This window comes from Lynx rufus, unplaced genomic scaffold (genome assembly GCF_022079265.1).
Source record: "Lynx rufus isolate CCGP_SWC_20201006 ecotype Redwood Valley unplaced genomic scaffold, mLynRuf1.p SCAF_20, whole genome shotgun sequence".
Classification (NCBI taxonomy): Eukaryota; Metazoa; Chordata; class Mammalia; order Carnivora; family Felidae; genus Lynx; species Lynx rufus.
The window spans coordinates 15,957,332-16,029,420 of NW_025814835.1; the positions used below are offsets into that span (position 1 = coordinate 15,957,332).

Below are 72,089 nucleotides of genomic sequence, written 5' to 3' on the forward strand. Positions count from 1 at the left end.
TTTTGGCGAACTAAAGAAATAAAGCTGTTATAAAGAGATATTTGCATGCGGGATTTATAAGAATATAAGTTTTTATGCCTGTGCGATAAATACCTAGGAGTGGAATTTGCTAGGTCTTACACGGTAAGTCCATGCTTCACTTTCTACAAAAATGCCAAAGTGTTTTCCAACATGCCTGCACTATTTTGCATTCCTAGAACAATGTCTACATTCTTCTCTTGCAAAAGTAGGATGGTGAATGCAGAGAGCAGAAAAATCCCAAACCGGTGTAGGGAAAGGCCAAAAAAAAAAAAAAAAACACACACAAAAGTTGTGGCATATCTTATTATGTTTCAATTCTCTTAGAGAGTCCAGCATCACTAACATGGTGTGGGGAAAGCCCCTGAAATTTCTGAAGTTCCAAGAGATGTGTGTAAGGGCTGAATGAATGCAAGAATACAGAATTATGGATTTACCAATAAATGAAGTCATGTCAAGGTGAGGGCATTAACCTTACCTCACTGACAATGCAAGACGGAGGAAGCCAGCTCGAATGAATGAGGGGAGCCTGGAGTCAACTATTCCCCCATAGCAGCCTATTATATATAATATTTCTTACGCCTAACTAAGACCACCCCAGAACAAATCAAAGCAGAAGGAAAACTTGCTCTAGCCTGAACCCTGTCTCACAATACTCAACCAGGAAGTCTCTATCTTTAATGGTCTTGGAGTTAGGAGGTGAAAGGTGAACACAAAATGAAAAGAAAAAGGATACAAAACTATTCCTCTCACATAAGAGAAAAACCAAACCACAGAAATGTTCTTCATTTTGGAAATCGAGGGAAAAAGTAGAGACCACATTTAACAAAGCTATAAAACAACTCTATATAGCATTTTCACAGTTTTGTCATCTTATTTCCTGGGGGCATTTACATTTTCAATACAGTCCTTGTAACAAAAATCCGGAACTGTTGAATTATCATAAGTCATCTGTTCCGAGGAAATTTTAATTTATCACGCAGTTACTGAATGCATTTGCTATAATTATACAAAAATCAATCTAGAGGATTTGAGAGGGGCTGAGTAATGTTGATTTTCAAAGTTACCCATAAATCACTGAAATAGAGTGCATATGCTAAAGTTAACTGTGTTGAATGAGGTTGTTGCACTTCTAATTATGCCAATTATTTCCTGAGATATGTGATCTGGGCAAAGGGAATTAACATAAACTATGAATTGTGTCATACCTCTAGCTCTTGACTAAGCCAAGGATAATTTGGAGATGACTTCACTTCTATTCCTATTTACCTTTAAATGGCTTGAGGAATGTCAATAAGGGAGCTGAGACTTAGAAATACTGTGTTTACTATCTGTGAAAGATTAACTCTGGCATGAAATACTCCCAAGGGACCGCGGTGGCAAAATGCTCTCAGACAGGACTACAGGGTGGCCAAGAGAAAATTTGAAATCACGGGTCAGTTCCAAGCACAAGCTCCAAATACATACGAAGTCTCTGTAGCTGAGATTATATAGCCTGCCTGGGAATAGAGGACCAACCTCAGCCAATGTAGCATTGATTGTTTTGATCCAAGTGTTGTGCCTACTGTCTCAAAAATCCCTGAATCTCTCATAAATATCTCATACATCTCTTTATATTGGTACACATCGGGAGTAGAATCCTCAAAACTAGCCTTTCTTCTTGTTATTATCTCAGACTGTTAGACACTAAGCTCATGATGCATGCTAATGGAAGAGACAGACAGGCAAACTGACCATGGATCAAGGATAGTTCAGGCTGAAATCCATGTAAAATTTCTTCCCCAGATAAGGATATAGGTCTTCCTTCTAGATTAATGTTACATTTTCTGATAAAGTCAGGTCGTTTTATCAGAAAGGTGGTGTTCTCTGCACCAGAGTACGATGAGAAGTGTTTCAATTTTAGGGGTGTTGTTGAATTATTTGAACTACCTTTCACTTAAGTAACAGATTTATAATCTTTACATCTTTCTTCTTTAGACTGTTCCAGGTCACACCTTTCCTGACATTGCCATCTGTCAAGTTTCCACTAGGCTTCCAAGCCCAACTATAGACTATTTGTTCCACATCATGCCTTTAACCCAAATCTTTGCACATGGAAAGGCAGAATGGCAAACTAGAAAGACTATGAGATTTGAAGGAAAATAGTGAGTGTGAAACCTACCTAAAAGAACAAACAAAAAAAAACCACCTGTAAAGCCTGTGTTTGTGGTATCAATAATATTAACATGTTTTGAGGGCTTATGACATTCCAGGAAGTATTTAAAGAATGCAACATATGCAAACTAATTAATTTAATTCTCATACAACCTGTGAGGAAGTACCGTTAATACTTAGTATAGAGATGGGGAAAGTGAACAGCAGGGAACTTGCCTGATTTGCCTTGCTCATAAAGGGCAGAGCTAGGATTTGGTCCCAGGAAATCTGGTGTCGGCATCCATGCTCTTAACCTCTTTAGAGTTTGTGACTTTAGAGTTGCCTTCTTTAGAAAACAGGATCAGCTACAATACAATAAATTATGCCAAGGTGATTTTAAACTGGAAAACAGCTATCAAAGATTAGGTGTTACTGTTAGCCCTTATCACATTTTCATCAAATGGTTACAAAGGATTTTTTTAAATTTGCATATAGTTGACACACAATGTTACATTAGTTCCTGGTGTAAAACTCAGTGATTCCGCAAGTTCACGTTATGCTCTGTTCTCCGCAAGTGTTGCTACCATCTGTCCCCATACATCATACATTGCTATTTCAATATCCTTGACTATATTCCTTTTGCTGTGCCTTTTATCCCCATGACTTATTCATTCCCTAACCGGAAGCCTGTATCTCTCACTCTCCTTCACCAATTTTGCCCAACCCTCAGCCTCCTTCTTTGCAGCAACTACCAGTTTGTTCTTTGTATTTATGGGTCTGATTCTGCTTTTTGTTTTATTCATTTGGTGTTCTGTTTTTATAGACTCCACATATTAGTGAAATCACATGGTATTTGACTTTCTCAGTCTGACTTACTTCACTTAGCATAATACCCTCCAGGTCAATCGATGCTGTTTCAAATGGCATGATCTCATCTTTGTTTTTTGTTTTTTCAAGTAGGCTTCAGGCCCACTTAAGATGGCTGTGAAGCCTGATGTGGGGCTTGAACTCACAACCCTGAGATCAAGACCCAAGTTGGGATCAAGAGTCAGACGCTTAACGAGCTGAGCCACCCAGGCGCCCCACAATCTCATCTTTGTTATGGCTACATAATATTCCACTGTGATTATACACACCACATCTTCCTTATCCATTCATCTATCGACAGACCCTTAGGTTGCTTCCATATCTTGGCTATTATCAATAATGCTACAGTAAATATAGGGGTGCATGTATCTTTTTGAATTAGTGTTTCCATTTTATTTAGGTAAATACCCAATAGTGGATTTACAGGATCATATGGTATTTCTATTTTTAATTTTTTTAAGTAACCTCCATACTGTTTTCAACAGTGGTTATACCAATTTACATTCCCACCAACAATGCACAAGGGTTCCTTTTTCTCCACATCCTTGCCAACACTTGTTGTTGCTTGTATTTTTTATTTTAGCTGTTCTTACAGGTGTAAGGTGATATTTCATTGTGGTTTTGATTTGCACTTCCCTGATCATGAGTGATGTTGAGCATCTTTTCATGTGTCTGCTGGCCATCTGTGTGTCTTCTTTGGAAAAATGTCTATCCAGGTCCTCTGCCTATTTTTTAATCAGATTGTTTAGGTTTTTTGGTGTTGAGTTGCACAAGTTCTTTATATGTTTTGAATAGTAACTTCTTATCAGATACATCATTTGCAGGTATCTTTTCCCATTCAGTAGGTTGCCTTTATATTTTGCTGTTTTCCTTTGCTATACAAAACCTTTTTATTTCGATGTAGTCTCATAGGATTTGCATAATATAATTTACCAGTGATTTAAACAGGCAGTTGTAGAACTCAATTAGATTAAAAAATAAAATAAAAGTAAAAATAGCAAAAATATACACAGCTTCTCAAGGAACTGTAGCCTACAGTTCTGTTATACTTTATTTACCAAAGCTAATTTCATTATTTTATAATTAAAAACATGGCAAGGTTTGCAGTTAGTTGTACCAAACTTAATTTTAAAGAAAATTAAAAGGTACTGTTAACAAGAAATTTTAGAATGCTGGGTGGAAGTCAAGAGATCATAAGACTGTGATACCCAATGAGGTGCAGAATTTAAGGCATATCTGTGTTCTTTAGAAATGGTTCACTGATTTGAGAATATATAGGTATGTCTTAATGGGATATCCATTATTCCTATTTGTAATTTAAACAACATTGGCATAGCTGCTATCATCACCATATCAAGGAAGCTTCTTGCAAAATTGTTTTCTAGGTGAGAAGACATCCCACATGGGAGTGAAGATCAAAAAGATTTAATGTCCATTAACTACTTTATTTGTGAAAGGAAAACTATAATGGGGAGCTAGAGATAAGACCTCTCACATGGGATTGGAGGAATAAGTTCCGATATTCTTGTAAAATATTTGTTGAGCTTGTAGTCACATTCCATACTGGGCTTTGGACTAGGGGACAGACTTAGGAGGAAGTACCTTGGGTTGAATCTTGCAGGATAGGTACACTTTTGGGGGAAAGTGTCAGGCACCATCCAAATGAAAGCGAACGATGAAGGCGACAGATGAGGCACAGATACTGGCTGGGGTTGGTCCTCCGCACTCCTCACTCCACATCATGGGCTGGGGGGTAAGGGTCTGACAACAGCCCGTGAGGAAAAGCAAGGGACTCGTTGATCAGAATGAACACTAAAAGCTGTGACCTAGATGGAGGACTAATGTCAAACTCAAACATTTGAGGGGGGGAGGGGGAAAAACACTCCAAAGCCTTGACCCTTCATCAAAGGTCATTAAAGGACCAACTGGGCTGAAACAAAGGGCGGACAGAAAGCGGAAGAAGGCAAGGGTATCGAGCAACCTGATTCAGCAACAGAGATTGTTCATACTTAACCTAGGGCTTCCGTGCTTTTTCCCTGTTCCAGGCCCACACCTGTGGGCCTTCCCTGGAAATAGGTAAGAGTTAACTAGACCAGAGTCTTCAAATATTCCTTCTCAGTTTCCTGGTCCAGATCATCACCGAAATAAATCAAGGGATCCGACTGTCAAATGAGACTCAAAGGAACCCGAGATCTTGTCCAGTGTGAAGCTGTGCTGAGAATCTTGAGGACGGAAGTAATTGTGAAGCACAAAGTAGGAAGAGGTATGGAATTGTCAGATGGTTCCCTAGATCCCTTCATGCTGGTTCAGGATGCTTTGTGACCTACACTAGCATACGAAGTCTCTAAGTAATGCATGCTTCTACATTAATTACACAGAAGGGAGTTTGTTCAGTCATGAACCATCTCCACTTTATACTCAGGTACACAGTTTATGTGGTATTTTCTAGAGAGCTAAGCTCTCTAAATCGGTAAGTTCTGGTTTGTTTACAGTATGCAAGATAAATAGACCACCGACATCACACTAATAAGGCTCTCCCTTCTGGATTTCTGTGCTACTAAGATCTAAGCTGTCTCTCAAGCTAGAAATTAAACTTTTGAACTTTGAGCTTTTCTTTGAACGTTTGAACCTTTCAGGCTCTTTGAACTTTTCTCTTCCCAACGCATTTTGGCCATTTTACTTCCTAAATAGCTCTTAATTCCCTATTGGTTGGCACTGATAGGCCCTTACCCTTCCTTAGATTATTGCAATAGTCTTTAGGGTTCTGAGCTCAAGGCTTGTGCCTCCTCTAACACATCCTTGGAACTGTCATCAGAATAAATGCCTATATGTTACGCACAATTCTGTAGCAGCACTTTGAATTGAAAATGCAATTGTAAGAAATGCATTAACTTCTTTTTTTGGTCTACCCCACTGTACCCTAAATTCTAGAGAAACAGTCTCTCTGGTAGGCATCTCTGTTGGTTAAATGAATGTCATTCATTGTGTTGAAAATATATTATGTTTGGCAAAAGTTCAAAAAATCAACTTGGTAATATTCCTTTAAGGATTTCATGTTAGGGTTTCCTGGGTGGCTCAGTCGGTTGGGTGTCAGACTTTGGCTCAGGTCACAATTTCATGGTCCCTGAGTTCAAGCCCTGTGTCCAGCTCTATGCTGACAGCTTAGAGCCTGGAGCCTGCTTTGGATTCTGTGTCTCCCTCTGTCTCTGTACCTCCCCTGCTCGCACTCTGTCTCTGTCTCTGCTTCTGTCTCTCTGTCTCTCTGTCTCTCTCTCTGTCAAAAATAAACCTTAAAAAAATAATAAATAAATAATAAATAAAAAAACAAATTTCATGTTAAACTAAATCTCTTAGCAGCAAGAAAGGGGCTCTTTCTATAAAATTTCTGTAAGTTATGGAAGGCAAAGTCACACATTATTTCATGTAATTCAAGGCTAATGCCAGATGCTTATTTGAGGGAACATAGCTGTGGGAAAAATGGTTAAGTGTTCTGTGACTAAAAGAATTTTGATAGGCCATAAAATAAAAAATAATCTGAGGTCAAGGAGGTTGGTTGTGACATAGGTTAATGAATGTCATCCTTTCTTTAATTTAAATGTCACAAGTTTTCAACACGGTGTAAAATAGATATCCAAATCGTCAAAAATGCTGCATACCTCAACATAATAGAACAATTCTTACTAGGTTAGTTGCTATTAACAGGGCACTACTGAATAAATCAGACTGTAGATTTCTAGAAACTCTACAAAAGATATTTGCTTAGTTCATAGAATTGATATTAGAAGAAAGCACTGTTCTAACTTTTCATATAACCCATACGATGTGCATATTATCTTGAAATAGTATTACGATTTACTATGTTCTTATTTTCAAGTGTTTATTAAGAAATAAAACCAGGGGCACCTGGGTGGCTTAGTCAGTTAAGCATCTGACTTCGGCTCAGGTCACGATCTCACAGTTTGTGAGTTCCAGCCCCACGTCAGGCTCTGTGCTGACAGCTCCTCAGCTTTCTCTCTCTCTCTCAAAAATAAATAATAAACATGTAAAAAAATTAAAAAGAAAACCAGTGTCTACAATCATGAATACAGGGACAAAGAAAGTTGAGGTACACTTTTGATCAGGAAAAGTTGAATCTCTCTTTGATAACCTTTATGTAATGGTAGGCAATCATGCATAATGCATAGGGAAGAAACAGATTTATGTTTCCAAGCCTGACAAACCAGATCACATTTGGAACAAACCCTCCTGTCTAGAGCAGTAATTCTTATCAAGGGATACATTGCACTTAGATAATTAAACTGCCATCCCCTATACGTCACAAAGACACAGCCTATCAAAGTCTGTAGCATAATCAATTTTATGTTTCCTCTGAGAAAAACTTTGGACTGAAATGTCTTACTTGTTTGGTAGAAAAACAATTGAAAAGAATATCTATCTCAATTCATGTGTTTTTATTTCTAAAATATAGAAGTTCTTACACATTTCACTTGCATGAACACTACACAGCTTGGAAACCAGAAGGGTACAATGTCCTCTGTAATAAAGAAACGTGACAGTATTTGATTGAAACCCTGAATGATTAATGAAGATACAAACAATGTTATGGAACTTTATTTTTACTTAGTATATATTTTTAAATCTCTGGTTCTATTTGACATAGTAAAAAATCAGATATGCCATGCAAACATTAATTATGCACCGAGGCTATACGCAACCCAGGCTATGGGTCTCTTACTGGGTCCAGCTTCTTCTTTGCCTATTGGAGGAAAGCAAACTGTCAACAGGCTATAAAGAAGGAGTTACATATATACAACATTAAGCTTTTTCCCTCTTTATATTTTTCTCCAGATTCAACCCTGTATTTCCCTCCACTTTTCCCAGTACGTGATATTAAGTTTTAAGTTTTCAGCTTCCTTTGAAGTTACAGAATCTTTTGATTTTTCTTTCTATATTGAGAAAATCTTTTTATTTTTTCAGCTTTATTGTGGTATGATTGACAAAATCATAAGATATTTAAAGTGTACATCACGGTGGTTTGATACATGTACACTTTGTAAAAGAAAAAATCTAACACGATTTTAAAAAATATTTAACATAACCATTTTATTCTGATGAAAACCTGTAGCACGGGCATCATTATTATTGCTTCAGAGAAGAGCAAAGAGAACTGCTTAAGTCAAGTGATTTGACAAAGCGTTCGACTGGTCGGTAGTGAATGTTAATTGCAGCAAGGCATTTGCCAGATTCTTCATCACGCACACTTGAGAAGAGACCTACTACCTAGCTTCAAATTTTGGTTTCATTACTTAGCAGCAGGATGATGTTAAACACATTATTTAAACTCTTTAAATCTCTGTCTTCTCATTTGTGAATTGGAGATAATAAATCACTTAAACCATAGCATTAATGGAGAACTAAATGAGACTGGGCAAGTTGAAATGCGTAGCATACCATCTGATATACAGTAAGTGCTCAATTAATGTTAGCTATTATTATCTCAAAAATGGAGCTGAAAAACGCTAATGATATCATCAATATGGAGCTGCCTGACTCCATTTTGTGAAATATGGCTGATACACTTTTGGAGAACTATAAAAGATGGAGCTGCAATTGATCTTTAAAGACATTAAAAATGGTGTTGCACTGGGGGGCCTGGGGGGCTCAGTTGGTTGAGCGGCCGACTTCAGCTCAGGTCACGATCTCGCGGTCCGTGAGTTCGAGCCCCGCATCGGGCTCTGTGCTGACAGCTCGGAGCCTGGAGCCTGTTTCGGATTCTGTGTCTCCCTCTCTCTGACCCTCCCCCATTCATGCTCTGTCTCTCTCTGTCTCAAAAATAAATAAACGTTAAAAAAAATTAAAAATAAATAAAAATAAAAAATAAAAAATAAAAATGGTGTTGCAGAGGGACACCCGGGTGGCTCAGTTGGTTGAGCGTCTGACTTCAGCTCAGGTCATGATCTCTCAGTTCGTGAGTTCAAGCCCCACATTAGCTTGCTGCTCTCAGCTTGTCAGCGCAGAGCCCTCTTCAGATCCTCTGCCCCCCTCTCTCTGCCCCTCCCCTGTTTGCGCTCTCTCAAAAATAAATATTTTTTTAAAATGGTGTTGCGTAGATGATTACAGCTTTGTAGTAGAGACTAAAGTCTGGGATTGCGATGCCACCTGCTTTGGTCTTCTTCTTCAAAATTACTTTGGCTGTTCGGGGCCTTTTGTGGTTCCATATGAATTTTAGGATTGCTTGTTCTAGTTTCGAGAAGAATGCTGGTGCAATTTTGATTGGGATTGCATTGAATGTGTAGATAGCTTTGGGTAGTATTGACATTTTGACAATATTTATTCTTCCAATCCATGAGCAGGGAATGTCTTTCCATTTCTTTATATCTTCTTCAACTACCTTCATAAGCTTTCTATAGTTTTCAGCATACAGATCTTTTACATCTTTGGTTAGATTTATTCCCAGGTATTTTATGCTTCTTGGTGCAATTGTGAATGGGATCAGTTTCTTTATTTGTCTTTCTGTTGCTTCATTGTTAGTGTACAAGAATGCAACTGATTTCTGTACATTGATTTTGTATCCTGCAACTTTGCTGAATTCATGTATCAGTTCTAGCAGACTTTTGGTGGAGTCTATTGGATTTTCCATGTATAATATCATGTCATCTGCAAAAAGCAAAAGCTTGACTTCATCTTTGCCAATTTTGATGCCTTTGATTTCCTTTTGTTGTCTGATTGCTGATGCTAGAACTTCCAGCACTATGTTATTGGCACAAAAACAGACACATAGACCAATGGAATAGAATAGAAACCCCAGAACTAGACCCACAAACGTATGGCCAACTAATCTTTGACAAAGCAGGAAAGAACATCCAATGGAAAAAAGACAGTCTCTTTAACAAATGGTGCTGGGAGAACTGGACAGCAACATGCAGAAGGTTGAAACTAGACCACTTTCTCACACCATTCACAAAAATTCAAAATGCATAAAGGACCTGAATGTGAGACAGGAAACCATCAAAACCCTAGAGGAGAAAGCAGAAAAAGACCTCCCTGACCTCAGCTGTAGCAATCTCTTACTCGACACATCCCCAAAGGCAAGGGAATTAAAAGCAAAAATGAAATACTGGGACCTTATGAAGATAAAAAGCTTCTGCACAGCAAAGGAAACAACCAACAAAACTAAAAGGCAACCAATGGAATGGGAAAAGATATTCGCAAATGACATATCAAAGGGCTAGTATCCAAAATCTATAAAGAGCTCACCAAACTCCACACCCGAAAAACAAATAACCCAGTGAAGAAATGGGCAGAAAACATGAATAGACACTTCTCTAAAGAAGACATCCGGATGGCCAACAGGCACATGAAAAGATGTTCAACGTCGCTCCTTATCAGGGAAATACAAATCAAAACCACACTCAGATATCACCTCATGCCAGTCAGAGTGGCCAAAATGAACAAATCAGGAGAGTATAGATGCTGGAGAGGATGTGGAGAAACGGGAACCCTCTTGCACTGTTGGTGGGAATGCAAATTGGTGCAGCCGCTCTGGAAAGCAGTGTGGAAGTTCCTCAGAAAATTAAAAATAGACCTACCCTATGACCCAGCAATAGCACTGCTAGGAACTTACCCAAGGGATACAGGAGTACTGATGCATAGGGGCACTTGTACCCCAATGTTCATAGCAGCACTCTCAACAATAGCCAAATTGTGGAAAGAGCCTAAATGTCCATCAACTGATGAATGGATAAAGAAATTGTGGTTTATATACACAATGGAATACTACGTGGCAATGAGAAAGAATGAAATATGGCCTTTTGTAGCAACGTGGATGGAACTGGAGAGTGTGATGCTAAGTGAAATAAGCCATCAGAGAAAGACAGATACCATATGGTTTCACTCTTATGTGGATCTTGAGAAACTTAACAGAAACCCATGGGGGAGGGGAAGGGAACAAAAAAAAAAAAGAGGTTAGAGTGGGAGAGAGCCAAAGCATAAGAGACTGTTAAAAACTGAGAACAAACTGAGGGTTGATGGGGGGTGGGAGGGAGGGGAGGGTGGGTGATGGGTATTGAGGAGGGCACCTTTTGGGATGAGCACTGGGTGTTGTATGGAAACCAATTTGACAATAAATTTCATATATTGAAAAATAAATAAATAAATAAATAAATAAAAACATTAAAAAAAATTTTTTTAAAGATAAAAAAAAATTTTTTTAAATGGTGTTGCATAAAAAAAATGAATTAAATTATTGCACAGAAACATGGTGGACCCACAGTCCCTTCTAAATAAAAAGGCAAGGATCAAAAGGGAGATATTCAGCCTCTGTCATTCCTGACTCTTGGCTCCAAAATAGAGACCATTTTATTCACCTGATTTGTCTGAAAAGGGGAAAGAAACATGGTATGTTTCATTTTATTTTTTACAGAGACAGAATACTACCACATGATATTGAAAATGACTTCCATTCAGGAAGCCTTTATCCAATTAATTCAAGCATGTAAATATATGCTAAGGTACAGAATGTCCACGATGGAATGTCTTTCTTTACAAGAGGAGGGATTTCTTTTGTCTTTCTTACTTGCTATTGTGCTGTAAACACCCCAAGAGAAGTAGCTGATATTTGACAGATTTTCAATAGTTTTGATTGAACTAATGAAAATAACAAATATATGAACAAACTTGAATCTATCAATCATCTGTGATCTTCAGTGAACCGGCTTCCCTTTCATCATCTTAGTAGCAAAGGATAAAAGAGAATCAAAAGTCCTAAAAGAGAGGATACATTTGTGGTATTCCTTTCTTTTTATCTTCAGCAAAAGATTTTTTTAAAGTTGCTATTCACACTTGTATTCAAGCTCACACTGAAGTCTCATAAATCCTTTCCAAGCCTTTCAATGGCATCAATAAGATAGTCAACATCTGCTCGTCTGGTGGCAGGGTTGGAAAAGACCATTCGAAAAAAATTTACTTTGTCTCCGCATGGCTGGTAGCTTATCATGGCTGTGCCTTCCTCTATCAACCGTCTTTGGAGCAATCTGTGTGTAAATGTAAATGTTATTAAAAGGTGGTTTTATAAGGATATGGATGGCTACATGACTATCATCAGTTCCAAGTAAACTGCAGGCAATTTAAACTATCAGGGATAATTTTTAAGAAGAGGCTTAGCACAGCAAAAAAAAAAAAACAAAACTCTAACATGTTCTATATTCATATTGTGGCTCTCATTACTCCGTGATTCACAATGACCAAACTCATAAAATGATGTGTGCTAGAATGCATTAAAAAAGGTGGTGTGACATTTTTGCTTACATTTATATGGCAATTCGAATAGAAGTACCTGAGAAAGAGGTGAGATGAAGTAGGAAACGGAAAAATAGTAGCATATTTTGGTATTATGACTTTCATCATTTGAAGGATTATACCACGTCTTGAGTTTTTCTGCAAGGTCACTGTTTTGCAGCAAAGCATAGTTTCTTTGTAAATTGCACAGAAACAAATTCTGTCAGTGTCATTGTCTTGTATGGCTCCTCAGACGACAGCATGCGTGTGGCGGTGGACCACATTAATACACTCTTACGTTGTTATTATAGGGCAAAGTAGCACTGACAGTCGGGAAAGTCAGAAGAGGGCATTCTCTAACTACTTAACCTGCCCCTCTGCTAGTAACTTCGGCTTCCGCACACAGTTTACTTTTGAAATGCTACAGATGCCATCCGTGACTTAACTACCCCATAAGTCTAATATACTGGCAGTGCAGAGGCAAACATATATATATAATCAGACAGTTCATGTAATGTCCTTCCCTATTTAATATTTTAATCAAGCAAGATGATCATAAAATAATAGATATTAGTGATTGCCTGCAATAATTTAAAGAATCGTCTCATGGTCTCCTCCTTGCCTTCCATCCAGGAACATGTACAGAGCCCTAGGAGGGTCAGCTGTCTGCTAAACGAGCTGTGTGTACCTCAGGAGCCCACTTGCAAGTCTGTGTAAATACGTGCCTCACTAGTTCTCGATCGGTAGTAATTGCCCGAGTGGAAGATCACACATATCTAGAAAAGAAAGAATGAAGAGCTTCACTTAATACCTGCCTCAAACTAAAATATTTAAATAAGGGGTATATGAGAAGCAAAAAACAAAACCAAAAAAATATTTAATTTCACTTAGGGCTTACAAGTCCTGTGAGTTCTCTTTTTAAATATTTAATTTTGAGAGATAGGGAGCAGGAGAGGGGCAGACAGAGAGGGAGACAGAGGATCTGAATAGGGTTCCCTGATGACAGCAGAGAGCCCGACGCAGGGTTCAAGCCCATGAACAGTGAGATCATGACCTTAACCAAAGTCAGATGCTTAATTGACAACCCACAAACCCAGGGGAATTTTGATGATATAAAAAGTTGAAGGTCTTGGGGTGCCTGGGTGGCTCAGTCTATTGAGCACCAGACTTGATTTCAGCTCAGGTCAGGATCTCGTGGTCATGGGATTGAGCCCCACGTTGGGCTCCAAGATGAGCACGGGGCCTGTGTAAGATTCTCCCTCTCTCTCTGCGTGCCTGGGGGGGGGCTCAGTCGGTTAAGTGTCCGACTTCAGCTCAGGTCACGATCCCGCGCTTCATGAGTTCGAGCCCTACGTCGGGCTCTGTGCTGACAGCTCAGAGCTGGAGCCTGCTTCAGATTCCGTGTCTCCCTCCCTCTCTGCCCCACTCCCACTCGTGCTCTGTCTCTTTCTCAAAAATAAATAAACATTAAAGAAAAATCTTTAGAAGATTATCTCTCTCCCTCTCTCTGCTCTTCCCCCACTTGCACATGCTTTCTCTCTGAACAGAAATAAGCATCTTTTTTTTAAAGTTGAAGCCCTTAAGCCCTGATATCAGATAGTGTTCAGTTTATCCTAGGGCACCTCACATTAACCCAAGAGAAGTGGTTGTGATGTTAGTATAACTCAAAATAAAACATGCTTACGTGATGTCTGCTTAAGATGGGTTGAAAACTTACAACAAATATATGTGGTAAGTTACATATAATGGTGATCTTCTTCATTTTAACATATATCATTAAAGTAAAGAACAAAAATCCCCCTTGTTATGATATTCGTTTGGATTTGTTTTTTCAGCTATTATCGTTCATCGTTCTCTACTAAAATCTTACATTCTTGCTCAGATGACCTTATGATAAGTATCTCAAATTTTGTAATACTTCTCCAACTACCTCTTCTGTTGCTGTTAGGAATTGTTATTATTTTTATTCTTGTCTTTTCTCCTACTAAGCTTTCTAGCCAATTTAGGACGGGGATTCTGTCCATTTCGTTTTATACCTCTAACTCCTATTAGAACACCTGACATACATTAACCGATGAATGGATTAAGCGAAGGGTAGGAAACTCAGCCTGTTGCATATTGAGAACTTAATTAATATTTTTCAATTATATAAATTATGACTGGATTAATTTGAAAAATGGCTGATATGTTGAGATTAAGCTCATCTCTATACAAGTATTAAATCAGTGGCTTGGGACCACATGACCACTTATACTAACCAATCAAACTAAGGATGCAGATACAGTATTTAAAAGGCATTATTAAAATTAAAAACAGCACACACACACGCGCGCGCATTTACCTTTTGGAGTTCTCGATCTCTTTCAAAACCTTCTGGGATGTGTTTAAGTCTTGGTGGGAAATACCAGAAGCAGACATTGGTGAACTCAGGCTAAACCAAACATAAAGATTGTATAAATATCCTTAAAATTCTACTTAATTCCTTAAGTATTTCAGGGGTATTTTAATGAATTTCATTGTTAATATATTTAAAAATAGTTTTTAAGGGCCCAGTAGACATCAGGCACTAGACAGAGACAACAGAAATTGTCACTGTCCTCACAGAGTGCCCAGTCTCTCTCAGATTCTTGCTCTCTTTCTCAAAAAGCCCTCATACCACAATTCTAGATGATTTTCCTATCTAGTTAGATCATTCTCACCTGGTCTATCAGTTCTCTCAGAGATCTTCAGTCATCTGTTCCGTGACCATTCCTCAGAAGATTTTAACTAAACAATGATAGTTCCAGTTTCATCTTTGAGAAAGATCCTTTGGGTTGCGATGTGGACAGTGGATTAGAGGAGAGAACAAGTGAAGAGAGAGGAATACTAGATATTAGAATCCTAAACTGTTATAGTAAGTCCGGAGAGAACGGAGAAGACTTCGCTAAAGCTGTGGCTGTGGGGACAGATAGGAGGCTTTTGGTTTCCAAAATCTTTAACAGATGTAATTAACCTCTGCTAGCCCTTCAAGATGAATTCAAGTTTTCCGGCTTCAATGTCTGGACGCCTTTCACATAGATTAAAAATATAAGAATACTTGACTTAAATTTAAGCCTATTTTGGAGAGGAAATAAACCATTAGAGGCTGTGTAGTATTAAAAACAAACAGACTTCTTTGCTTCCAATTTCCACTTAAGACTGCAAGAGACTCACAGAAATTAAGATCATAGTTTTGTCAGAGGGAGAGAATTTTGAAGACAGACCAAGCACGTTTGTTTCTAAACATTTGCTCTTACTCGCATGGCTTCAAGCCAATGGATGGTTGACCAGGACTTAGAGAGGAAAATGGCCATAATGCTGGCAAAAAATCCGTTTTTTCATTAACATCCCCTTAGTGTCTTGATAATGATCTACCAAAGATTATCATAATTTAAAGTCCACTTTCTCTCATATCATCTGTTGTCCAGAAACCCAACCGCATATTGTAACATACAAGAAAAAAGCTAGGAACAATTGCATTACTCTTATTCTGTCCCAGAGAAATCAGAAAAGCAATTATAACCAAATAGTTTTAATTGTCCTAAAAATGAAAATTTGAATATAATCACCAGATAAGTCTTTTGGACCCTTGGCTTGTAAGACATAGAACTTATATGAAAAAGGTTTTTTTTTTTTCAACGTTTATTTATTTATTTATTTTTTGGGGGACAGAGAGAGACAGAGCATGAACGGGGGAGGGGCATAGAGAGAGGGAGACACTGAATCGGAAACAGGCTCCAGGCTCCGAGCCATCAGCCCAGAGCCTGACGCGGGGCTCGAACTCACGGACCGCGAGATCGTGACCTGGCTGAAGTCGGACGCTTAACCGACTGCGCCACCCAGGCGCCCCTATGAAAAAGGTTTTAAAACCTAAATGATTTCCATTTAGATAAAACAACATACTTATGATAATTGCTAAGTATACTTTTAAAATGATCTCAGGTAAGATTCAGGTAAGAATACTCAGCAAGCAAAGTATAAATCCATTAAACTATCAACAACTTTAAAAAAGGCATCTTTACCTCTGCATCAAACACGAACTTAAAGTTATCTTTTTTCTTTAAAACCTTACAGAAGGGGGCACCTGGGTGGCGCAGTCGGTTAAGCGTCCGACTTCAGCCAGGTCACGATCTCGCGGTCCGTGAGTCCGAGCCCCGCGTCAGGTTCTGGGCTGATGGCTCAGAGCCTGGAGCCTGTTTCCGATTCTGTGTCTCCCTCTCTCTCTGCCCCTCCCCCGTTCATGCTCTGTCTCTCTCTGTCCCAAAGAAAATAAATAAATGTTGAAAAAAAAAATTTTAAACCTTACAGAAGTATTTTGCAAGTTCCGTGTGTCGGCTGATCTGTGCCTCAAAGCCACAGGTTCCCTGTAATTAAAAAAAAATCAAAATAAAGTTTCCATTCATGTAAATTCCTTTAAGTTACATTGAAATTGATTTACATTAATGAAATGTACTTATTTAAATAAATAATGATTATCATCTTACTACCAGTAGGTGTCCTCCATTACCACTTCCTTTTTATTTCCAGATCATCATCCCACTTTGATGCCCTACTGTCCATGAACTTAAGGCCAGTTACTTAGCTTTCTACACTTCAGTTGCCTAGATCTACAAGTGTTCTCTAAATATTTTGACATGTAATTTTCATCTGTCTACTATGTAGAGCAAATTTTTAAAAATTATATGTAATGTAATAAGGAATGGGAAAATACTACAAATAAAGCCCTTGGCATACTTACAGGCAGAATGTATTTAAAAATTAACAGGGGCTCCTGGGTGGCTCAGTCGGTTAAGCACCTGACTTCGGCTCAGGTCATGATCTCACGTTCGTGAGACAAAGCCCCTCATCTGGCTCTGTGCTGACACTGTGGAGCCTGCTTGGGATCCTCTCTCTCTCTCTGCCCCTCCCCTGCTCATTCTCTCTCTCTCTCTTTCTCTCTCTCTTTCTCTCTCTCAGAATAAACAAACTCAAAAAAAGTCAACGGCTGTTGAACTTCTGCTCTATCCCAGGCATGTAGTTTAGTGCTTTATACACTTGTTTTAACTTACTCTTAGAAGAACCCTATATAGTGAGCAATCGAGGCACAGAAACCTTGCTCAGTATGTGTCTCCATCCACCTGCTTGCCTGTGGTTACTTCCGCTTGTCTCGTGGCACTAAGCACTATACAGGGGGTGACTCTCCCACTTGTTTTCATCTGAGACCTTATCTCTGAAGCTCAGACATATATATTCAACTGCTTATTCAAATCTCCACTGAGATGACTAATGAACATCTGAAAATGACATGTCAACTCCTGATCTTTCTACGCAAATTTGTTTCTCCCAAAGTCTTCCCAGTCTCGATAATATGTCAATTTGATCTCCCAGTTACTAAGACCCAAAACATTAAAGCTCTCATATCTTTGATCATCCCCCTTTTCTCATACCCCACATCTAATGTTTTGGCAAATTTCATTATGTTTACCTTCAAAATGTAATTAGAATCTAATAAACCTTAACCTACCCACTGCGGCTCTGCCGGCCCGGTCATTCTCTCCCACATTATTCAAATTACTTCCTCACTCATCTCTTTGCTTTGGCCCTTACACCTACTGCCCAAGTTGAGTGTATGCATTCACAGTTATTCTAGCGGATTCTCAACACATAAGCCTTTGGAATCAGAGCTGGCTTCATGGGCCTACAACCTGTGCAGTCACCCAGGCCCTACACTCCAGAAGGGTTTGGTGCTTAATTTCATTCTCCGCTATTGCTGTCCTGAAATTCTTTAACATTTTACCTTGGACTTGTATTTGTAAGTAAAGTAAGTCAAGGGTCCCTAGGAGACAATGGGTCGTGCATGTGAGCTAAGGAGACACATGGAACTTCCGTGTCTGCCATCCCCTTCACACACAGCATTTGCAATGTTCCATGAGCACAGAACCCCACTGGTCCTATGGTATGTGGGAGCTCTGGGACTCTCGATGCAAACACAACTGAGTAAGAGGGGGTGCTAAGAGCCCCAAGAGGCCACACTTTATGTTGAAACCAAAACTTGCTTCCTGCAGAATTTGTTTCTTTCACTCCTTGTCCTTTTCGATGCCTTCAGTGCCTTTCTCTACAGGAAATATATATGTATATTGTGTGTAATATGTATATATGTATAATATGTATATTTATATATACACATATACGTACAAAATTTAATTATATGAATATGTAGTTAGAACCAACAACTCTCACAATTTTAAGCAAACATTCATTTGGAAAAGACATTGTTAGCATTTGAAACGTGTAAGAATAGGAATGATTAAGTATCATTGGGCTAATTTCTTGTGATAACCACTTCATCATCTGATATTATGCAAGAGATTTTTCGTTGAGAGCAGTTTGGTTCAGGGGGAAGCTATAAACAGTTCAAAAGGAAAGAAGAAAAGCTTGCAGAAAAGTTAATAGAAATTATTGATGAAGAATGTTCCTACTTTTCAAAAAAATTAAAAATTTTTTAATGTTTATTTATTTTTGAGAGAGATAGAGACAGAGCACAGGCAGAGGAGGGGCAGAGAGAGAGAGAGACAGAATCTGAAGCAGGCTCCAGGCTCTGAGCTGTCAGCACAGAGCCTGATGCGAGGCTGGAACTCACGAACCGTGAGATCATGACCTGAGCCGAAGTCGGACGCTTAACCCACTGAGCCACCCAGGTGCCCCTAAAATTGTTTTTTATGTTTGCTTATTATTTTGGAGAGAGAGAGAGAGAGCATGAGCAGGGGAGGGGCAGAGAGAGACACACACACAGAATCGGAAGCAGACTCCAGGCTCTGAGCCTGACGCAGGGCGCGAACCCATGAGCCATGAGATCATGACCCGAGCCGAAGTCAGATGCTCAACTGACTGAGTCACCCAGGTGCCCCTCCTACTTTTGATTCTGAAGAAATGGGCCCAGGATCACTGAAGTGGTTCCCATAGTGTTTACTAATCTCCAAGAATTTTCCATTTAGAACTTTTGGTGGCAATCAAAAATGGGCATTAAAAAATATGGTATGTGTCCATATTGCAAATGCATCTTTAAGTTCTGTAAAAAAAAATCTGCAAAGACTGAATATTAGAGACAATGGCAGGGGCGCCTGGGTGGCTCAGTTGGTTAAGTATCTGACCTCGGCTCAGGTCATGGTCTCACGGTTTGTGAGTTCAAGCCCCACGTTGGGCTCTCTGCTGTCAGCACAGAGCCTGGAGCCTGCTTGGGATTCTGTGTCTCCCTCTCTTTCTCTGCCCCTGCCCTGCTCACACTATGTCTCTGTCTCTCAAAAAGTGAATAAACATTAAAATCATCATCATCATCATCATCATCATAAAAGACAATGGCACTTCTAGTTTAAGTTTGATTGGATTCTGTTAGCCCATGTTCTCCAAAATGCAGACATCATGAAGAGATTAAAGGTGCCAGGATTTGACTAGTGAAAATACCTGTGTGGAAGACAGTAGGAAAATTCAGAAAGGCCACCGGGAGGCCTTGCACTAAGTCAGCTGTCGGAAGAGTCTTGTGCTTCTCAGGAATGGAATGAATGCCTTAGAATCCCTGACATGCTCAGTCACTGGCTGGGAGAAAACTTTGGAAAACAGCCCCAGGGCAGATGTAATTATGAATTTAAGAGAAGCAGATGGGGCTTTTGGACAATTAATCTCCCGATAGCATTCTCCTGGCCAAAACACATTGATTTTATGAATCCAAAACCAGTCCAAACCATGTAGAAAATCCATGTAAAAAGAAGCTTTCACATTATATTTGCTTTTGCACATATAGTCAATGTCTGTAGAATCTATTATATGATTTTCTTCTTACTTTTATAAATTATCACAGTTTTATGTAATTAATTTTACTTATACAAAATATGAATTTCATTAACTATGTTTCCTCTTTCTACCATCAATGAAGTATCCATTGTGTAATTAGAGCAAAGGAGGACAAAACAGAATTCTTCAGACTTGCAAGTCAACTCGTCCCTTTCAAACCTGCCATGGATATTTCCTGAACTTGATTTCCAGTGTGAGACATGTTTTCCTATTGGAAAAGCATTTCCATTCCAGTGTATACTGAGTTTTATGTAATCATCTGCTCCCATTGAAAGGGTAATAAAAGCTTTCTTATCTCTCCAGGAGTCAAATGCTTTCATTCTGGGGCTGAATGGCATAGACTCTTTCCAACACCGAAAGAAGATTCCATAACCATTCAGGAGTAGACATAAACTCTCTTTCCTTTCCTTTCTCTCTCTCCCTCCCTTTCTCTCTCTCAGAGTGGGTATGCCAGCTCACGTGTACGATTCCAGTTGCCTGATTGCAGGATCCCTCTCCTGGGAAATAAATCTCCTTTGCACATGTAGGGTGATGTGCCATGGCCTCACCATGTTGTCCTGAGGTGGAAACAGGGTGTGGGAACCTGACACTGAGATATTCTCTAAGTAAACAGTTGATCTTCCTCTGACCGGGAAACCTTGTGTTTACAGGAAGGATGAAGGAAATAAATACGAATACTAAAAATTCATTGGTCACGTCTATTTTATAGAGGGCCAAAGGAGATGGTTCAAGTACACAATTCTCCGATGGTCTGGCTCAATCCAGGCCAAACGAGCTTATCTGTGCCTTTTGAACTGCATGTCTTAGGCCATTTGTGGGTAATAGAACCAGTTAAGTGGGTCACACCAGCTTTGCTTTCAAGGAGATAGAGTGAAATAGAAAACATTAGAGGATTTCATATATGAGAAGGTGTTTTTCCGAAACTTGTTTTAATTATGTGTCTGTGAACGTGTTATTCGGCCACAACATAAAATGTATTTCTTAGCGTGGATTGTGTTAAAAAGTTTGAATGCCACTTCTTTACTTTATAAAGGAATAGATGAACTATATTATCCTTTGCATAATCCCTTAAATATATCATTTTTTTAAAGTTGTGATACATATTGAACATCTGTGAGTTCAAGAATAGACCTGATAGCAAATATCTACGTGTATATGCCCATTTAAGCTAAGCCACCATATATGCTGTGACTGACAGCTAAGCTATGGCAGAACTGGCAACCTCTTACAGAGTTCAGGAAGTTCGTGAAAATATTTATATAAATAAAATCTTTACCGAATCAGATTGAGGGATATTTGGATTATCGGTGCCTGGGAGATCGACACAAAATTTGGAGCTTTGTGTTTGTTAAAATTTGACCTTGGAGTATTTTTTAAAGCAAGTTTAACAAAATTTCCAAATTGGCTATTTAAAAATCTTCAGGAAAAGAACTTACAGAATGCATATCTTTGAATAATAAAAATTATCGGTGAAACTCCCAAGACGAACTAATGACTGTCCCCCCGAGTTACTGGTAATCTTGAGTCAGAGTGTTGACTAGATGTCAGGTCATTGCTGGGTGACTTATACAAAAAGTGGTGTCTCTGGTTTTGTGGTAGTATATTTCTGACCAAAAACCAAAACCAAAACCAAAACAAAACCTTCAAATTAAGTCGAAGGGGTTGGTAAGATATTATAGATGATGGTAGTTCACGTCAAAGCTTTCACCTACACAGAACCCAGTGTCCATCTTTCTGTGGGGCACTGGGACTGGAATGACAGAAATAGCTTCTAAAAGCATGCCAATTATTTAAATTAAAGCTTATAAACAAAGGGCAGGAGAAAGGCACAGAACACGTCCTGCTGTTGTTATCATCTTTGGAGAGACTATCTGCTGACCTTGACTATAAGGTAGATTGTACGTCTGTGTGATAAATAAGGGCTCACCTCTAAGAATCTATATTGACTTCAAGTTTACTTGACTATTAACACTTCCAATTAGTAGAGGAGGAAAAAAAAGTTTGTTTTTTTTTTAAAGTTGTGGACAAGTTTATATTCCTGATAGATTTTTATTCCCATGGTTTGGTAGAGTGTATAATAATGATGGAACATACCAAATTTTTTTCCACCCCCATTAGAATTTATACCTGAGAAGCCAAGCTTGTCATCTGCAGTTAGAAATATAGCGCTTTTCTTGAGAGATGTGTGGAAAAATATAAAACTTTGGAAAAGACACCCAAATAGAACTCTAAAAAAAAAAAGGAATAGTCTATACTCTTCATCCAAATGAACAAGACCTAATACAAGATATGACAAACTCCTACCTTTGCTTTCCACATCAACCATAGCTTAAAGACATCAACATGTCGGCCACACTGAATAGTTTTATCCCCAGTGTCAAAGTCAACATTGTAGAGTTTATCTGGCTGGAAAAGATAAGCAGCGTGCATCTCGTTGCATGCTTCCAGAAGACCCTAAAAAAGGAACAATATGTCTACATGTAGGTTATATACCTCTCAGTAAGAAACCACCATTATTTATTTCAATTACATGCACTCTGTGTTACCTTCGTTTTTTTAATTTTAATTTTTAAATTGTATAAAGTTTTTGTGTCTTGACTGTCTTAACATACAGTGTTCTATTGGCTTCAGGTGTAGAAGACAGTGACCCAACAATTCTATACATTACTCAGTGTGTGCACTTTTAAATAGGATTTTGTTTATTTTATATAAAAAAAAATATGTTACTGTTCTAGGATTTTGGTATATCCTGTTGTTCTTTGGGTTTATCTGGAACAACAAGTGGTATAATTGGATTAACACAAAATTTATCCATTTTTCTTGAACTTTTCTCAAAGGCCTCGATGTTTTGCTCTTTTGAGATTATTTCCTATTATTACGTCTTAATGAGAATTGAGGGCCTCGTTCACTTGAACGAAACTATCCCATGAATCAGCCGATAGGTGCCAGTCAGCACACTGCCCTGTTAGTCTCGGTAGGTAGAGAATAATCCACTCACTTAATTTTGTGCTTCTCACATAAAAGATGTTGAAAATGTTCCTCTTCAGTGTTGAAGGATGGAGAAACATTTGCTTCGGATGGTTAAAAAGTAATCACTAGAGCAAAGAAATGTTTCCCGTCACCCAGCAAAGAGAGGCTTTTCTCGAAGGGTATGTGTTGTAACAGCACAAGCGAGGCTAAATCTGTGTGCACTGACAGGGGACCGTTTAAAGGCACATCAAGCGTAACTTTTGTGCAAGAAGCAAATAACAATAGATTTATTATGTGTTTGTTACATACTGGGCACTTCACAAATATCACATCATTTGAGCCTCACAGAAAACTCATAGCATGGGACCTATTGTATCAATTTTATAGATCGAGGAAACTGATACTTCAACATATTAAGCAATTTTTAAGGTCATATATCCAAATAGTGATGAATCTGGGATCTGACAAAAGGGCAATTTCTCTGGAAGTTGGTGGAAACCCAACTTCAAAGGAGAAATCTCACACTTTTTTTGTTTTTTGGTTTTTTTTTTCCTTAGAATAGGCTTGTGGATCTAGGGAAAGGAGCACAATGTGATGGTAAAAATTGAAGTATTTGGGGGAAAAGGAATAGAAATGATACCTTAAAAAAGAGTACATTGTGTTTTTATATCTTAAGTGTCCTATTTACACATGTAAATATTTTCTCTCTAGTCTACTTCAAACTCCCCTTTCAATGTTATGTTTGGCAAGAGTTGGAAACTATTTAAAATACTTTATAGATTTAGGGGCGCCTGGGTGGCTCAGTCGGTTGAGCGTCCGACTTCAGCTCAGGTCATGATCTCGCGGTCCGTGAGTTCGAGCCCCGCGTCGGGCTCTGGGCTGATGGCTCAGAGCCTGGAGCCTGCTTCCGATTCTGTGTCTCCCTCTCTCTCTGCCCCTCCCCCATTCATGCTCTGTCTCTCTCTGTCTCAAAAAAAAAAAAAAAAGTTAAAAAAATACTTTATAGATTTATATGAACAATATGTGAAAAAATATTAAAAAAACTTTAAAACCGTATGATCAATATTTAAGTTTTATCTATTCTGATGTGACGATTAAGCTATAGTTAGTCATATTTACCTACAATCTGACACGCGCTGTCCGGTCAGTGGGTGTGAGGTAAGCAAAGGTGAAAATCCTCTACCCCGCTGACTTTACAATCTGGGTTGCAGGAGGTTGGGTGGGGTAAAGGCAGAGTTAGGGGCATTTGTGAATGGGGCACAATGGGGCATATGTGAATGTGAAGTTGTACCCAGGATAAATGCTATGGAGGAGTTTCAGGGTGTTATAAGAGAATATTCTAATATTCTAATATTCTAAGGATCAAGGATTTCACTTAGTCTGAAGGTCAAGGAAGTGAAGTCTTCTGGGTAAAAGTCATTTTTGAGTTCAGTAAGAGCTAAACAAGAAAGATGTTGGGGGAGGGTGTGGGAGACATAAGCCGAGCCAGACCCTGATAGACAGAAGGAAAAACTCATGCCAAGGTCATATGTGAGAAGCTGCATGGCTGCATGACTCCTTCTTGGGAGTAAGGGCAAGTCAAAGGATCTCAAGGGCAAAAAGCAGAAGAAAGCAGAAGGTGAATGGGAGAGCAGAGAAGGGTACGTACCACCCAGGCCTTGGGGATCATGTCAGGGATTTTAATCCCATCCAAAAAGCAATGAGAAGCCACTGAATGGGTTTCAATTTTGCACCGTGAAAATGTCCTTATGAATGAAAGAGACTGACATGATTAGCACTTCATTTCAAAACAAATGGCATTGCCTTCCCCTTCAACAATGAAGTAAAAGATATTGGAAATTAGTTTTAATTGTATTTCATGTACAATTACAGCAAAATATATATACTTATAGTGTCTGTAGGTGCCTTTTCAGCATCAGAAAATGTATTCATTAATATTGAATATACTTGGTTTACACTGCTCACTAAGGCATGAGTCAAAATGGCGTTATGTACAACCTGAGACACTCAAATGTTTAAAAGATAAAAGTCAAATGTCCCTCTTAATTTAAAGCTACACTAAAATAGGCTTATTTTCCAGCAATGACCTTAAAAACAGTAAAAGCTGAGTAGTTTGGGGGTTCTGCTCTACCTCTGGCGACCATCTATCTACCTTCAGGAAAGGACAAAAAAGTATAAAACAAGAAAACAACAACTTAACTTCTCTGAGGAACACACAACATGTAATAATAGAATAAAATGGATTATTTCAACATACTCACTATGGGTGGAGAAATCGGGGAAGACTGAAAAATATTGGTATTTGAGTCCTAAACATAAAGGTATCAGAAATCTGAACGTTGAAAACATACCTGTCAGCGGTAGGAAGGGGGAGCAAACTCAGACACGTCTTAAAGAAGACATATGCAAGGCAAACTAGAATTTCCGGGTACTGGACACTCAGGAGTGGACAGGAAGGAGTAGCTTGTTAATCTGCAGGCTTCAAACATGGGTGAGCTGCCATTTTATTGATGGGATATTGAAGGAATATTGCTGCCATGTGGCCAGCTGAACAGAATCTAAAGCAGAGCTAAAAGTTCCAGTCTGCGTTGCTGAGAACCTTCTAGGCTAGGAGACAGTGACGATTCTCTCCGAAGAGATAAAGTGGGCGCTGAGTACTCAAGGGTGAGTGAGTTTCTTAAATTTGTCTTTCTCTGACTGACTTCTTTGCTTAGCATAATACTCTCTAGTTCCGTCTCTGTCGTTGCAAATGGCAAGATTTCATCCTTTTTTGTGCTTGAGAGAGAGACAAACCAAGAAACAGACTTAACTATAGAGAAAAACTGACGGTTACCAGAGAGGAAGTGGGGGGGAGGGACGGGTTAAATAGGTGATGGGCCACATTTGTGATAAGCACCGGCTGTTGTATGAAGTATTGAATCACTATATTGCACACTAATTGAAACTAATATTACACTGTATGTTAACTCACTGGAATTTAAATACTTTTTAAAAACAAATAAAAATAAATTAAAAAAAATAAAAAGTGAGGCGTGCTAGTGAAGGCGGTTTGTAATAGGAACACAGATACTTCTTTTGTTTTTTAATCCAAACTCTTTGAATTGCTTGTGAGTCAGGGAGAAAGAAAACAAAGTTATAAATGAAACTACATAAAATGCATTTGCATTTCTGACAACTACATGGAGACAAGGATTCCCAGGTTGAATTTTATAATTGTATCTCTCCTTGGAGGAGATCATGGGCTTATCTCTTTGTGTAGCCTTGCATTTACTATTGATGGAGATAAAATGTGAAAACATATAAGCAGAAAATCATGTCATGCAACCCATAAATTTGTGCTTTCTATGCTGAAAATATATTGCAGTTACTCATCGTTCTCTACATTTAAAATGAGCCATATTTCTGGCCCTATAATCCGAGATGCCAAATGGGCCCGTGGGCCAAATTTGATCCCTAAGAGATATTTTGTTTGTTCATGGCATTTTTAATAAGTGGGGCATGAATGATCGAGTCTTCTATAGACCTCATCACTGTCCATTGTGTCGGCCCAGATCTTATCCACACACTGGGTTACCACCTGTGTTCACAACTCTTTGGTTTTGTGGCACCTCCATTACCCGGTGGCTGCTGCTTAAAGATTAAGGGGGAAGGATCCGTTTTCTTTAGTAGGGCAAATTGTGCTGCACTGTGTTAATTCGGTGAGGCCATAATTATTTTGGTTTTAAACATTCACAGCGAAGCTAGTCATTACCAAGATATCCATGATAGCTCTACTTAAAAATAGAAAGCATTTACTTTTTCCCGGATCAGGATAGCAGAGCACTGAAGGGGGACGCCCATGAGTTTATGTGGATTCCAGGTCGCAGAGTTGGCCCTAGGTGATAAGACAGCTCCAATTAGTGCTCAGAGTCTAATGAAAGAGAACAGAATCCTGCATATGTTATTTTGATTTTCACAAAAAATGGTGCGGGTCTCACCTTTCAATGCCACTGAGTTTATGGGAGTGGTTTCTGGACAACAGCAATCCACCCCCCCCCCCAAGCTGCCTACAGATACAAAGGATATGTGTTCTTATATTAATTATTTCTTTTTAAATAGCATCAGTGGCTTTTTCCCATGTTAAATTTATTTCAAACGTTGATGAAGCTCTAATTGCTATGTTAGATAATTATAAACTTGGCTATCATTATGTTACTTATAAGAACAATGCACTTTAAAATTTCCTCTTATGAATTATCATTGTCTATTCGTGACATAGTAAAGTTTTAGGTTTCTAATGAGTTCCAACACCTTCTGTATAATTTCCAGAGACAGATAAAGAAAAGTTGGCATCAAATTTGGCAAGACCACAGAAAAATGAACAAATCTACCATACCGTGTCACTTTAAATTTGTCCATCTCTTATCAAAGCCAAAGAAAGGTTTGCCCCAAATCATTGAACGAAGTTAATAGCATCAAAAATTGTGATTTCCTTAGGATGCCTAGGTGGGTCAGTTGTTTAAGAATCCAATTCTTTTTTTTTTTTTTAATTTTTTTTTTCAACATTTATTTATTTTTGGGACAGAGAGAGACAGAGCATGAACGGGGGAGAGGCAGAGAGAGAGGGAGACACAGAATCGGAAACAGGGTCCAGGCTCTGAGCCATCAGCCCAGAGCCCGACGTGGGGCTCGAACTCACAGACCACGAGATCGTGACCTGGCTGAAGTCGGACGCTTAACCGACTGCGCCACCCAGGCGCCCCAAGAATCCAATTCTTGATTTTTGCTCAGGTCATGATCTCACAGTTGATGAGTTGGAGCCCTGTGTCAGGTTCTTTGCTGACAGAGGGGAGCCTGCTTGGGATTCTCTGTCTCCCTCTCTCTCTCTCTGCCCCTCCCCCACTTGTTCTCTCAAAAATAAATAAATAAGTAAACTTTTAAAAAATTGTGATTTCCTTAGTAGGAATTAATTTAAAAATGTTTATTTAGAGTAATGGGCTAAACCTTCTTTTGATTTAAAGTCAGCTTTAGGGGTGCCTGGGTGGCTCACTCGGTTGAGCAACTGACTTCGTCTCAGGTCATGATCTCACAGTTCGTGAGTTCGAGCCCCATGTCGGGCTCTGTGCTGACAGCTCAGAGCCTAGAGCCGACCTCAGATTCTGTGTCTCTCCCTCTCTCTACCCCTCCCCTGCTCACGCTCTGTGTCTCTCTGTCTGTCAATGATAAATAAACGTTAAAAACAAAGTTTTAATCAGGTTTAACTATTTCTTCAAAACGGTGTTTTAAATTGTAGGTTGAATATTGATAGAGGTCTGGACTCTTCAAACACTTGATACATTTGTGGTCTTTCCATACTTAGGTGTTAAGTCTATTTGAATCATTATAAAAATTAGTTTCCAGAGAAGTTTTCATCTTACCTGCAATGCTAATTAAACAATTTTAAGGATTGTTCATAGGATACATTTTCTCAAGGGGAAATTATGGGCCAGACGGAAGGAAGGGACTTACATCCACGTGCATTCAGAGTCTGTGTGCCTCACAAATATCCGCGATGTCGTGGAGAGGGTCAAAGGCCCCGAACACTGTGCTGCCAGCGGAAGCGGTGACACAAAAGGCAATGTGGCCCTGGTGATGACAGAAGCTGAATCCTTGGTCTCAGGAGCTCCACAGAAATCCTACCATTACATCACCATCGGGGCATCAGGAAGCAGGATGACTTGGACTGAAACACTAAGTATCTAATCATTTCAAACACCCTGAGGTACTTCCAGTACGGGGGAAAGTAGTGAAACCGTGAGATGAACTCAGATCTCTGCCTCTGAGTGTCATTTACTATTATTTCTCTCCAAATTTGTTTTCACGAAATAATACCACAAAAATAGACATGACCCAATTCCTTTACTTAGTCCTGATAACTTTCCATTTGATATTTGACAGAAAACTATTAGAGAAATATTGCCATGTTACTTGTTTCACTTTAATTTTATAAAGAATTCCCTAGGGTGTCTGGGTGGCTCAGTCGGTTAAGCCTCTGACTCTTGATTTTGACTCAGGTCATGGTCCCTTTGTTTGTGAGATTGAGCCCCTCATTGGGCTCTGTGCTGACAGCACAGAGCCTGCTTTGGATTCTCTCCCACCCTCTCTCTCTGCCTCCTCCTCTACCCATGTTCTCGCTCTCAAAATAAATAAACATTAAAAAAAAAAAGAATTTCCTGGGCACCTGGGTGGCTCAGTCAGTCAAACGTCTGACCCTGGCTCAGCTCATGATCTCATGGTTCGGTCGGGCTCAGTGCTGACAGCTCAGAGGCTGGCACCTGCTTCGGATTCTGTGTCTCCCAATCTCTCTCTGCCCCTCCACCACTCATGCTCTGTCTCTCTCTCTCTCTCTCAAAAATAAATAAACATTAAATAAAATTTTTTTAATTTCCTTCATTTAGGGATTATTTACTTCTTTCAGCGATTACCTTACCAGTTGTTTTCTGCTAATGAAAATAGGTAAAGAAAATAAAAATGCATTTGCACGTTAAGTATGGAGCTGTAGATAGAACCTACCTTTTTCTTAGCTTGTAATATATTTTTCTCTAACTCAGCTGGAATCATCTTTCCCCTTAAAAATACAAATATATGTCGATTTATTATGAGCAAATAAACCAATTCTACCAACGAGAAGAATAAATGATATGCAAGGCTAAAATAATTAGTTTTTAGTGAGGTATTTATATGTGAGTAAACAGATATTCGGTAAATGTTCAGTCCCAAAAAACCAAAGTTAAATATCGCGTTGAATTAAAGAATGCTTGGCGGGGGCACCTGGGTGGCTCAGGTGGTTGGGCATCCGACTTCAGCTCATGTCATGATCTCATGCTTGTGGGTTCAAGCCCCACATCGGGCTCTCTGCTGTTAGCACAGGGCCTGATTTGGACCCTCTGCCCTCCCCTCTCTCTCTGCCCCTCCCCTGCTTGCACTCTGTCTCTGTCTCTCTCAAAAAATAAATAAACATTAATTTCTTAAAAAAAATAGCCATTGTTTCAAACAACAAAACATTTTTGTCTATCAGAATTTTCACTTATAAAGGTACTGATAATATTCACATTGATAATATGCAGATAAGAGTATCAATTGACTCTAAAATGTTTGAAAAGCAAATGAAAAATTTTATGAAATTGTAAATGCAGATGTTCTTTGAACCAATAATTCAGTTTCTAGGAATTCATGTGAGATACTCAAACACAGACTCTCAAATATATTTATATAATCATATCAATTTAATCATTGTTCTTACATATTAAAATCTAGGGGGAAACCCTTACATTTCTTTAAAAATAAGATTTATAAAATCATTTTACATTCATAAAATGGAAAACTCCAAAGTTATTGAAAAGAGAATAAGGAAATGGATAAGATTTCTAGCACAGGGGCACCTGGGTGGCTCAGTTATTTAAGTGTCCGACTTCAGTTCAGGTCATGGTCTCATGGTTTGTGAGCTCGAGCCCTGCATCGGGCTCTGTGCTGACAGCTGAGAGCCTGAAGCCTGGTTCGGAGTCTGTGTCTCCTTCTCTCTGTGTCCCTCCCCGCTTGTGCTCGCTCGCTCGCTCTCTCTTTCTCGGTCTCTCTCTCAAAAATATATAGACATTAAAAAAAAATTTTTTTTAAGATTTCTAAGACATTCCCAAACCAAAAAAAAAATTAAAGCAAGTTACAGAACACAACGTAGAACTGATGTATGAATAAGTTTGACATGCATAAAAATGATCTTCCAGAATATATGCAATATTTATAATATTATTTATGTTTTAAGGTGGTATTCAAAGAAAATGTAAATGTATTTTTGCTTTGTAGATTGCTAAGGCAGTTGAATTTTTATCTACAAACATTATTATATTTTTATGTTTATTTATAGTACACATAATTCGATATACTTAAAACAGGGAAGATATGTGACAGTCCCACTTGTATAGACTATATTTAGTAAAGACATTTTAAGAGTAGGAGAGGATGAGTTTGGTGCTTCTTTCATAATTGCTGCAGTTAAAATTTATTAAAACTAACCTGGGGGAGTATTCTTGCTAAAAATTGGAATAGGAAACCTATAGATTATTCTTCAATCTGTGAAGCATAATGACAATAAAAATTTTTTGAGAACGTGTTAGAAACATATCTTTCATCACATTTTACTTCAATTACGTTGCCAGTTCCAATACCAAGAATAGCTTCAGCTTTTTTTACTGAATAATGACCCTTGGGCAAAAATGGAAATAGGAAAGGCATTAACTTCTCTGCATTAAATGATCATTTACACTAGAGCACTTGGGGGCTTATACACATAGCTTTGAATGAGTTTGTGCATATATACACGTATATACACACGTACAGGTCTCAAGGCGTATTTCCAGACCCTGGTCGTGACAGTTTTTCAGGTGAAGAAGGTTGTGACGCCTCTTTGAGAAGGCACGAGGACAGAACATACTTTACATGCAGTGGGAGTTTGAATATGCTAGTTCTCCGTATACATAAAAAATCATGTCCGATATAGATCTAGTGTTAATATTCTCCAGTAATAAAAACCTTATGTGTTCCAGATAGCTGTAACTGTTGCATTACAGACCTTTTTTTAAGGCGTGAGGCTTGGAGAAATGCCTTGATTCTTCTGATGCCTGCAACTCTTGATTTTGACTTTGACACCAACTTTATAATTTCTTGCCTTCTAGGTAACTGCTATTTCCCTGTATCATTCTGCCTGATGTAAGGTATCAGCAGCTCAGATACAAACTTGGACCTGGTTGTTTTTAGCTGCCAGGAAAAGACTAGATATATGAAAGGAAAAAAATGCACAAACGTAAAATCCTAACTCAGCTTCGTTTCAACAGAGAATGCACCAATTAAATAGGAAATGATTTTTTTTTTAATCTACATTATGGAGTTTCGGCATATTTACTCATTATATATAAAAATTATATGTCAAATGATGAAAAAGACATTTGCAAACAAGCATCTTAAGTTACATTAAGTTTTATAGTAATGTCATTAAATATGCACCAGTGGTCTCCAACTTGACAATATGCATATATACAATGCCAGTTTGAATTTGGTCATAGAAGCATATTGCAAACACAGAAACATTTCAAAGAAAACCCTGTGTTTCCAGGTACTTTTAGGTAGAATTCTCAAAGTGGGACTACTATTACATTTTAATCTCACAACTGTTGCTAGGCAGAAAAGAAAAAAGCAACCAGATTTATTAAAGGGATGAATCAATTTGTTTTTAAAGGAGCACAAGATTGGAACATTAAAACCAAAGGAGACATCAGTGGATACATTGTCAATATCTGAAACATTTGGCTGAGGTCCTGGTCTACAAAAATGAGCCTTTCTTTTTTACTAATTCCTTTGACCCTCACTGGAAAAATAAGATATCAATCACATTCTTGTTCTCTTCATTCAATGATAAAGGGAATCACTAAATCAAGTCTTTAAAATGTTCATAGTTTGATTTTTTTTTTTGGTAAAGATAGCAGAATGCTTTATATTTATAATCACATTTTTGTTAGTTTCTCATATTTTGAAATTAAATTTTAATCTTGAATTATCTGTACTGTTATAGGCTAGAGCCTATGTTGACAGAAAGTTGTTTTTTAGTCTTTCCAATATCAATAGGCAGACACAGATACAGAGATTACTGAATCTCTATAATGTTAGAGCAAAGCTAATATTCTCCATCTTTCAATAACTTTACAGTTTACCTCAGAAGATTCTTAAAAGATGGAAGAATCTAGACTTGATACTTACTTGTTCAGAAACAAATAACACACAACACGGAAGTGCGGTCATGCCTTGTCTTTTTATCTCTGGATATTGCTTATAACGAGCTACTAATATACCATAGAGGTTAGAGATACTTCCTCCTAGAAGAGAAATAGTGATTGTTAACCCAATTTCAAAAATCAGAAATGGTCACTAACATCGTGACAACTTGAGTGCTTTCTGAAACTAAAGTGTTGCCAAATCACTGACGTGATTTCAAAAATATCTTTCCTTGAAAGTGTTGAGAGAAATATCACACAATTCATAACTTTTAGATTTGTGGAAATTTTGCTGGCAACTGTAGCTAACACAATGACTTACGAATCTCTTAAAAATAATAGCATTAGTTCAAATATACTTTGAGCGTCTCTGAATATACGTTTCATTTAGCTCAGAAAAATGATGTCTTGCTTTTTCTTACCAGGTGCAAATATTCCATCTGCTTCTGTTTCTCCCCAGCCGATAATTCCATACATTTTCTTAAGAAAAATCGTCTCCATGATAGTAAATACCGGAGCTATTTCATATGTAAACCTATATTACATATATAGAAATTCGACTGTGAATTGTATAAAATGGAAAAGGATAAATAAAGTCATGTGCTAGATAAGGTTATATACAATTTTTTGTATTCTATAGCAGACTGTACAAGAAATAGTTACAATTTGTATGCTTCAAATCGCCCCTTCCAGATTAAGAGTATCTTGGTGCTACAAAGAAAGGATCATGGATTCCATTGTATTGTGCAGTAGCTGGGAATTTCTCTCCCACTAAAAGGAATTTTGAATATACACATTACTGTTAGAGCCAGAAAATGCCCACTTACAGATAGATAGATAGATAGATAGATAGATAGATAGATATGGCAAGTTAAAAAGAGATCTAGAGCTACAGTGTTTTGCAGAACATGAAATAGATAGAAAAAAGCCTTTTCTCAAAAAGATTTTCTGGGGAAATCTTTTCTGGGAAAAGATTTTCTACCTAAGAATTGTACTTTGGGCAAGCACACCAAAAAAAAGGGGGGGGGGCTAAAAACTATTCTGTTTTCAGTAACAGCTCGAAGCAAGTAGTTCAAGGCAAGAACAATATGGCCCCATGAACAAGAAGTCAGACAGCATGGCGATGGGGACTCTCCTCTGAGTCACACTGATATTAGAGTCCCTTCCACAGAAAGCAGCAGCTAAGATAAAAAAGAAAGCTGTAAGTTTTTCTCTATACATACCATATACAGTAAGCAATGAGGTACTTATGTTGGTTCTGAAATCAAAGAGTAGCTTCAGTTATTTTCAAGGAATTCTTTTCTTTGTCCTCAAACACCTTTTAAAGACCCTTGTAGGTGTTCTTATATAGAGCTACCAGTCTCAGACTCCATTTATGTGCCATTTCAGATGGTCTCAGCTTGCTCTGTCTCTAAAGCCTTTGGAGAATATTCAGGCCCAGCCATTGCTGTGACCACTTTCACTCAGATACACCCACAGCCCAACAGAGAATCGCCTCCCACCTGCAAGGCAGGCACTGACTTCCAGCCCCGGGGTCTCTTTTTGCATCCAGGCATGCATGACAAGTCATGGAATCTTCTGGGAGTCCCACGAATGCCCAACCATGGGGAAGTTAACATCCCACAGTGCAGTCCTTTGGCCATAAGAGACCTGGTTGACAATCTTTTCTTTCCTCTGTTCCCTACAGATGGACTGCCCTTTGAAGCAGTCATTTATAAGGGCACTACCCCCCCAGGAGATGAAGCATTCGCTTCTGCTGATACTTAAGGGGTAGCCAGGTCTATAATTTCCCTCATGTTGCTCTTCAGTCCCATGCTGACTCCCTTCATCTTCCCTCAACCCCTCTTCTCAGATGGCCCGGCCTAAAAAAAAGTAGTAACACACAAGCTCTTTCCCAGGGGCTGTGCACAGAGACCCAGTAAGGAAACCCATTGCCTATGGGAATTAAGATTCTAGTTCTAAGAGAAACAAGAAGCAAATCTCACACACTGGTATTTCAACAAGGCTTCATTTCTGCCAGCATTTGCTATGCCAATTTCAACACACACGCACATTGCCTTTCTGATCCTACCTCAGCTCAGTGGAGTAGGGCATTATTATTTTCAGACAACAGAGATGCACTAAACCTCCCAGCATTGTAGGTGGTAGAATTAGGGACTGGAATCAGGTTCTCCTTATTTCCACCTCACAGGCTTTATGCTATCCCAGATTAGGGTAAGGGATCTTCATTCATTAAAAATGAAGACACCCTGAAGGTAAAGAAGGCTGTCTGAAATCCTTTCTCTCCCCTTATTATTAAGCTCTCTCCTTCCACCTCTCATGTGTTCTTTCTACTCTTTTTCTGCTTCCATCAAGAATCTCTATTTTCTTCACTTAGAGAATGATTAAGTCTCACAACAATGGGATTCTAAACAATGGAGGAAAATGTATAAATTGAGTTTATGTAATAATCTGCATAACAAAGAAACATTCTCTCAAAAGATAAAGTTGCTCTTTTTAAAGTTCATTTATTCTGAGAGAGAGTGTGCACACATACGAGTGGGGGAGGAGCAGAGAGAGAGAGAGAGACAGAGAGAATCCCAAGCAGGCTCAGTGTTGTCAGCACAGAGCCTGATGTGGGGCTCGAACTCACAAATGGTGAAATCATGACCTGAGTCAAAATCAGGAGTCAGAAGCTTAACCAACTGAGCCACCCAGGCGCCCCAAGCAATAAATTTTTTTTAAGTAGCATATTACCCTATGCATGTTTTAAGGACCATAATCAAGCAATGAAAATTAAAAATAGCAGTCATTTGTGTAAGCCATTTATGTTTGCATTTCATATCTACAAAATGCTGACTACTACCGTGAACTATGCACCATTAAAACCCAAATGATAACTAAACAGTTAAAGCAAGCCTTAGTTGTTCCACATACCGAAGCAGTCTCTCCTCATAAACATTTAGTTCTTGGTTTTAAAGTTTAAATTCCTACCAGCTCTCCCTTTTGATTGCTAGTTAAATTATATTAACATTTGACACAGACTATTCCTTTCAATTTCATACCCAATCATTTCCCTATCCTTTTAACCTTGAAAAATATTCCCCTAAAATTAACTTTCCTTCAGAACACATTAGCAGTAGATCTAATTTTTGTATGGACAATAGTTTTGTTGTGGCAAAGGTCCAATTTTTTTTAACGCTTATTTTTGAGAGAAAGAGAGACAGTGCCAGTGGGGGAGGGACAGAGAGAGAGGGAGACACAGAATGCAATGCAGACTCCAGGCTCTGAGCTGTCAGCGCAGAGCCAGATGTGGGGCTCGAACCCATGGACTGTGAGGCCATGACCTGAACCGAAGCCAGACGCCTAACCAACTGAGCCACCCAGGTCCCCCAAAGATCGAATTTTTAACGAATCACGTTGGAGCTGGATTTAGATTTCCTTTAAAAGTTTACTTTCTTCAGGCTTTGATCAGATTCAGGTTCTAATTTATATTCAGGCAACTTCCCAAATACTTGGGTATATATCTGGCTACATGTGCTATGGGCTGTTTGGGGTAGCGTGTCAATGATTCCAACCCCAGAACTGAACTCACTCATGGTCTGCACACTAGTAACCCAGGCTGACCAACTGACCTGTACTACTTACTGGGGAACTTAGATCCTGAGAGTTTCTAGAGGCTGTCCAGAGGACTGAGCAACTCTCAAACAAGTTACCCGGGGAATAGACAGCGGCTTCTTTGCGTTTCCCTCAGGGTACCAACTACTTGTATTTGTTACGGCAAGCATCGTATCCAGCAAAATGTACAACCTCGATCTTCACTCTTCCTTACGCACGTCTCCGGCTCTCACACTCCTTAGGCCCTGGAGAATGCTCACGTGTTGGTATTGGCAGTGGCTGTCAACCATGCCCTGGCAAGTCCGACCACATCTAGCCCACTGGACAGCTGGTTGAAAAAGCGAGGATGTCCTAGAAAAAAGACAAGATTACAAATGAGCCAAAATAAAAACACAGGGCTAAAGAGTAGTTCAGTTTCAGAGCAGTTTCTCAGTTAACAGGTATTCATCGATCGAGCACACATAAACTAATTCTTTCATTCAATAAATATTGCTGAGAACTATCACATGCAGGGACAGTGCTCAGCTTTGGGGACACAGTAGTAAACAAGGCACTACCGTGTGGATCTTACTGACCAGTGGAAGAAAAAGGTATTCATCAAATAAATAATGACACAAATATGTTTAACTGCGATTGTAGAAAGCACAGAAGAAAAGATCAGGATGTTTTAAGACCTTTCCCAGGGAGCCTAAGACAATCAGGAGAGCAGGCGAGCTAACCTCTAGGGCAGGCTTCTTGGAGGAAGTGATCTTTCAGGTCAGATCAAAAGTTTGCTTCCAGACAAAGAGTGAAGGAGACCCAATACGGGTATGAAGAGCAGCTTGGGAGAAGTCAAGTCATTGAACTGAGAACGAGCTGGTAAGCTTGAGGGTGAGGAACCCATCCTGTGTCTGAAGTAGAAAGACCAAGGGCGGGATGCAAAAAACTACCCCAGTGAGTGGGGAAGGCACCGCCCGAAAGATTAAATAATTTTTTTCTCAAAAGCTGCTTCAGTGTTTTTGGACAAAATATCAGGTCCTTTTTACAAAGAATTTTTGAAGATTTGTATTAATAAAGAACATCAAGGGGCTCCTGGGTGGCTGAGTCGGTTAAGCAAGCACCTGACTCTTGTTTTCAGCTCAGGTCATGGTCTCACAGTTTCGTGAGTTCGAGCCTCACGTTGGGCTCTGTGCTGACAGGGGGGAGCCTGCTTGGGGTTCTCTCTTTCTCCCTCTCTGTCTGCACAACCCCCCACTCGTGCTGTCTCTGTCTCTCTCAAAAACAAATAAACTTATATAAAAAAAAAAAGAACATCAACATTAGATACCAAATTGAACATTCTATATTCAACTCAGTTTAACTTAATCTCTTCCTGGGGAACCTGGGTGGCTCAGTCAGTTACTCATGGGACTCTAGATTTCGACTCAGGTCATGATCTCACGGTTCGTGGGATTGAGCCCCACGTTGGACTCTGTGCTGACAGTGTGGAGTGTGCTTGGGATTCTCTCTCTCCCTCTCTCCCTGACCTCCCCCGACTCACTCTTTCTCTTTTTCTCTCCCGCAAAATAAATACACATTAAAACAAATTAATCTCTTCCTGAGCTCCAAAATAGATTGTTCTTTGCACTTCTTTGACAACGTGTCTTAACAATGACCAGCATCACAACTCTTTGTGAGTCTCCTTCCCCTCTAGTCACTTACCCCTACTTGCGGAGCCCCTGTGCCCGCGTAGTTAATTTTAAAAGTTGGGGCTTAATAAATGTTCATTAAATTGGAAGGAATGGAAGGTTTGGAATTTGGGGCTGTGTTACGAAATGTTTCTTTTTACTATTGACTTTTCCCTTTTTTAGTATCTTTGCTTTTCCCTCTGTGCTTGATACTGGGAAATGCAAACACGGGGAGAATGGGTTCCTGGAGATTCCTCTGCCTTTGCCTTGCTGGGTAAGGGAAGGATGAAGAACTTGATTTAAAGCTGTCACGGTGCTTCAATTGCCCTGCTATTTTTCAGAACTTCCTTTTGCTATGTTTATTTCTAACTAAAAATTATTTCAACCTCACATTTACACAGTTGAACTCAGTCTTGACACATGCCTTTTATTTCACGATCCTAGGAAGCTTTCTTTTTGTCTTATTTAATAATATTTTTCCAGTTGTAAATATACTACACGTTACAGAAATGCATAGAACAGAAAACATTACATACAGGACAGTAATTTTTATGCATATATGCAGAGAAAATATCTACTTAGCTATCCAAACACTTACAATATTTATAACACTTGGAAGATATAATTTAAGAACGTATTTATTATGAACAGGTAGTTTTATACATGTGCATGTATATATGTCCAGTTTCACACAGTTTAAAATACAATTAAGTATAATTGAAATCATATTGAGCATATTATTTTGTGTTATGTCTTTTTACTGTTTTTGCATTTTTAAAAATATTTTTATTTAATTTTGAGAGAGAGAGAGAGAGAGACAGAGTGCAAGCAGGGGAGGGCAGGGAGAGAAGGAGACACAGAATCAGAAGCAGGCTCCAGGCTCTGTGCTGACAGCTCAGAGCCCCATGTGGGGCTTGAACTTGTAAACCACAAGATCATGGCCTGAGCCAAAGTCAACCGCTTAACTGACTGAGCCACCAAGGCTCCCCATGTGGTATGTCTTTTTGTAATAACTAAAATTCTGTGAGAAATCATCCATGACTTTCTTAGGATTTTTTTTGTATAGTTTTTAAAATTGTTAATTAATTTTTTTGGGAGAGAGAGCACATGTATGCGCACGAGTCAGGGAGGGGCAAGGAAGAAAGAGAGAGAGAATCTTATGCAGGTTCCATGCCCAGCACAGAACCAGATGCAGGGCTTGATCTAACAACCATGAGATCAAGACCTGAGCCAAGATCAAGAGCCAGAAACTTAACTGACACCAAGGTGCCCCTCCCAGGACTTTAAATGGCAATATTGCATAGTGTTCTGTCAAAGAAAATCCAGGCTATACAAGATAAACGTGAAAATGAGGCACCTTTTTATTTTTGTTATTAAAATTAATGCAGAAATGAGCATTCTCAAATAGAAATTATTTTTGTTTCTTGGCATGCTTGATCAGTTTGGTCTGAAGATAAAATATGCGTGATGCTTAAAGTTTCTGTGATGTCAAAAATACATTATTTTAAGTGTCTGTTTAATGTCTATCAAATACAAGGCAAGTCAGCATACACAAATTACTTTCAATTATTAACACATGAAGTATTTTCAAAGATCACATAATAAGAAATGAGTAATAAACCCGGGGATACAGGTTGTATTTGGACGCTTTTTTGTGTGTGCCTCTTTCCAAAGATTATGTTGTTTCAAATACATTATTTAGTATACATTTAAGATTTTAGAGAAAGGGGTCCGTAGAGCCTAGTCAAACATTGTTAGCCCCGGGACATATCATTGCTTTAAGTGGTTAAGAATAAAGTTACAATAAATTAATCAGAAAACATAATTTCTAACATATAGGATGTAGATATATATATATATCTACATATATATCTAACATATAGGATTAGATAGATATATATAATTTTATTGCTATATATTTTATTGATGTAGAAGGATAGTCAATTGAGCATTAATAATGAATATGGGCGAATGAAAACAAGTAAGTTAAAATTGTATGTTTAATTGCCATTGGAATATAATGCTTCAAGCCCAAACCACTGTATTCACTTTTCTTTGTTAACTACTAAACAGTTTATATGTGATAACACCAATTTGAAAACAAACTAGACGAATGTTTTAAGTAAAAATGAGCAAAATGGGACCGTTTTCCAACACACACAAAAACTCAAGGCCATTCATTCAGTCTCCAGTTCAGGTGCATTGATTTGAAAATTACCTGTTTTGGGGCGCCTGGGTGGCGCAGTCGGTTGGGCGTCCGACTTCAGCCAGGTCACTATCTCGCGGTCCGTGAGTTCGAGCCCCGCGTCAGGCTCTGGGCTGATGGCTCAGAGCCTGGAGCCTGTTTCCGATTCTGTGTCTCCCTCTCTCTCTGCCCCTCCCCCGTTCATGCTCTGTCTCTCTCTGTCCCAAAAATAAATAAATAAACGTTGAAAAAAAATTTTTTTAAAAAAAAAGCAAAAAAGAAAATTACCTATTTTAACACCATATTTTAAGGTATCCGTGCAGTCAACAAGTAACTGCTCCAAAGATTTAGGTGGTCAGACAGCTCTAGGTTAAGCCCATCCAAACCTTCAAGAAGTTGGTGAGGATGATGAAAGTCTAGTATTTTACTCTTAACATCAAACATTTTTTTGATGTAATGCAGAAGAATATTTACCACTTGCAGCAGGAAACATTTAGTTAAATCTTTACCATCCTTGGATGGCAACAAATCTAGAGCGAAAAAAGAGATGAAAAGCCAGGTCAGTAACTAGAATGCCAAGGAAAATCACCATGGGCATAGAGTTTTGATCATTGGACATTAAAGATATTAAAAAGCCATGTGAAGTAACAAGTAGCATGTGTTCAAATCTTACTCAGAATCTTCATTCCAAGTTTCACTGGATAACAATTTTCACCAAAAAAAAAAAAAAAAAAAAAAAAGCCATTTTAGATCCACACCATTGGAGTAATTGAACCTTCAAGATCCCCTAGATGGACCTTATCGTTGCCTTGTCAAACAAATGAACTGGTAATTGCACTTTTTGAATTTTGTTTAATGTTAATTTATTTTTGAGAGGGAGAGAGCAGGGGAGGGGCAGAGAGAGAGGGAGACACAGAATCGGAAGCAGGCTCCAGGCTCTGAGCCATCAGCCCAGAGCCCGACGCGGGGCTCGAACTCACGGACCGCGAGATCATGACCTGAGCCGAAGTCGGACGCTCAACCGACTGAGCCACCCAGGCGCCCCTGCTATTAACATTTTTAACTGTATGTAACAATGTCTACTATATATTAAGAGCCCTACATGCCTTGCACACATTTCAATCCTCACAATAGTCCTACAATATAAGCACATTTTTCTCAGCATGTGGATAAACAGATTTATTTAATCTTTTTAAATTTTACTTATTTTTGAGAGACAGAGAGAAGAGACAAAGCACAGGTGGGGGAGGGACAGAGAGAGAGAGGGAGACACAGAACTGAAGCAGGCTCCAGGCTCTGAGCTGTCAGCACAGAGCCCGACGCAGGGCTCGAACCCACGAACCATGAGATCATGACCTGAGCTGAAGTTGGATGCTTAACCCACTGAGCTACCCAGGGGCCCCGCAGATAAACAGATTTAAAGAAGTTAAGTAATAGTAATAATTGATACTTTTTGAACTCATGATGGCCCAGAAATTTCACATATATTATTCTATTCAATCCTCATAACATAGTTATGATAGAAATGCTATTATGATTAACAACAAAAAAAGAGCTTATATGGTGGAACTAGAATTGATAGACAGATGTTTGAATCCAAAGACCATTAAGTTATCCTTTAAAAATTAAATTTAAAAATAGTATGTCCTGAGGTCCTCTTCAATAAAAATATTGAACCAAACATCCAATCAAGCAAACAAGCCATTCTTAGGTATCTTTTAATGTTCTGGACAATGTGGAAGAAAAAAGAAAGTATAGACTAGAATTCATAATATCAAGCTGTTTACTTGTAACTAGACGTGGAGAAAACATGAAGTAATCAGAAAATGGTTTCTAGCTAAATTTTATAGTTTTGCTTTTATAAGCTTAGTAGTATTAATTTCTTCCAGTTCTAATGGATTTTTCTTAAAATAAAATAAGCTCTCCCCAAATATTTCAGACTGAATTTTTGAATACTGCAGCAAAAATAATTCAGTTTAGTTTTTAAGCATTGATATAATGTTTAAACGTTTTTATGTGTTTATGTATGATAGATAAAAATGTTCTAGTATAGCTTTTTCCATAAAGAATAAAATCCTGATCATGAAAAAACTGTATAAGACAGCAATGACAGAAACGTGAGACAATTTGCAAAGCATGCAGTGTACCTAAAAACAAATTTTCATATTACATGTTGGCCCGGTAGACATATATTAGGTTAATTGTTTGCAAAATATTTTTTCTTTTTTTTTTTTAATTTTTTTAACGTTTTATTTATTTTTGAGACAGGGAGAGACAGAGCATGAAAAGGGGAGGGTCAGAGAGAGGGAGACACAGATTCTGAAACCGGCTCCAGGCTCTGAGCTGTCAGCACAGAGCCCGACGCAGGGCTCGAACTCACGGACCGCGAGATCATGACCTGAGCCGAAGTCGGACGCTTAACTGACTGAGCCACCCAGGCGCCCCTGCAAAATATTTTTTCTAGAGGAAAATTACTTTTCGAAAGGTTCACTGCTATACACAGTGAATAATACATATTAATATAAATAAATTCTAAAGTAATTAAAGTTTTAGAAACATAACTCCTTTCAAAGAATTAGAGGAAACATAAACCACAAGAAAAAGTGAAGCTAAAAAGATTCTACACATGGAATAGTATTACAAATGTTTATAAAGAAACTATGTAAAAACCAAAAGATTTGACATAAGAATTAGACTCCATTAATAGCTCAACACACATTGAATCTACAACCTAAAACTAGGTTAAATTTATATTTAATAAGAAAAATAACAACATTTCAACAAAACAAAATGTTTTAAATATTTAAGTAAGACAAAGATTGCTAGTGTATTTTTGTCAAAATATGTGATATATGATTAATATGCATGATTAATAATCATATAAGATAAGTAAGACTTGTTTGACAGTCTGCACTTTTTGGTAAGTAACACCCCAATCCCACTCTTTCAGTTAATAATAATTCCCGTTGAATCCCCATTTCTTCTCACAAAATCTTAACTTACTTGCCAGGGTATCTCCACACTCCATGTTGTTTGAAAAAAAATAGTATCTGCTTTAAAAGAATATGTGGAGGGGCGCCTGGGTGGCGCAGTCGGCTAAGCATCCGACTTCAGCCAGGTCACGATCTCGCGGTCCGCGAGTTCGAGCCCCGCGTCGGGCTCTGGGCTGATGGCTCGGAGCCTGGAGCCTGTTTCCGATTCTGTGTCTCCCTCTCTCTCTGCCCCTCCCCCGTTCATGCTCTGTCTCTCTCTGTCCCAAAAATAAATAAACGTTGAAAAAAAATTTAAAAAAAATAAAAAATAAAAAAAAATAAAGTCTTTTTATTGGTGGCACAGAAATCTGAAGCAATTTCATTATTTGTAAAAAGGGCAGGGATACAATGCTCTTTTTTGTTTAGAGAATTAAATGAAAGATGATGGTAGTGTATTTGTGTTTAAACATTGTGGCTTTTTTAAAGTATGATCCCATGTCAAAGAAGGAATGGGTTTCAACTTCCCTTTTGACAATTACAACTTTTATCTTCAGGGTAAAGTATTAGGTACTCCACATTACAGGGTAGGAAATGAAAAATACACATGGTCATATTAATGATACAATTCACACCCTTTTAACACAGGTATTACTTTTTTGCCTTTGGATTGAAAATGTTAACATTGTATTTCATTAAAAAAACTTTTTTAATGTTTATTTTTCAGAGAGAGAGAGAGAGAGAGAGAGAGAGACAGAGTGAGCAAGGGAGGGGCAGAGAGAGAGGGAGACACAGAATCTGAAACAGGCTCCAGGCTCTGAGCTGTCAGCACAGAGCCTGTTGTGGGGCTTGACCTCATGAACCACGAGATCATGACCTGAGCTGAAGTCGGCACTTAACTGACTGAGCCACTAGGTCCCCCCAAAACTTTTAACATTTTAAAGAATCCAAAAATACATAATGATCATCACTTCTGAGGCCCATTTCCAAGGACACATTTCCTCCAGAATTTATCAAATGTTCAATTATCCCGTGGGATTTACAGCTCTTGAATAATGTGCTGGTCAACATTATTTTTCATTGTTAAGCAAGTTTGAGCATGTTAAGGAAAAAGCAGGAAAACACTGATGATTCACATAAGAAAATCACCTGGGATACCTTGGTTTCTATCCTAGGCATTTGGGTGCAATTTATAAAAAGAGTAGTAACACTTAATTTATTCTAATAATAGAAACAAACACTGTGGCTTATCAAAAGCCATTTACAACTTCCAATCCAACTTGAACCAGTTATTGTAACCTTTCCCTCATTAAGACGTTCACTTAGAGGCTGTAACAAACAAGAATATAGAAGTGTGATGATTTGAAGACCATTTCCTCCTTTCATTGCTTTCCAGAGGAATCAACTGATGATTGTAGAGGTGGCATAGAAGTGGGAAAATAAAAAAAATAAATAAATCCCAAGGAGCTGCTCTTCCATTTCTTTCAACCATCTGCAGAGTTTCTTGGCTCTAATAGGGTTGCGACATCCACTAAGGAAGACTGTCGCATCATCTTGTCAAGACGAACCCTTCTCATGACTCCTGAACTCGCACTCATCTCTGTCAATAAACCCACCCACGCTCGCCCCAGTGGTCGCACCGTGAGACAGCCCTCATAGTCCAAGGTCACCCGCCGAAGTTCGCCACCTTCTCCGTCCTCTCTCGCACATAATAACCACCAGTACGCTATGTTCAAAAAGACTCAATCCCTATTCTGAGGAAATGGGTTTTGAGCCATGAAGTGCTCTCCAGCTATCACTCATTTTTTTTCCTTTCATGTCTTCGCTGTTGGCAATTAGGTCTTCGTTTATAGATCTGCTGAGCATAGGAGCATAGAACTGGCCCTCCCCAACATGGGAAATTCATGTTGTTGTTTGTTTCACCTCCCACTAATTTTATATGTCTGTACAACACAGGCACATTGAAATTAAAACTCACAATTTTTCTTGACAAAGCATGTGAAAGCTTTCTTATATTACACGACATGATACAGGACTAAAAAGAGGAAAAGGAGGGCGATACTCCACTCTTCTGACTGACAGCAATCCTAATATTAAAGCCTATAGATTTCTTTCACCAGACCCTTGCCGTATTTTGTATGGAGCTAAATATTTTTCATACGTTGAATCCTCATAGAAGTCCTGTGATTTTGATGTTATTATTGTCTTGCTCTGTTTCACGCCTCTCCTTGCTTCCATTTCACCATCAATAAAGTGGGCATCGTACTAATACCTACTCATGGCTTTAAGATATCAGAAGAGATAAGGCCTCTTAAGTGCTTCCAACAATTATTTATGTCTCTTTTCTCTGGCAATCCTGACAGGCAAAAACAAACACGAAATAATTTTAAGAATGCCACTGCTCTGATCAGAAATGTGCACTGACCTCCCAACCATTATGTTATCAAGTCCTTCATTGACCCTTTCTTTGCCTTACCTCCTACTACTCATTTACAGAAATTGTCTGCACCTCAAAAGGAAGGTCAGTCTCTTTTCTTAATCCCCTGCGTTATAGTTTGTGAAATTTCACCTGTTTTAAATGCCTTCCTTCTCCCTTTCTTCTAATCCAAAGGTCACATTTAACACATATTTATCAAGTACTTAGTATGTACTTGATACTCTCTTCTAAGCTCTCTTCTAAGCTAAGTTTGTATTGACTCATCTAATTCTCCCTGAAACCTTATAAGATACCGCTGCTGTTTCCTTTCTCCATTTTACAGATGAAGAACCTAAAGCACCGATAAGTCACACTATTTGCCAAGAATCACACAGCTAACTGGCAGAGCTGGGATTCAATCCCAGCCATTCTTGTTCTAAATCCACTCTCTTAACCCCTAGCCTGAATTCTATCTTAGCAAGTCCAACTCACATCTTAGTAGCTCCATAAATATTTTCTTGGGGCACCTGGTGGCTCAGTTGGTTTAACATCTGACTCTTGATTTCGGCTCAGGTCATGATCTCATGGTTCATGGGATCGAGCCCTGCCTCTAACTCCATGGACAGCACAGAGCCTGCTTGGGATTCTCTCCCTTTCTCTCTGCCCCTCCCCTGCTTGTGCATATGCTCCCTCCCTCTCTCTCTCTCCCTTTATTTATTAACAAATAAACACTAAAAAAATATATTTTCTTATCTCCACCATTGAGCTGAAGTGATCTTTATTTTTATCTGCATCATCACACCAAATATTGGTCAACTTTGTATAGTTTATTTGGCAGTTTAATGTGTTTATTAGGAGTTTTATCTTGGGGAACCTGGCTGGCTCAGTGGGTGGAGCATGCGACTCTTGATCTCAGAGACGTGCGTTCAAGCCCTACATTGGGCATAGAGCTTATATTTAAATAATAATAATAATAATAATTAAAAAGTTCCGTCTTGATGTGGGAGGGGAAGTACAAAATGTACATTCAGTATTGCCCTTAAGGAAGTTACAACTTAAGAGAAAAGTGGGTAATGGACAGAAAACAGTATCATATTTTAATAATGGGAAAAGTGCTACATTTATGGTAAAGATTATAATCATAGATTCTAGAAGAGGCATGGGACAGGGTGGTACAGGAAGGTGCCACCAAGGTGCTCTGTGCATATTTAGCAGAAGACTTAGAAGGCCATCTAAGACTCTCTAAAGAGGATGATATGTGAGCTGAAATATGAAGGGTAAGTATCATGTAACTAGGTGATGAGGGAAGAGAACACACTCAAGGAAGCGTCAAACAAATGCACAAGATGTTGAGATGCCAACTGAAGAAATAAGACAAAACCAGAGTATGGGACGGCCCAAAAAATGAACAGGGAGAAGTAATCCTGGGGGAGGTGGGAAGGGCACATGAATGTGTTTAGTGCTCATCCTTAGAGCAATAGAAAACCAGAGAATGGTTTGAGATGTACTGTGACATGACTGTGCTTCCTTATGGTTGTAGAAACAATGGTGACGGGCTGGTGGTTGAACTATTAAGTATATTAGTAAAACTTTGAGTAAGAGCTACTTATCATCTTTGAGATGAACAGATTCAGAAGCATATGCCTTCTGACAAATTTTTCAATATGAATTCTAATTTAAATGCATGAATTTGAATGATGATGGCACTATATTGTATAAATACATAAAATGATACAGAGTTATAAGGGGGTGGAAAATTTCATTGAAATTGAGAGATATAATAACGGTAATAATTTATAGGCATTGAACCTTTAACATGTGACATGATCTGTTCTAAGCCTTTAATGAGGATTAGCTCATTTAGTCCTCCCCAAACTCTATGAAGTAGTTTATTAATTAAAACAGTATATGGCTGCTTTCATAGAAACCAAAATAGTAGTGACTTAAGCCAATTAGAAGATTTATTGCTAGAAGTCCAAATGGGTAAATGGCTCAGAGCTACTGTTTTACTCTGTCCATGAAGTTGTCCAAAGACCTGACTTCCTTCTATCTTGCGGTTTTTCCATTGCCTAGATCAGTGCTCTCTCATAGAAACATATGTGAGGCACATGTATAATTTTTAATTTTCTGTTAATCATAGTTTTAAAAAACAAAAAGAAACAGGTGAAATTAACTTTAAAAATTCATTCAGTTTAACCTATTATATCCAAAACTATAATTCAAACATGCATCGAATCTCAATTAGATGTTAAATGGGTGTTTTAATTACATGTTAATTGGGAAACACTTGGTCTATTCTTAGATTTCATGAAAGTTTCAGTTGAAAACGGTAGATTAATTTACGTATGTTTTCAAACATACTTAAAAGTTCTTCAATAACTAGAGTATCAATTTTTAAATGTAATTAAGGCCAAACAAAATTAAAAATTCATTTCTTCGATCACATTTTAAGTGCTGAACAGCCACCTGTGGCTGGTTGCCACTTAACTGGACAGCACAGGGGAAAATTATTGCTTTTGCCCACTTTTCATCCACAAAGTTAGCTTGCTGGCACTGTATCTGAATTCTACACCAAGGGATTGGAGAAGGGAAGTAAGAGAAATGAGACTGTCACTCGAGGTGCAATGTAGAATTTGTGTAGGTCCTATTGGTCAGAACTTAGTCATGTGACCAGAGAGCTGACATGGCCACATAAGATGGAAGTTAGGGTAGAAATTATAGTCTCCTGCTGGATGGACATCTTCCTTGTTAGCACTTTGTACATAAGGCAGGAAAGAGGTGAGCAGAGAATAGGATGTTGACCATTACGAAAACAAAGATGAGATGGATGTTGGGGAGAATTAACAATCTAGGTCATGTGCAGATACTGTAGCACTATTTTTCAGATAAGGAAACGGAAGCACAAAAAGTTACATGCCTTGCCCACATTTATGCATTTATTAACTACTAAAACTGAAAAAAATATATTTGGATGATGATATAAAAAATGTTTGGAATTTCAACATGTAAAACATAGAAGATTGTGACAATTGTTATCTGGTGTTTTATTATTTTTTTAACTTTACCTATGTGGATACTCTAGTTCTTAGACTGTGTAAACTTTGAAGATGAGAAAAAGTAGCATTCAATTCCTTATATGCCTCCACAGTGCTTAATATCATTCAATATTTTACACATTTATAAAAATCCAAAGAAGGGTTAATTTGTTACTTTCACCTAGATCATGTGTATTAGCCTTTCTTTCCACACAATTTCTGGTTTATATAGGTTCAAAAGTAGAGATAAATTTGAAGATACAGTAAATAGCTAAATCCACGGAACACAAAGACATGATAACTCGATAAACACCCAGAGACATATTGATATGTGTTTACTTTGTCAGGTTTAACTTCATGTGTTTTCATAAGTCACTGCTCTCTTCTGGGAAAATTTCTTTTCATCTTTGGGAAATTGTTTCTGACAATACCAGGAAGCATGATATTCTAAATACACAAAGTATAGAGAGAAAATCACTCATGCATTATCTGGTCTTTACATTCATGTGATTCTTTGATCTCCCATTTCAGCTTAATTTTCCCATAAGCACTTGCAAACTTCTTGTTTGTACACATTGAAAGGAGAAATGATAAAAATCACAGAACGTACCTGAAACCATACATTTTCCTTTGTAGTTATTGTGTCTAGACTACAGGATAGCTTTCTTTTATTAGCGTACCTTTAAAGTTGAAAAAAAAGAGTTTGGTTTAGTTTTTGCAAATCACCATTTGCTTTATACAGACGTATAATTCTAGCAAAATATCCACAGCGTAGAAACCTATGGAAAACTTAAAAGGGTTTGCCCAAAAAGTACAACCAGCAACTGTCACAGCAGAGTTTTGGCCCCAGGCCAAAAACTAGATCTTCCAACCTTAATCTCTTCATTTCTCTAAAACAGCATAACATACTATTCCTTTCCACCTGGTGGCTTTCTAAATAGACCTTGTGTTGTTATCAAAATCTGAAATTGTTTTCAGGTAATGTATGTTTTTCCCTGAACGTAAAATATTAATATGTAAAGCAGTATTCATTCTTTGCTTTCAATTATCTGCCTTAGTTGAGGCATTTCTAAATGTCTCTCTACATTGAGGGAATGAATTGCCATTTGTATCTCTACATTCTATTTGTTGATACATGTAATTTGTATTTTTTTCCTCAAAATTTCCCACATTTTCTCAAAGTCTGCATTATGAAGAATGCCGTTAGGATATGGACTTAATAGGGACAAATAATTCCAAGTTGAATTTCACAGATTTTAGTACAACCTAGCTTGAACCAGATCTATAAATAACATCTGTGCTAATTGACTCAAAGGAGTCTTGGAAAATCAAGGCAAATCTCAAGTTATCCCAATGATGTAAACCAAAAAACAGCTAAATAGTATCTACTTCATTACAAATAATTGTGATTTAGAGACAACTTAATCCAGTAACTGAATGAAAAATATACAGAACAATTGATAATTAAAGCAATTAATTTTTCGGTATTTTTAGGAACTGAGGGTTATCAGTATTTATCAGGTTATATGACCTGGAATCAATCCGTCCCTCCCAGCCAGGTCAAATCACCAAAGTTGGAAATGAAGATGTGATGAAGATTGCAAACAAGAAACAAAAGGAAAAAATAAAAAATGGACATTAGGCAGATGAAAAAAAAAATTGTCAATCTCAAAAGAAATCAAGGAAGGACACATAAGTGTGCCTTTAATACATTCTTTAAATTTTAATAATTGACAAATTAATTGATAATACATTATCAGTATTTTAATAATTAAAATTATAAAATTGTTGCCTATTAGATTGGACAGAGTATGACTTACTTACTTTAAAAAATAGCCCCAGAATAAGAGGCTACTCGAGACCTAACAATGCTTAAAAACAAGACTTGAAAGTAACTCTGACCCACAGGTAGGTTAACTACTTACCAAAACTTGACACTCTTTGAAGGATGACATCTATATTCAAAATAAAAAATTCACAATGTCCAGCATTCAATAAAAATGGCAAAATATACAAAGAAGTATTAAAAAAATGTGACTTGCAACCTAGAAAAAAAATCAGCAAGTAGAACCAGAAATGACAGAGATAATGAAATTAGCAGGTAAGGACTTTAAAACATATCTGCTACAAATACATTCAAGAACTTAAAGAAGACATGCACATAACAAAAAACTAAATGGAAATAATAAAACTAAGTTAAATAGAACTTCTAGGGCTGAAAAACTAAAATATCTGGAATAAAAAGTTCACTAGCTCAGCCTAATAGAATATTAGAGCTTATAGGAAAAAAAAGACGAGACTAATGAATTTGAAGAAAGGGCAATAAAAACTATCCAAGCTGAATCAAAAGGATAAAAAATGCTGAAGAAAAGATGACCTAAATTCTAATGATATGTGCAGCAAAATAATGCAATTTAACATATCCTTAACTGGAGTTCCAGAAAGAAGAGATACAGGAAAATATTTGAAGAGATAATGGCTATAAAAATTCCAAATTCGATGAACATTATAAACCCACAGATCCCAGAATGCTCAACAAACCCCAAGGTGAACAAACAGAAAGAAAACCATGCCAGAAGACATATATCAAATTGTTAAAAGCAGTTATTTAAAAAATTTACAACAGCCAAGTAAAGATTCGTTATGTACAGGGGACTGATGTTAATAACGACTAGACTTCTCATCAGAAAATGGTGTAAGTCAGAAAGCAATGAAAAGACTTCTTATTTATTTATTTATTTATTTAATTTTATTTATTTATTTTTTGAAAAGGTTTCTTTAAAGTGCGGAAAGAAAACAAGCAGGCACTAAAACCTAGAATTGTATGTCACTTTCTCCATCAGAAACAAAGGGGAATTTGTTGATAGTCCTGCAAGATACATTAAGGATGTTCTTTAGGTTATATATACATGATAAAAAGATTTTTTTTAAAAAACTTGGCTCTATGCAAAAGAATGAAGAGCGTTAGAAATGATAAACATGTGAGTAAAGGTAGTTTTCTTCTTTTTAAGTTTTTTTTTCCTAAAAAAAAATCCATTGTTTAAAGCAAATATAGAGAAAACCAAAGCCAATCATATAAGAAAGACTGTAAGGGCAAGGAATGCCTGTTGGATTTGGCAGTAGAGAGAATATTGGTTGTCCTTGCCAAAACAAGTCGCAATGAAATATAAGACCAGAGGGGCACCTGGGTGGCTTAGTTGGTTCAGCTCAGGTCATGAATCTCACCGTCCATGAGTTCGAGCCCCGTGTCGGGCTCTGTGCTGACAGCTCGGAGCCTGAAGCCTGCTTTCTGTGTCTCCCTCTCTCTCTGCCCCTCCCCCCGCTCAAAAATAAATAAACACTAAAAAAATTAAAGAAGAAAAAAAGAAATATGAGACCAGAAGCCAGTCTGGTGGGTTGACAAGTGAACGGTGGCACTATTTTTATTTTGGTTTTGGAAAACAGGATTGTTTTTATAAAATGATGTTATTAATGTTAATATATGTGCTTGTTAATATATGACTATATATTATAAAATTTTATTTTATTTTTGAAGTTTATTTATTTATTTGAGGAAGGTGGGCAGAGAGAGGGAGAGAGAGCGAATCCAAGCAGGCTCCGCACCATGAGTGCGGAGCTCAATGCAGGACTCGCCTCACAGAACTGTGAGATCTTGAGCCAAAACCAGGAGTCAGACACTTAACCAACTGAGCCACCCAGACATCCCAATGTAACTGTTATTTTAAAATAAATTGACAAATATTTAAAAATTTACCCATTTTAATTTATAATATGTATAATACAGCTAAAATTATTGGCTAGACCCCAGATAACACAAATTCTTTGAGGTTTCTTTGAGGTTTTCAATAATTCTTAGGCATATAAAGAGATTCTCAGACCAAAAAGTTTTAGAGCTAGTGCATTATAAAATGCTGACCTCATGAGCTTTAATGCTGTGGAGACAAAATTATTCTGAAGTAGAAAATAAGATTCCTAATGGTTTGGTCTTATTTAAAAGGAAGCAATAAGTTTAATGCTTTCACATACGGCACCTTATTATTCATTTTTAATGATGTATAGGTGTGACGACTGCACCTAGGGTTTGCATTTGAATCTCAAGTGATCATTACTGAATACAGAGAAGGAAAAAATAACATCTGGATATCACAAAGTAAACCAATAACACAGATTGGTTCATGCATATTTAATTTGCATATTAATTCACCTACTGAGAAGCAAGGCTTGCAAAACAAAGGAATAAACTCATAAACATTACCTGAATTATTGATCTATTTGATCCTTTGTAGAAGGTTCATTATGCAAAATTTTTGCTCTTTAAATAAATGGCATTTGAATAGTTGAAAAAAATTGCTCTCTCATTATAATCACTGGGCCCTGCTATGCTAATGAAAGCAAAGATGGAAGGTAGAGATTTACATAATTGAACACCATTTGAAAATGAGGTATTAGTTGGAGTCTTATTTATACATTAGAAAACTTGAAAACTGTCAGAGATGATGATTAACTAGGAAAGAGCAGAGGATAGTACATTTATCTCTCATCTCTCTAGTTTTTAGGGTGCGAGGTAGATTTCTATCCACCCATTAACACTCATTCACTTAGTCGCCTGTGTGATCTATATATCCAAGATGATAGGGTCTTGTGCCCATGTCCAAAGTATATTTATTTCCTTGTGAAAGTATCCTCGCATGAATTAGAGATTAAGCTTCGTTAAATTGTTAACTCAGCTTTGCATGTCTTCCCAAAATGTCCTTTATTATTTGAGTCCAACTTATTCCTACAGGACTCCCTTAAGTCCTTCTTACTATCTTGAGATGAAATAATCTTTTGCTTCCTCAGTATTAACACAGAGTATTTTAAGTTTTATTCTGTGTTTTTACCTTAGAGTGCTTATAAAATATCTTGCACTATAATTATTGATATGCATTTTACATCACTGACTACATTATCAGTTCCTTGAGGTAAAATAGCATTGTGTCTTTATTTATTTACTTTTTTTAATTTTAGAGAGACAGAGAGAGTGGGGAAGAGGGACAGAGGGAGAAAGAATCTTAAGCAGGCTCCTCACTCAGTGTGGAGCCCGAAGCAGGGCTCAATCCCACCACCCGGGATCATGACCTGAGCAGAAATCAAGAGTCGTACACTCAACCAATTGAGGCACCCAGGGGTTCCACCCTAGCACTGTGTCTTCTTCAGCTTTGTGTTTGACTGGGCTTTGTCTGGTGCACAGCTGAGAATGTAGTAGATGGTTATTTTGTATTAACTACAGTGAATTAAACTTCAGCAAGTTCTATCAGCTCAGTTCAAATGTCCTGGTGTGAGGACCAAAGAAATAAACTTTACCCAGGGAAAGTCAAGTATCAAGAGTCCCATCTTCATATTTTGTATTATTATTGAATAAGAATTAAAGAATATTTCCTGCTGTAAAAGAAAAAATATAAAATCTATGTTCTTAAATCTTGAGATAAATGCTAAATATATAGCCTTTTGTTTTTTCCCTCTGAATTATATTTAAGCCGTAATTACTAAATATTAGGTTATACAGAGACATGAGCTATTAGAGAGGTGAGACAGCTACAGCAGCTGCCACATCAAGGTTCCACTTTGAAGAGTCAACTGTTAATCACATCTTTGCCTCATTCGTCTTCTAAGCTGCCAACAATATCTCAATAGCTTCCTAACTGAATTTCTTCTCTGTACTCATGTTTTCTTCTAATCCTACAAACCATAGCTGAGTGAGTGTTTCTTACATTTCTACATTGGTTTAGTCAAAGGACATTTATTGATGTGTCTGTCGAGGAGGGAAAATAATTTCCCCTCCACTCTTCTAGATTCTTGGCTGAGACCCCCGTACCAAAAGACAGATTAGTAGGAGAAAAATTAACACCTCCTATATATATGCACCTCCTATATAGCATGTACACCTCCTATATACAATGGGAGATATCCAGATGGCCCAACCCAGCTAAAGACAAAAGAAAATGTTGGGGGTGCAGGGAGCAGAGACCAGTTATGGGAAGTCGTCAGGAAGGCACAACACACAAAGGTATGGTGGTTATGTAGAGTAAGCCATTGCCTTCTCTATCGATAAGAGTTTCAAAAGATTTAGTCACCTTCCTCTTTCTGGTAGAGAGATGGAGACACCTTCATAAATGGAGATATCCAATATATGTGTAAATGTCTCATAGAAAAATAATTTCCACACATTTTTCAGAGCTTCTCTTGGATCTGCCCTTTCTTAAAAATACTCATCCTCAAAAGGTCAGTATACTAGAGAGGCATATTTGGGGGTGGTATATTTGGTTCCACTTCATGTCAAACACACAGGTCCTGGAGGACCAAACATACCTCCCAGGACCTGATCAATCACATACCCTATGACTATTGTCCTTCATCCAGAGTTGAGCATATAACCCGAGCTAGAACAGTCAGAGCCCTTCCCCAAGAATTTTTTAATTGAAATAGGTGCTAAAGACCTCTTTACTTCACTAAAATATCAGTGTCTGACCCCAGACGGCTGGTAATTGTGTTCTCTGCCACATGAATCAGCCAGAGTGAATGAAGCTGATTATCAGAGAACATTAAAAAAAAAAAAAAAAAAAGAGGCAGAGAAAGCAAATTCTGTATCCAACCAACCTCTGGTTCTGTTTCTTGAAGGAATCTAGAGTTGTTAGAGGAGGCAGGTAGTTAGGTTCTAATAAGACCTGGAGGTCAGCAATGAGGAAATCATGGCCAGCTATTGGGGAAAATCCAAGGCCTATCTTGGCTACGCTCCATAATAAGCCAGATCAAACCTGACAGGTCCAGGATGGCAGGTGCCATGACAGGAAATCCCTGACCAAATTGGGAAGAAATAGCATGAAACTCTGTCATTATGTCACCCCAAGTAATGAATATTCCACTGCCTAGTTGACAACTGTCAATAAAAGAAACCCAACTCCCAGGGTGTGCATCTCTCTCTCTCTCTCTCCCTCTCCCTCTCTCTCTCTCTCTCTCTCTCGGGTTTACTTACTGTCAAACTTCGAGAGTATTCTTTTTGCTTTAATAAACTGCCCCTGCTCCTGTTATTCAACTGCATGTCTGTCCTTGAATTCCTTCTCATGACAAGACCAACAACCTTTCGCAACTCCTTTGCATCAGGCTGGGTCGAGGCCCCAGGGCCCTGGTATCTCCCCACTTCACCCAGCAAGAGAGTGGCCCTGTTTTCTGGAATGCTTCCTTCTGTGAACCATTCCACTATTCTTCCAACACCCCTTCCTTCTTTTTATTTTCATTACAAAGGTAGTTCAAACAACTGCTATGCTAAAGAATTATAAATTATCTTGAAGGTCTTTTTTCTAACAGCTGCAAAGCTAAAAAGAGGATAAAGTAAAATCTTGGTATTTGGAAGGAGCATTATGTCACATATACATTCCTGTGTCATGAATGTTACCCAATTTTGGTAATAAAGATTAATGCAACATTGCAATATGAAATCTGAGAATCAAAATTTAAACTGAAATGAAAATAAAACGTCAATTCTCAGTCCAATTTTCTAAAACTAATAGGCAAAATGCACTGGGACTGCGCTGATAATCAAAGAAATGACAGTAGGTTTTCTCCTTATAATACATAATTATAAACAAAATCTTACTTTAAAGTAAGCGTATTATGTGTAGGGTGCAAATCTGTTGGTATATTTATATCAAAACACAACATTTAAGTACTTTCACAATCTGAGACAATCATTTGAGCTTTGGTCATCATACCCTTCATTGTATCTTTTACTCTCACTGAGGTACTCTGGTACCTGTGCAAAAGCTTTGGTTCCTTTGGTACAAGTGGAAAAGCTTGAGAAAAGTGTTATAGGATACAAGAAGCCATTGCGAAGTTTATCATGGAAATGACATTATCAGATTTGTGTTTCAGAGTTCACAGAGTTGCACTTGTGTATAGTAATAAGAAAAAGCACTTGATAATTTCTATTAATAGAGAGGGTACTGGACTCCATTGCAGCTTCTCTTAAGAGTGATAAACCGGGGCGCCTGGGTGGCTCAGTCGGTTGAGTGTCCGACTTCAGCTGAGGTCATGATCCCACAGTTCAGGAGTTCGAGCCCCACGTTGGGCTCTATGCTGACAGCACAGAGCCTGGAGCCTGCTTCGGATTCTGTGTCTCCCTCTCCCACTCTCAAAAATAAACATTAAGGGGCGCCTGGGTGGCTCAGTCGGTTAAGTGTCCGACTTCAGCTCAGGTCACGATCTCGCGGTCTGCAAGTTCGAGCCCCGCGTCGGGCTCTGGGCTGATGGCTCAGAGCCTGGAGCCTGCTTCCGATTCTGTGCCTCCCTCTCTCTCTGCCCCTCCCCCGTTCATGCTCTGTCTCTCTCTGTCTCAAAAATAAATAAATGTTAAAAAAATAAATAAATAAATAAAATAAAAAAATAAACATTAAAAAAAAATTTTTTAAAGACTGATAAACCAATATGCTGGCAGCAATATTGCATAAACTTGAAAATTTATCTAAATTCCTATTATTTTTAAATTGCAGCACAGCAGTAATTCCCTCCTGTTTGTTACCACTGCAGAGCATTTTACCTAAGATATTAAATATTTAATTGTATCTCTCTCCTCCACAGAAGTATAAGTTCTTTGAAAGCTGAGACTTTCCTTTATGTATTGCTATAGACTTATCACTCAAAATCTTTGCTTGGCATATTCTAGATAATATGTATATGTAATGCATATAATATACATATATATATATATATATATATATATATATATAATGCATAAAATATAAGATATAAAGAATCAATGAGCACCAAAAAAAATTCCTGATAAAACTATAAAGAAAATAATTTTGAATATTTATAACAATAATATAGAGCTCAAAGCATACTTAACATTTTACTTACTTCAATGAGTTGTGGGCAAGCTTTCTTTAAAAAGCTGACTTAGAAAATAATTCTTTATTATTTTCTTTTATTTTCCAGATAAAAGGTAATCAAGTTAATAATGATTTCCCCTCAGGGAAAATTCCATTTCCCCAATAATAAGAAAGACCCTTGAAAATGCTGCAGTAATTTAAAAGCTTAGTCATGTATAGAAAGTGATAATGAACTTAACTAAATAGAATAAAAATGAGGAAAAAAGATATAAAAGAAAACTAAAGAGTGGAAGAGTGGCCAAACGCAGTATTTTGACAATCTTACATCCCTGTGTGCTACTTTGATAAGAAAAAAATAAATTCCAACTTACTATTTAAAAAGCAAGGTAGGAAGGAAGGAAGTTTGGTTGGAAGGGAGGAAGGAAGTGAGAGGAGTCATAACACTCCGTCAGCTGACTGCATGTTCTTGAACAAGTCACTTCAACTTTTTGGGGTCTTTGCAGTCTGTGAAATGGGTCTATTTCCTCCTTCACTCGGTAATCGTGAGGCTCATGCATAATAATGAAATGTATGAAAAAATATTTCCATTCATTCCCTCCTCTGATCTTTAGGTGCACAGTGCCATGTATAACCATTAGTTTCTTGGGAAGATGAAAAAAGTTTTATTATTCTTTGGGAGAAGGTCAATTAAGTAAACAAATAGCTCCCTCAATTCGCAAGTGTACTTTGTACCTGCTTTGCTATATAAATTGTGTAGAATTTTATCCTGGCTCTATAGTCTTTATCCTACATGCATGTTCCATATTTATGTGGAGGGATCTCTCTTTGTTAGTGTAATTTTCAATTCCCAGCAAGATAAATGACTGAAGAAAAACATTTGTTTCATACAGGAAAAAATGTAGATCAAAGTATGCTTTTTGCTTCTGTTGAAACTTTAATTTTTAAACTCGCTGTTATAATGTATGCTCCATCAATCAAATCAATCAAAGCAGCGGTGATCTATGAAAGCAAGAGGCTTCTGAGGCCAAGAGGTAGCATGAGGGGGCTGTCCTAGTTACAAGGACTGAAAAAAAAGAAAAGAAAAAAAAGAGGAAACAAGCATAATTGAGACCAAGTTCTAATAACAGGAAGTTGAGTAAAATGGCAAATGGTTCGTTTATACAGCAATCCAGCCAGTGGCCTGAAGTATAAGAAACAGGATCTAGTAACCTTGGAGAGAAGATCAGACACACAATAAAGAGTGCAGTTTAGGGACACCGGGCTGGCTCAGTCAGTTAAAGCATGTGATTCCTGATCTCAGGGTTGTGAGTTCAAGCCCCACGTTGGGTGTAGAGATTACTTAAAAATAAAATCTTGAAACAAAAAAGTGTGCAGACCCAGGAAAGGGTTCTAGCCCACTGGGACATAGTAAACCCAATGAATTGTGTCACTCCCATCGTTAAAAATAATGAAGGACTACTGATTTAAGTAACGTTGAGACAACTTGGAAAGTCCCCTATGAAAAATCACCTACAAATTCTCAATAAAATACAACAATCATACATTTAATTGTATGACTGAGCTCACATGAAAGTAAGAGAAACTTCCAGGAACCAACAAAAGAGAGGTAAAGTTGATTTTCAGGTGGAATGGAAACGCTTTGGCCCTTACGTCGAGAGAAGTGTGCACGTCTGGCTTTTACTCTGAGCAAAGATCAAGGCAGCAGAATTTAAGATTCACTGCTTAGGATATCCTGTTTTAAGTTCCCTGGTGGCTCCCAGGGTCAGCTTCTTTATCTAAGTTTTGCAATCGGCCTGCCTGCTTTGATAAGCTTGACTCGATTACTTGAAGGGCCTCCTTGGAAGCTTCTCTTTGAGCTTTCACAAAGTCATGATTTCTCCCACTGACCCTGAGGTTCAGCTTGGAGACACAGTGCAGTCCATGTTGGAGTGAACAGGACCCTTGGACATCTTGCCCTTGAGATGTCTATCACTTCAAAATGTTTGCTACATTCTCTTTCTTTTATCCTACCACATTCTCTGCCTTTAAGTAAAGGCTTTGCACAAGTATGCTCTTTGGAGTCTCATGAGCCCTTTCAAAGAACTGGGGAATCTTTGCAGGTCTGGGAAGAATTGTGACAAGCACATGAGTGGACACTGTTGTATCATTAGGAAGGAAGTTTAAAGGAAGTGGCCTTTGCTCATCTCGGGAACCAAGAGTTTGGATGTCAATACACTGGGAGGGATAGAATCTTCTTAAGGCTGCAAGTTAAAACTGAGACCCCAGGAAGCTTTCACCCTCAGTAAAAGACAAGCTTCAGAAGAAGAAATGTTTTTTTTTTCATCCTGGGCTCTTTTTGGGGGGGGGGGGGCGGGGGGAGTCTCCTTTGAGAATTCAGAACCACAGGCCTGACTACGTTTTAGTTTAGGATTTAGTTTAGTTTAGGATTAGTTTAGTTAGGATTTAGTTTAGTTTAGGATTTGAATTCACTTTCAATAACAATGAAAAAGCTTTATGCAATAGTAAACCCTGGACACGGATGTAACTGGAGGGATTTGGCTGAAGCCCATGCAAAACTCCTCAAGATGGAAATTGGAGATGGGCTCACTTAGAGCCACACAGTCTCCTCACTCCAGCCACGCAGCATTCCCAAGTTAAATCCCAGAGACGATGAGCCCCAGTCTCAACCTGCAACAAATATGAGGGAATAGCCCACCATGAGTGGAAACCCATAGACACAATATACGAGAAGATTATATTCTGAGAATTGTAACAATTAAGTTATTAAAGTTTATTTTAAAGGGATCACATTCACTAACTAGAAGATTTTTTTGATGGGCAAAAAAGAACTACCAAAACAACCAGTTTTTCATAAGAACCAAATATTATTTCTAAAAATGAATCCCCAGTCATTAAATATCAAGTGGAAAAATTAAAGAGTATATTTGATAAAGCTCAGCTAATGATGAATTCTTCTCCCCACACACACAAAAAAGGTGTAACTATGCGGGGTCATGGATGAATTAGCTAGATTGTGGTCATTATTTCACAATGTATGTGTATATCAAACCATCCTGCATACACCGTAAATGTACACATTTTAAATTTGTCAATTACATCTCAACAAAGATAGAAAAAATTAAAATAAAACAAATGATGAATTAATAAACTTCAAAACAGTGTGAAGAATCACTGTGGATACATTACAGAGACACAGAAATGAAACTACAATAGAGATAAAGAGGTAGAGAAGACAGCACACTGAGGGTTTAAGTATGTCTAGTAAAGGGGCACCTGGGTGGCTCAGTCGGTTAAGCATCCAACTCTTGGTTTTGGCTCAGGTCATGATCTCACCATTGGTGTGATTGAGCCCTGTGTCCAGCTCTGTGCTGACAGCGTGGAGCCTGGCTGGGATTGTTTCTCTCCCTCTCTCTCTGCTCCTCCCCTACACACATGCATGTGTGGACTCTCTCTCTCTCTCTCTCCGTCTCTGTCTTTGTCTCTCTCTCTCTCTCTCTCTCTCTCTCAAGAGAAATAAATAAATAAACTTAAAAATAAGTTAAGTCCAGTAAATAAGCCAGAAGACTAGAATAAAGAGAAAGGCAAAGATTCTGTTACAAGAGATCATGGCTGATGTTTCAGAAATGGAAGAAAGCTCTGGGCCCTCACAAGCAAAGAACATGCAGTCCTGAGCAGGACTCAAACAAATAAACACACAAACAAAGCCCACAGTGCACTGAACATGATGCAGTGTGGCAATTCTCAAACACTTTGGTCTCAGTACCCCCTCCAGTGTGATAATTCACTGGAAAAAATAAAACATATTAACATAAATATTTACATGAAAAATAACTACGTTTTCCAAAACTACTAAGAGTGCCATTGTTTCACATTTTTGCAAGTCTCCTTAATTACAACTTAAGAGAAGATAACCTCTGCCTTCTACCTGTCTCAATATCTGTCATGTGGCCTCTGAAAAACCTAAGCACCCACTGTGACAGAATGAAAGGCATCTCTTATATTAGTACAAATATCCTTTCAACTCATGAATCCTCTCACTGCTGACAAGTGACACTAAAGAACGAAAAAAAAAAATAAAAGATAGACCTAAAAACTACTCCGACAGGAAAAAAACAAAAACAGATGGACTGAAGTCATCAGCCAAAGAGAGAGATTAGAAAACATAGGACCTTCCGGGATCTGCTGTGTAAACTTCAGTTAGGCAAAGGGCTCTTGAATATATAACATTAAAAGTATAATAGTCTTCAAAAGGCACCACTAAGATGAAAAAAAAATCAACCTTCTCTGAGAAAAGACTTGCAAATCATATAATTTACAAAGGACTTATTTAAAAGCATAGAATGAACACCAACAATTCAGTAAGAAGACAACAACCCAATTTTGTAAATGGGGAACAAATTTGAATAGACATTTCACCAGAGGTATATGAATGGTGAATAAACACATGAAAAGATGTTTGGTATCATGAGTCATTTGAGAAATTCCAGTTAAAACCACAATGACATATTATTCCCCAAGTACTTGACTGGCTGTATTCCAAAAGACAGATGGAGACAAAAAGACAAATGGAGGGTGTGAAGAAACAAGGCGCCTGCCATATCGCTGGTGGGAATGTAACACAGTGCAGTCACCTTGCAAAACAACTTGAAGTTTCTCGAAAAGTTAAACATCCACTTGCCATCAGCCCCAGCAACCGTACTGCTTGGCATTTTCCTAAAGGAATAAAAGCTATGTCCACACAAGATCTGTCTGTGAATGTGCATTGCAGCACTACCCATAGTAGCCGAAAGTGATCTTTTAGGGGAAAAGAACTAGATTTTGGTGATGGCTACACGATTCTATAATTTCACTACAAGAAATGAAGGGCACACCTAAACAGGTGCATTTTGTGGTTCTATAAATTATATCTCAATGAAACTCTTTTTTCAAAAGACAGTGGTTAATCAAATTGGATAATAAACATAATCCAGATATGTATTATTAACAAAAGACACACGTAAGGATACAAGGACACCAAAGATTAAAAGTAAAAGAACAAAACAAAACTAGGGCAGAACATTTAAAAGTAAGCTGTGTCGTTAAATTAATATCACACAAAATAAGCTGTAGAGTAAGGTAAATGTAATCAAGGATGTTTCTAGGATGAATTTTATCACTCTTGTGTTCAAAATTTTCTTCAAGTCCTAGATCACATAGTCAAACAGAATAAATAAGTTATAAAGATTAAAACTTCCACTGGTTACAAACAACATCATTGTCAATACAGAAAATCCAATCAAATATATATAGATAAACTGTTAGAGCTAATAAGAGAGTTCAAGTTTATTGGATTTGAAATCAATCTACAGGAATCTGTTATGTTCCTATAGACTATAAATGACTACTGAAAATTATATTTTTTAAGAAAACATTTATAATAGCAACAAAATTAAATGCTACCTAAGAAGAAATCCAATGGGGGCGCCAGGTTTGCTCAGTAGGTTGAGCGTCTGACTCTTGATTTTGGCTCAGGTCACGATCTCATAGTTCATGGGTTCGAGCCCTGCATCGGGCTCTGTGCTGACAGCTCAGAGCCTGGAGTCTGCTTCTGATTATGTCTCTCTCTCTCTCTGCCCCTCCCCCACTCTCTCTCTCTCTCAAAAATAAGTAAAAACATTAAAAAAAAATTTAAGAACAAAAGAAGAAATCCAATGAAATGATGCAATTAGTCTAGAGAGAGTACAATAAAAATTTAGTGGAAGCCATAAGAAAAGATCTAAATTTATAGAATTATTTGCCCCATCTTAAGATGACCCAGTCCCATGATGATGGCAAGTCTTCTCACATTTATCTACACATTCATGGGAATTACCATCAAAAGCTTAACTTGGCCAGCTAATTCTAAAATTAGTAAGGAAGAAAAAAAAATCAAACATGGACAAGGCAATGTTAAAGAAGAAAAAGACAAGGGGATTTATCCTAACAGATAGAAATGGTGATTCTAAAGCTAGTACTGTGGAAGCATCTTACTCATGCAGGGATACACGAGCTGTTGGAGCAGAATAAGGAGACAAGAAACTGATCCACACACAGGTGGACACTTGATAAACCACTGAGGCGACATTTCATACCAGTGGAGAAAGAATGGACTATTTAATCATATGATGCTGAGACAGTCACCCAAATCGAAAATTTGTGTAAGTTAGATCTTTTACACAATACACAAATAACAATATGGAACTGACTGAGGACTTAAGCAAAAAAAAAAAAGTTTAATTAAAATGTATGAAAATATGGAAAGAGAATCCATAGAACAAAAACCTTAATACCAATAACATTGAAAAATTACCCATTCTTATTAATGATCAGACAAAAGGCAAGTTAAAACCCATAGAAGGTAAAATGCTGCACTCAAATTAAGCTGGCAGAAATGTAAAAGCCTGGGGCACAAAGTTTTTTTAAAATGGGAGTATTTTTTGTGGGTGTGCATAGATATTTATTATTGTTATATATTCTTTTTTTATGAAATTTATTGTCAAATTGGTTTCCATACAACACCCAGTGCTCATCCCAACAGGTGCCCTCCTCAATACCCATCACCCACTTTCCCCTCCCCCCCCCCACCCCCATCAACCCTCAGTTTGTTCTCAGTATTTAAGAGTCTCTTATGGCTTGCCTCCTTCCCTCTCTGTAACTTTTTTCCCCCTTCTGCTCCCCTCTGGTCTTCTGTTGAGTTTCTCAGAATCCACATATGAGTGAAAACATATGGTATCTGTCTTTCTCTGCCTGACTTATTTCACTTAGCATAACACTCTCCAGTTCCATCCACGTTGCTACAAAGGGCCATATTTCATTCTTTCTCGTTGCAAGTAGTATTCCATTGTATATATAAACCACAACTTCTTTATCCACTCATCAGAATATTCACACACTTTTGCTGGAAGTGTAAAATGGTACCCCCCACCCAGAGGCACAGTGTATTAATATATGGTGAAGTTGAAGATATTTATACACATTTCCTACAACCTCGTCATTCTTCTAGATAGGTAAATCTGTGTCAAATCGGTTCACCATGAGGAACTTGAATATAATCATGATACCCAAAACACTCTGCAGATCCATTAAGCTACAATTTCTGGGGGTGGGATTTAGGCATCAGAGTTTTGACTACTCCCCAGCTGATTTCAACGTGCATCAAAGTTAAGACCCTCCACCTTAGAAAAATGTCAACATTTGTGTACAACTTGCATAAGAATGTTCATTCTTGCATTGACACATACAGGAAAAAAATATATCCATATCTATATATCACGATCCAAACACTATCCATGGAAAAGGGGATAGATAATATTGGTATCTTAATTTAATATATAGATAAAATTAACTGGAGTTCCAAGTATCAAATTAATAAATCTTTTGCAAAATAAGTACACATTGCTTAGTTTTCATACATTTGTTATAAAAGGGTTAAAAAAAGAGTCGGCATGAGAATTATACACAACAAATTCAAGACAGTGCAGAATGACAGATTGAGAATGGAGAGAAACATATGGGGGGTAGCAACAAACTTGGAAACACTTTAGTTTTCAGGATGAAAGAGCGGAGGTAGGGAAATGAGCCAGTGTAGGAGAAAACAGGTTAACAGGTGTTAACAGGTGTTTGTTTAATCATTTTGTTTCTTAACTTAACATTTGTGTTACACATATCCCCTTAGTGTATCAGATATTGTATATCAAACTTGTGAAAAGACATTAAACAAACAGGATCAATGTTAAGACTAGCAGTGGATACATGGATATTTCTTATAGTCTGTATTTTTCCATACATTTGAAGCAGTCTATAATTTTAAAATTACTTTCCTCAAGTGAATATACATGAATATAAGGCCACAAAATTTAGACAGAGCCTCTTTCCCAGAATTTAAATACTAATGGTGGAAATCCTGTGGATTTATGGTGAAAATGTGAATTCCGTATGCCCTTATAATTTTAAGTTATACTGCAAAGAAAAAGAAGGAAAAAACAAACCAACAAACCGAAAGTATATACCACTCAGTTATTGGAACCACTAGGTAAATATACATAGTGTACTCAATACAAGTTTATTGTAAGAAGAGAATTAAATATTCAGAACAATCCCTCCATTTCCTCAACAGTCTTTGGATGTTGACTTTCCAGGTCATACTATATTTCTGTAGACACTTGTAGGAGGTTTTAATTCAAAATAGCCTCCATATTACTATTAACCATAAAGTGGATCATGGTCAGTTTGGTTTAGGAGGGGAACAATCAACCTTCCACAGTTCCCTGCAAACCAAGAATATTAAAGCTTCTGGAGACTGATCTTGTCAGACATGTGAGTCAGAAGGAAACAAACTGAGGACACTGTGGAAGGATGGAAAATTATGAACCAATTCCATATTCAGTTCTAGAATTCTTATTCTATGTTCTCCCAAGTTCTGAAGATGCTAATCCTACACAAATTGATTCATGAGAGTCAGGATTAAATTTATAGATAGGATTTTAAAAGTTGTGATGGAACATTCTCCTGATTACTGTGAATGGCACCAAATGAAACTGAGCTGGAATCTGCAATGAGATCATTAAATGGAAACATGTCTTCAATTCATCAGATGTATTACAGAACAAGATGAAAAGAAATTGATAGGGAAAACACTCTGTTCTCAAAAACGGTTAGAGGAAATAGTCTGTTATTACAATGCGAAATCAATGAATTCTCTTCCTCTTTACCTTTTGTCATTATCTTTAAAAGAAAAATAAAGGTGGGGGCACCTGGGTGGCTCAGTCAGTTAAGTGTCCGACTTCAGCTCAGGTCATGATCTCATGTTCATGAGTTCAAGCCCTGAGCCTGCTTTGGATTCTGTGTCTCCCTCTCTCTCTGCCCCTCCCCTATTCTCTCTCTCTCTCTCTCTCTCTCTCTCTCAAAAATAAACAGTAAAAACTTTTTTTTTTAAATTAAGGTGGACTTGTCTTCCTGTTTAATTTCACATTGGAACTCTTGGGATCTGAGAGCACTGATTGTAAAATTGCTTCCAATCTACTATTAGGACTATTCTTTTGCAACCAAAAAATATGGAATTTTTGTTTGTTTTTACTTTTGTCATCCTGCAATTATCGTTCTGTCTCATCGTCCACATCCTCCCACTGGAAAGCTTTCCTACTCTGGTACTATCCTGTTGACAAACTTCCTGAGCAAATTTCTCACTTTGACAGAAAGCAGTGATCAGCACTTCAGATGAGAAACTGACCTGGAGTTTATGCAAAGTGGAGCAGTTATCTTCCTCCTAACAAGCTATAGATTTGCAAAAAACAGTGATTTGCTTTTGGATTTCCCAAAATCTTCAAGTAAATAACATAAAATATATAGAATTCTTTGCTGCTACTATAAACCAGAGGCACTGTAATCAGTGAAATGGTGAAATTTACATTTCCACTGATTTTCTTTGATTACCTCCCTCACGCAATCATGGAATCTGGACTTTCCCACCCATATTACTTTTAGATTAATTGTGGCTTTTATTGACAGCCAAGTTTTATTATAAAACATACAAAATAATTGTAATAAATATGATTTAAGTGATTGTGCTGTACTTTTTCCCTTATATTTTGGAGAGAAACTTCTATATATGGATAGTATTTTATGTACACACGGGTTAAAGTTGTAATTTATTCTGGAAGAGCACTCATCAGCGTGAGTTTATTCTAGCTTTGTTTTCACCAGTCTGGCATGGTGTCTGTCCCCATCAGTTTGCCCTCCCTGCTATGTTTAAAACTGAATCATCTTGAAGTTTTTTGTTTTTTTTTTTTTAATGTATTTAAACAGTCACATAAGGATTAGTGATTTCTCTCTGGAGAAAAACCATGGGGGGAAAATCTTCTCTATTTAGAGCAGATGTGAATTATGTCTAAGCAGTTAAACATTTCCCTGTGTTTTTATTCATATTATTCCATTGGCCTGGAATACTCTCTCCCTTTTCCATATTGAGCCAACTTACTCATACTCCAAAAGCATAATCGTGTCATGTTTGTGAAGATTCCCGACCTCCCTCACAGTTAACTTGTATCTTCCCCACTTCTCCCAAGAGACTTTTGAACCACTACAATCGCATAACTGATTGAGTCAAGCCAAACAAAAAGCACACACCAAGTAATATCTCTAACCAGACTATGATCTTTCCAGGGTTAGGAATGGTGCTTATTTTATTCTGTACTTCTGGCCTCTAGTGTATGCCTTGCACATAGTAAGTGTTCAACTAAGAGTCTTTCGAAATGAATAAAAACATGATCTTAGCCTCAGAACTGAATCTCTGACAGTGAGAATGTCGTCCCTTCAAAGAAGCTGTTAGGAGGATCCCTATGTCATCCTATTTTTATTGAGATGAGTCTTACCTGGCTTTCTCCATCTATCCCAAGGCAAACTTCCCCTCTGCTCAAACTGGCCACCATAATGCAAATGTGGATGTGTCCAGACAGATCTGGCCCTAAATCTTAAACCCATGTTTTAAAACTGACATTGGCCCTCAAAAGTTACTTAACTCTGAGGCTCAGTTTCCACCTGTGTCTATCTCCACGGTCAGATCTGCAGTACCCTTGTACCTAAGGAAGGCAGAAGAAAGGTGTCCGAGAAAAGGCAAGGAGGAGTGCCTGGGTAGCTCGGTTAAGCATCCAACTTAGTCTCAGGTCATGATCTCATGGTTCAGGAGTCTGAGCCCCACGGTGCGCTCTGTGCTGACAGCTCAGAGCCTGGAGCCTGCTTCGGATCCTGGGTCTCCCTCTCTCTCTGCCCCTCCCCCACTCATGCTCTGTCTCTCTCCATCTCTCAAAATAAATACATAAATAAACAAACATTAAAAGAAAAGACAAAGAGGAAGGGATTTGAAAGAAGGTGGAAAATCTGATGCTCTTTGAGAATGATCAGAGTTACAAGCTGCTTGGTTTTTACTGTGTAAATTCAATACAGTGTAGCTCACTTGCTATTTAAAAAAAAAAAAGAATGACACTCTTTGAGATAGAAAGACTGGAATGAGCATGAACGTGTACAATTTATTTATTCCATTTCAAATCATCAAAATAATTTATTTCCTCTTTTTCACTGTAGAGCAGCTGAAGCAGGAGGGGAGCTGCTGAAGCAATAGATTGAGGAAGGATCCATAATTCATTACAGAGTTTTGTGGATTTATATCACATGTAAAGCAGTGGTGAGTAATAGGTGAAGATAGTAGGAGTGATGAATAATCAGGGTGAGTTGTTATTTTTTTTATCTCAGGACACTTTAGCTATACTTTTGGAAAATAAAGGCTTTTCTTTTTTTACAGAATGCATCATTTGACATTTGAATATTTAATAAATTCACCTGTTACTTCTCTTGCTTTAAAGGATATGAACTTTAGCAGACTTTAATAACAGTGCAGGACTAATTTATGGCAGAGGGAACTGATAAACATTTTAAACCGCATGAACTTAAAACAGACCTTTATAACCCAGACATAATTGTGATCACTCTTCAGTTCTCATTGGATATACTTTGGAGCCCTTGTCGGTGAGGTTCACCCCCACACACCATTCTTTTCTTTTCCAGACATTTCTCCCAAAATTATTTTTCTGCCCTCCACTTCTAGCTGCAATCTATTTTTAGCAACAATTTTGTTTTATTATGGACATTTTAACCCTTAGTTCTATTCCTTCAAAATAAGTATTATATTCTTTTACCCAAGGGCAACATCTTTCAAAGCATCCTAACATACTGAGAAAACACGCTTCATATCATAAATGAACCATACCTGGTATAAAAGGGTGTCCTGGGTGATTGTACTGACCTCTATGAAAGAACAAGCAACTTTTTAATATAGAAAGTTTAGTGATGTCTGGAGAAGACAAAAAACTGATATATTTAGCTAACAATAAAAGTTAGAAGAAATATCATCCTTCAGTTTTTATTTTTCAAATTAATCCTAAATCCTGAGATCTCGCGGCCCTCAACACTTTTGTCACTACCTTTCATTAACTTCTTTCCATCTTCTGTCCCTTCCCCAGTCAGCATAGGCCCCAGGGGCTCATGACTTCATTTCTTGCCTATGGTCTCAACTTCTTGTTATTGTTTTCTAGCCTCTCCCACTCAGCAAATCTTCCTCAAAAGTTTACCTCAACCGCTACCATACTTCCTCTCCCAAAAAAGATACAAGCCTTCAGCCTCCAATTTCTCTGGAAGCATAAATTCATCTTCATGTATCTACTTTCAGTCATTATTATCTAAAGCAATATCTCTCCTCTATGGCTCATCGTCCTCTGCATCATGTTCCAGCCGATGTTCTTTAGGGACCTCACTCCCTCATGAGTCCCCTCTTTCTCTTATGACTTCAACTTCTTCCCCTTTACTGGAAACAGAGTTCCAACGGAAAGTGTTGTGGGTTGAATTGTGTCTCCATAAAACTCATGTTGAAGTTCTAACCCCTGTTAGAATTGAATTTGGAAGTAGGTCTTTAAAGAGGTGATTAAGTTAAAATAGGATCACTAGGGTGGATCTAAATCCAGTATGGTTGGTGTCCTTATAAGAAGATTAGGACACAAAAACACATGGAGAAACAGCAAAGTCCCAGAGAATCACTGTCATTTATAAGTCAAGGAGAGGGGTCTCAGAAGAAACAAATTTTATCCATATCTTGATCTCAGACTTCTAGCGTCTAGAACTGATAGAAAATAAATTTCTACTCTTTAGGCTACTCAGTCTATGATAATAGACTAATATAGATTTCATTGGGCTTTATAGAAACGCAAAGGTTTTCCAACTTCAAAAACTCCTCTATTTTGAACCACTTTTATCACACAATGTCTTTCTTCTCCTTAAGAGTGATTCTCCTTGACTTGTAGATCACTCTACTTATATTTTCAAATAATTTGAATCCGATATTCAAAGTGGAATATAGGCATACCTCATTATTTTGCATTTAGCTTTATTGCACTTTGCAGATAATGCATTATTCTTTTTTTTTTTTTTTTACAAATTGAGGGTTCAAGACTTCAGTGCAGGTAGCACCACAGACGTGGTGGGAATAGCAAGAGAACTGGAATTGGAACGAGAGCCTGAAGATGGGACTGAACTGTTGCCATCTCATGATAAAACTTGGACGAGGAGGAGTTGCTTCTTATGGATGAGGCAAAAAAGTGGTTTCTTGAAATGGCACCTACTCCTGGTGAAGACTGTTGAAACGACAACAAAGATTTAGAATTTTACATAATCTTAGTTGATAAAGCAGCCCCAGGGGTTGAGACTGACTCCGATTTTGAAAGAAGGCAGCTGTGAGTCAAATGCTATCAACAGCATCACATGCAATAGAGAAATCATTCATGAAAGGAAGAGTCAATCAATGTAGCAAACTTCACTGCTGCCTTATTTTAAGAAATTGCCACGGTCACTCCAACCTTCAGCGACTACCACCCTGATCAGTCAGCAGCCCTCCGCCACCACCAGCAGAAACATTATGACTTGCGGAAATCTCGGATGATGCTTAGCATTGTTTAGCAATAAAGTATTTTGTAATTAAGGTATGCACATTGTTTTTTAGACATAATACTCCTGCACGTGTAATTGACTGTAGTATAGTGTAAACAGATTTTCTATCTGCATTGGGAAACCAACAAATTCACGTGACACACTTTCTAGTTGTGTGTGCTTTATTGTGATGGTCTAAACAAAACCCCCAATATCTCTCAGGGAAGCCTGTAGTTCGAAAAGCAATAAATATTAAGTAGTATGGGAACGGGGAGAGAGAATGGCCTACCCTGCTTGCGAGAGCTGGAAAAGCTTTCACAGGGATGGGTAACAACTAGATTCTGAAGTTAACTTGTAAAGAAGAACAGAAGAGTATTTCAAGCAAAGGAGACTGGATCAAAACATACGGAGGTTTGAAGGCCCTAGTTACGAAGAAATCATGGAGACACCAGTGTGATAAGTGCACTTGTTTGGAGATGGGAATGTGGATTGAGCTATTTGCATGCTTTTGGCTCTAAGACATACCTTGCCCTGTGTATTCAGTTACAGAAGCTTGTCTGCATGGGGAGCGGGCACATGTAATACCCCCTTGTCATTTAAACTGTTCTATCTACAGGCCCCAGCCTGCAAATTTCAGTTAGTGGTCTCTAATTCCTCTGATTCAAGAGCCTTCATTTCCCTTTGACTTTGACTCGCTCCCTCCCTGCTGCACAGTGGGATGTCCAGCAGGCTGTTTGTTAGAGCCAAAGTAATCATTTTTCTTACCATGAGAACAGAGAAGACCAAAGCTGAAAGGACCTCTAACACACACACACACACACACACACACACACACACACACACACACACAGCAGAGAGAAAGCCAGTGAGTGCCTGGAAGGCCAGAGAGTTAGAACTTAACTATTTTATCTTCAAATTACGGCCAACGCTAAAAATACACAGGTATTTATCTTAAGTTTTTCCTCATCAAAAGGATGAATGTTGAGGTGGAGTTTAATTCT

General features: G+C 38.0%; 1 protein-coding gene across 1 annotated transcript; it reads right to left on the reverse strand.

Annotated features, from left to right (window-relative positions):
- Nucleotides 1-11,884: 11,884 nt before the first annotated feature.
- On the reverse strand, nt 11,885-43,344 carry LOC124517024 (glutamate decarboxylase 1-like). Its single transcript, XM_047086212.1, is given in 16 exon segments — nt 11,885-12,038; nt 14,616-14,725; nt 16,335-16,379; nt 16,614-16,676; nt 22,444-22,593; nt 26,905-26,983; nt 27,087-27,151; nt 28,597-28,713; nt 29,641-29,695; nt 31,232-31,326; nt 32,875-32,990; nt 33,311-33,423; nt 36,746-36,836; nt 40,605-40,670; nt 40,673-40,883; nt 43,324-43,344. Coding segments are annotated over 16 exon segments (1,551 nt in total).
- Nucleotides 43,345-72,089: the final 28,745 nt, after the last annotated feature.